This window comes from Rhipicephalus sanguineus, chromosome 2, assembly GCF_013339695.2.
Source record: "Rhipicephalus sanguineus isolate Rsan-2018 chromosome 2, BIME_Rsan_1.4, whole genome shotgun sequence".
NCBI lineage: Eukaryota > Metazoa > Arthropoda > Arachnida > Ixodida > Ixodidae > Rhipicephalus > Rhipicephalus sanguineus.
In genome coordinates, this window is record NC_051177.1 from 159,380,431 (window position 1) to 159,452,519 (window position 72,089).

Here is a 72,089-nt window from a genome sequence, read left to right on the forward strand (position 1 = left end):
CGTAGAGGGCGCTAGCAACTACACATAACATCCAAGGCTTCAAAGGATTATGCTCCGGCTTCAGTGTTACAGCACTAAACTCGTGTAGGTACCAGGCAAGCTACTATCCGTGGCTGATGCTCTGCCAAGGTGTCCAGATCCTGAATCCAAGATAGAAACTGCAGACAGTGACCCAGGACTAATGGTGTCCACTCTGGTTCAAGCGTCACCTACCAAAGTGAAGCAGGTTCAAGAAGCAACAGATCGAAATCTGTCCTTGCAGCAACTAACCAACTATATTCAACAAGGATGGCCAGAGTGTCTTTGTGATTCACCCTGTGGCAAAACCATATTCTCACATAAAGTGTGAACTCTTCATCACAGAAGGCTTTATTTGCTGTGGGCAACACCTTGTCATTCCGGTAGCTCTCCAAGCTGAGGTCCTAGAGAAACTGCACCAAGCACATCGCGGCAGTGTGGCTTGTAAGGAATAGCAAGCGAGAGCCTTTATTGGCATACACTCAACAAGGACATTGTCAACCTCGTCTCAAGCTGTGACATATGCCAATCCAACCAGAAGTCAAACCCTCAGCAACCTTTGCTTGACAGATACTTGCCAGTACTACCATTGGACAAGTTGACCGTTGATTTCTCCCACTGTCAAGGAACACATATATCCTTGTTGTTGACTACTTTTCAAAGACGTTGAAGTGAAACGTATGGAAACTACTACAGCATCGTCTGTTGTTATGGTCCTGAGCGATATTTTTCCACGCTTTGGAATCCCCAATGTGCTTATTTCAGTTCAGTGACCACCATTTGACTCTGAACCATTCAAAGCAAGGGCGCTGGGAAAAGATGCTGCTGAGCGGAGCGGCCAACGGCCGATAGTTGTACTTCATGTGCATAAGATGAACCATAATTTCAAAAAAGTGGCTCACAGGTACAAGGTACAGTGGCGGTCAAAATATTATGGACCACGGGAGCGCATGGCAGACAGCACCGAGGCGCCTTGTCACGGCTGCTTGCGAAGCTCTAGAGCGCGCACTGCGCACGCGCATCCTTGTTTATTTGCCGGCCTCCTCGTTCGCTCGCTTCAAGTGCACGCGCGCCGGCAAGCCAGAGAAATCGCAAGGTGCCGCTGGTGCCACGGAAGTCGCCGCGGAAGCACCGAGCGATGATATCGTGACGAAAATACGTAACTTGTACTGGCGGTGCTCGGTGCGCGCCGCACTCTACGCTTTGTTCCCAGGCGCTCCGCAGCGTGGAAAATACGCTTTGCGTCAGTTTGTCTCAAATCGACAAGTGTGATAAGATTACCCAGCAGCTTCAATTTGCGAAACTCATGCGTGGTGCAATTTCTTTTTTGTGTGGTGCTCGGTGCAACTATCGTGTGCCCGTTCATATGCGCTATGAAAAAAAAATCGCATCGACCAGTTGGTAGCACAAACCTACAAGAAAAACCCACATGGGTTAAAAAAATGAAAACGCAAAAACTTGAAAGCTGACAAAAAATTTGTCCAGACCAGGACGAAGTTTTCGCCAAGTAGAAAAGTTTTCTCTTAGGCAAATCACTCGGGGCTTCCGCGGTGACTGCAGAAGCGGCACATTGCGCTTTCTCTAGCTTTCCGGTGCGCGCGCACTTTAAGCGAGCGAACGAGCAGGCCGGCAGGTAAACAAGGAGGCGCGTGCGCAGTGCGCGCTCTAGAGCTTCGCAACACCCGTGAGAAGGCGCCTCGGTGCCGTCTGCCACGCGCTTCCGTTGTCCGTAAAATTTTGACCGCCACTGTACTTGTTTTATTTTCCGCACCCAACGAGCTGACCGAAGTGTGCCCCCAGATCATGGGTGCTTCCAAGTGTAGCTGCTAGGTCAAGCACACCAACCGTTACACTCGGTGTGCCACTGGTGTGGTGTATGAACTAGTCCTAACCTGTGGCAAGTCTTACGCAGTACAAACGGGCAGATGTGTAAATTACCGCACTAGGGAACACGCGAACAATTTAAGGAAGGATTTCACTGAGCACTTTTGAGCTCGTTGCAAAACCTGCTCTTGTGAGCCGATATTCTATGATGTGAGGATCCTTGGCAGAAGAAAAGATAAACCAGGGTGTCAACTTCTGGAGGCATTTCACATAAGGGAGAAAATTGTGACTTAGTGAGTCAAACGTCCGTTTCACTGTATCACGCGGAACACAGCTTTTTGAAATTGCCAAGAGGTTTATTAGCGGATAATGGAGGCGAACTAGCAGCGGTCAGCAGCGTTCGGCCAAGCGCAGCAACAACGAGCTCATGCCGATGGCGATGCCGCTGAGGCGCAGAGCAATGCCTCTGAGGCCACTCATCTCTATAATCACCCTCCGCAGAAAAAGGCGCCATCCTGGCCGCTTAGAGAGGGGACACAATGATTGTGTCGTAGTTCGGCTTAATGCGAGAGACGTGGACAAGTTCGCCGCCACTATAGCGTAGATCTGTCGATGGCGTGATGGGCTCCATGAGGTAATTGACGGAGGACGTTTGCTCTACAGCGCGGTATGGTCCGACGTATTTGGCGACGAGTTTTGTGGAGCGGTCGGGTGTGGCAGCGGGTACCCGACGCCATACCAAAGGGCCAGGGGAAAAAGTTGGTGCCGAACGGTCGCCAGGTTGACGGGATTGCTGTTTTCATTGGTCCACGGAAGAAAAGGAGCGGGCAAACTGGCGGCATTCTTCAGCAATTCGGGTAGCATCGGAGAGGGGGGTACTTTCGGACTCGTCAGGTTTATATGGAAGAATGGTGTCAATGGAATTAGAAGGTTCTCGTCCGTATAGAAGCAAGTACGGAGAAAAGCCAGTAGTAGCTTGTGCCGCAGTATTGTCACGTAGCCAAGTACGATGCCGGGTTCTTTCAGAAATAACGTTTATTAGCGCGAATTTGTGCTCCGCAACAGATTCCAATCAGAGATATGGGCGGCGATGAAGAGCCGACAAAACGACGTGCGTAGGCGACCGTCGGCGGAAAAAGGAATACCGCGGCGTTATTTTTTCCGCACCATCGGATTACCCCGATAACTCTAGTCTGGTGGCGACAAGGCGAAACACACTCCCCTATCGAAATGAGACAGCTAGCGCGGCATAAAAAGAGAAAGAAGGAAACATGCTCTTTGCTTCAAACGTAGATAAGACGTTCGGGCGCGGCCAGACGCTGGCCACAAGACAGCTACGAGAACAAACAATGAGGCATAATTCGTGGCATTGCCCCCCCCCCCCCCTAATGGGCATCGACCCGATGTTAGTAAAGTAAAAGTAGTCCAAACAAAAATACGTCATCTGGCGTAATAAGGCTTGAGACGAACCACGTGGATGATTTCGGGCCGCGTGCGTCGTCGTGATGTGCCAGAGTCACTGTAGGGGACAACCTCATAGTTTAGTTGACCAACACGTCGTTGAATTTTCTTTGGGCGGAAATACTGTCGCAGGAGTTTCTCACTGAGTCCACGACGTCGGATTGGGGTCCAAACCCACACGAGATCCCCTGGGTGATAATCGGCGTCTCGGCGCTGGAGGTTGCAGCGTCCGGCATCCCGGACGCTACAACCTTTAGTGACGTTTCAACCTCCTGCAACCATTCGAGCAAGCTGGCGGGCCTCCTCAGCAGGTTGCATTCACCCGTAGACATCGGCGTTCAGGTCGTCGTCTTCGATGTGTTGCAGCATGGCGTCGAGCATCGTCGTCTGCCGTCGTCCGTAGACAAGCCCGGATGGAGTCATCTGCGTAGTTTCTTGGATAGCTGTGATGTACGCGAACGTGACATAAGGGAGTACCTCGTCCCACATCTTGTGTTCAACGGCCACCTACATAGACGGCATATCCGCAATTGTCTTGTTCAGGCGTTCCGTTTGCCCGTTCGTCTGGGGGTGATACGCCGTGGTCTTTCGGTGACCCATGTTGCTGTAGCGCAAGGCTCCTTACATAAGTTCTGCAGTGAATGCCACCCCGCGGTCCGTGATTAGGATTTCAGGGGCTCCGTGTCGCAGCACAACTTGGTGGATGAAAAATTTGGCGATTTACTTCTGCAGTCTCTCTGGGCAGCGCGCGGTGGTTTCTGCGTAGCGCGTCATGTAGTCTGTGGCTACTACAATCCACTTGTTTCCGGATCGTGACGTGGGGAAAGCACCAAGAAGGTCCATGCCGATGTGTTAGAAGGGCCTCGATGGCACGGCGATTGGCTGCAGAAGTCCGGCAGGTCTAGTCGGCGGCGTTTTCCTGCGATGGCAGTCACGGCAGCTGCGTACGTAGTGTATGACGTTGGATGTGAGACGGGGCCAGTAGTACTTTGCCTCGATCTTTCCGAGGGCGCGTGCTGTGACAAGGTGCCCTGATGTTGGTTCGTCGCAGCACGCTGCCAAGATTTCGTTGCTGAGGCCAGCGGGGATGGCGAGAAGATACTTCGTTTTCGTTGCAGGGTCGAAGTTCTTCTTCACGAGCACCGAATTTCTCAGGCAGAATGCAGCGAAGTGGCGCTTACAATCCCTCGGAACGGTGACGTTGTGTCCAACGAGGTGTTCGATCATGGCGCACAGCTCGGGATAGGCACGCTGCTTGGTGGCTAGGTCACTTTCCGTCACGATGCCAAAAAACTCGGCCTCTTGATCGGAGTCCTGCGGCGGTGAGTCGACGGGAGCACGTGATAGGCAGTCGGCGTCCGAATGTTTCCTGTCGGATTTGTAGATGATGGTGACGTCGTATTCCTGCAGGCGCAGGCTCCATCGCCCCAGGCGGCCAGAAGGATCCTTAAAAAAATTTTGCGAGCCAACACAGCGCATGGTGGTCCGTTACCACCTTAAACGGCCTGCCGTAGACGTACGGACGAAACTATGAAATGGCCCATATTATGCCAAGGCATTCTTTTTTTGGAGGACGAGTAGTTGCTTTGTTCTTTTGAAAGGCTGCGGCTGGCAAAAGCGATTACTTTTTCGCAGCCGTTCTGCTGCTGTACGCGGGCAGCACCCAAGCCTACGTCACTTGCATCTGTGTGCATTTCTGTCTCGGCAGAGTCGTTGAAATGTGCAAGCACAGGTGGGCTCTGTAGGCGATTTTGCAGCTCACAGAACGCGTTCTGCTGCGCTTCCTCCCAGCAAAATTGAACGCTGTCTTTCGTCAAGTGCGTGAGCGGTTCGGCAATTTTTGCGAAGTTTTTCACGAAGCGCCGGTAGTACGAGCACAGTCCGAGGAATCTTCGCACGCCTTTCTTGTCTTTTGGTCTCTGAAGGTTCGGTATGGCTGTAGTTTTCGCAGGGCCAGGCTTAACTCCGTCGGCGTTGACGACGTGGCCCTAGAACTTCAGTTGCTCGTACGCGAAGTGGCGCTTCTCAGGTTTCAACATTAACCCCGAAGTACGAATGGCTTCGAGCACAGACTCCAACCTCGCAAGGTGTTCCTCGAAATTCCGTCCAAATACGACGACGTCGTCGAGGTAGACGAGGCAGATGTGCGATTTGAGACCGGCTAGTACGGTATCCATGACTCTATGGAATGTTGCCGGTGCTGTACATAGTCGAAAGGGCATTACCTTGAACTCATACAATGCGTCCGGCGTGATAAATGCTCTCTTCCCACGGTACCACTTCAATTTGCCAGTATCCTGTTTGCAGGTCCATCGAAGAAAAGTACTTTGCGTGGCAAACGTGGTAGAGGTCGTCGTCGATGCGTGGAAGTGGGTATACGTCCTTTTTGTGATTTTATTCAGCCGTCGGTAGTCGACGCAGAACCTCAAAGTGCTGGCAATTTCTTCACGAGCACTACCGGGGCCGCCCAGGGGCTTTTCAACGCTTGTATAATATCGTCAGCGAGCATGTCTTCGAATTGTGTCCGAATCGCTTCGCGCTCTTGAGCAGACACGTGGTAAGGCGACAATCGCGTTGGTCGGGCGCCATCTTCGGTGATTATATGGTGCTTTACAAGGGGTGTCTCGACAAGTCGTCGAGAAACAATCGCTGTAGCGCAGTAGCAAAGCCGTTAGCTATACCAGCTGTTCCTGCGGTAGCGCCGGGTTTACCTCGCAGAAGGGAGCAGATCCCAAGGCGTCGTCCGGTTTGCGCTGGAAATCGGCGACAGCGATCTCGGCACTATGTTCCTGAATTTCTTCGAGGAACGCGACAGAAGCGCCCTTGTTTAGGTGCTGATATTCCTCGGTGAAGATTGTGATTAGAACATGCGATTTGCCGAGCTTCAAGCGCACAATACCTCTTGCGACGGAGACAACGCGGTCCAGAAGCAAGTTGTGGTCGTTTTCCACGATAGCGTCGCTGTCATGACCAGATTCTTCAGAGAATACGGCGATCATCAGGATTGAACGGGGGAGGCAGGGTGGCGTGGTCATCGGCAATCCTTAACGAAGCAGGCGGTTTGGGGCGTGGTTTTGGCTTCACGGCGTGATCTGCGGAGAACCTGGTGGAATTTGCCGAAGCGAAAAGGATTCACGACGTCGCGTATTGCGGTGATTCTCAGTTCCAGAATGTCGTCTTCTCAGTTCCTTGTCGTGTGGTGACAAGGCATGATTGAACGTACGCGCCTAACAAACGAATGTTAGTTGAGCAGCTGACCCTCACGTCACGTCACGATGAGATACCACCCTAATTCTGACCATAAACGATGCCAACCAGCGATCCGCCTGAGTTACTCAAATGCCTCGGCGGGCAGCTTCCGGGAAACCAAAGTATTTGGGTTCCGGGGGAAGTATGGTTGCAAAGCCGAAACTTAAAGGAATTGACGGAAGGGCACCACCAGAAGTGGAGCCTGTGGCTTAATGCAAAGCTGACAAGGCCTGGGGTGCAGCCTCACTGGCGACAAAAGCCAGCAATGCGCTCCCTCACCAGAGCAGGATTGGCCACCCTGGTGTAGTACTTGGCCACTACCTCCGACATGAATACACCAATTAACCCCCGGCCCTCAGTCCCCAGCGGCTGCGAAGCAACTGACCAAGGCGGCGGTGAGACCTGCGACACAGCAGAGGGTGCTAAGAATCTCTGGGTCCGGTCAGGCCGCCATTGGAATATGAACTTGGCAATGTATAACGCTAGAACTTTATCTAGTGAGGCGAGTCTAGCTGTACTATTCGAGGAATTGAAGGGTGTTAAATGGGCTGTAATAGGGCTCAGTGAGGTTACAAGGCCACAAGAGGCTTATACTGTGCTGAAGTACGGACACGTCCTATGCTATCGTGGCTTAGCTGAGAGAAGAGAACTGGGAGTGGGGTTCCTTATTCATAAAAATAGAGCTGGTAATATAGAGGAATACTATAGCATTTATGAGAGGGTGATATGTATCGTAATTAAGTTTAATAAGAGGTACAAGATGAAGGTGGTACAGACCTACGCGCCTACATCCAGCCGTGGTGATCAACTGGTTGAACGCTTCTACGAAGACGTAGAATCAGCAATGAGTAAGGTAAAGACACAGTATACTGTACTGATGGGCGACTTTAATGCAAACGTAGGCAAGGAGCAGGCTGGAGATCATGCAGTTGGAGAATATGGCATTGGCTCTAGAAACGCCAAAGGGGAGTTACTAGTAGAGTTCACAGAATGCAAAAATTTACGGATCCTGGATACCTTCTACAGAAAACCAGCTACTCGTAAGTAGACGTGTAGGAGTCCTAATGGCGAAACTAAAAATGTAAGACTTCATAATGTGTGTCTAGCCGGGCATTCTACAGGATGTGGAAGTAGTTAGCAAGATACGATGCAGTGACCATAGAAAGGTAAGATCTAGAATTCCACTAGACTTGAGGAAAGAACAACGGAAACTGATACGCAAGAAGCCGATTAATGAACTAACTCTGAGGGGGAAAGTAGATGAATTTAGAGTTTCACTTCAGAATAGGTACGCGGCTTTAACTGAGGAAACCGACCTCAACGTTGACGCAATGAATGATAATCTGACTAATAGCATTAAGGAGTGTGCAGTGGAAGTCGAGGGTGCATTCGTTAGACAGGAATGCACGCTATCACAAGAGACGAAAAACCTCATTACGAAACGTCAAGCCATGAAAACCTCAAATGCAACAGACAAAATAGAGCTGGCGGAGCTTTCGAAGTTAATCAACAGGCGTAAAGTAGCCGACATAAGAAAGCATAATATGGAGAGATTGATCATGCTCTAAAAAACGGAAGAAGCCTGAAAGCTAGGAAAAGAAAACTGTGGATAGGCAAACATCAGATGTATGCATTAAGGGACAAGGAAGGCAAGATCACAACCAGTAGTCATAGAATAGTTGAGGTAGGGGAATAGTTCTACAGAGATCTGTACAGCAGCTGAGGCAGTCAGGATGATAACGTAAGAAGTAGTAATAGCCCAGAGGAATTTGACATCCCACCAGTATTGACAGGAGAAGTAAACAAAGCCCTAAAAGGAATGCAAAGAGGCGAAGCCGCTGGTGAGGATCAGATTACATCAGACCTGCTCAAAGACGGTGGAGAGATTATGTAAGAAAAACTGGCCACCCTGTATACGAAGCGTGTCTCGACGGGGAGGATACCAGAATGTAGGAAGAATGCCAACATCATCTTGATCCATAAGAAAGGGGACGTTGAGGACCTGAAAAATTACCGGCCGATCAGCTTACTGTCCGTTGTCTACAAGCTATTTACAAAAGTAATTGCTAACCGAATTATTAAGACATAAGAGTTCAATCAATAAAACGGCCAGGCATGATTTTGTACAGGCTTCTCAACAACAGACCATATACATGCTCATAGGCGTGCGCACAGGGGGGGCAGGGGGGGGGGCGGCCGCCCCCCCTAATCACCTAAGAGGGGGGGGGGCAAAATCTACCCCGTACATTGACCCTCCTAGTGACCTAAGAGGGAGGGGCGCAAAATCTGCCCCACATATCGACTTAGTAGAGTGGGGGGCCGCTGGGATGAACCTTCGCCCCCCCCTGATGGGGAACCCTGCGAACGCCTATGTACATGCTATCAATCAGGTGATAGAGAAATGCACGGAATACATCCAGCCCCTTTACATAGCCTTCTTAGATTACAAGAAGGCATTTGATTCGGTGGAGACATCAGAAGTCATGCAGGCACTGCGGAATCAGGGCATCGACGAAGCCTATAGGGAACCAGCGCTGGAGTTTCCGCGGTGTGGGCAGTGCTGCCCTGGCGGTCAAAGCGCGCATACTCCAGCCGCTCCCGCGGACGAGAGTGGCGACTGGTTGAAGCGATGCGGGCGCGTATCGCCGAAACAAAACAAAAGGATGCTGGCATTACTGTTGCGCATTGAAGTGCCAGAATACTTAGAAATGAGGGAGGACGTATCCTTCTATGCTTTTCCTTCTAAAACATATGATTAGGAACGGATGCGGCGTTGCATCCCGGCAGACAGGCGAGCACAGTATGTTCTGCTCTTGCTCTCCTGTCTAGTGGCGTCGGGCTGGTTTCTAAACCGAATTTGCGCGTGTCTTCTAGATTTATTTGATAGTGAGAGCCACCAGTGGAAACCGGGGCCAATGAGCAGAATTTAATCGGTGTTTTGTCGTAAATGAAACATACATATTATGCAGCATGCGGCATATGTAACAATCTTTCATCTGACCACCACCAAGTTCCTTCTGATGCCACCGCGTGCAGTGAATACGATACGATAGGCAGGTAGTCTACATTATTTGCAAACATTTACGTCGCAGAAGGAAAGCTGTCTGTCTACGAGATGCGTACGGGGGTACGTTCGCGCCGAAGCCGCTGAACTGTTATGAGAAATACGCACGCGATGGATGCCTCCGTTGAACTTCACTTGTGCTACAGACAGAGTTGTTGTCACGAACAAAGCAACGGACTACTCGAAGCTTAGCTTTCTGGAGTCAGCCGATGCGGTAAAGCTTCTTTGTGCATTGGCTGCCGCGGCGAAGTGTCATCGCAATTTATGCCTTGCTAGAAAAAGGTCAAATGTCTTGAATTTTTACTCGCCGTTTAATTCGCCTTACGTACTGTGTTAGTTTTTTCGCTTGCCTGTGTCTACTTAGAATAAACGTGTTTGTTGAACATCGGCAATTGCTGGCGTTTTACGTGCCAAACAAGGTATGATTATGAGGCACGCCGTAGGGTGGGAATCAGGATTAATTTCGACCGCTTGGGGTTCTTTAATGTGCGCATAAATCTCAGTACGCGAGTGTTGTTTGTATTTCAACCCCATCGAAATGGGACCACCATGGCCGGGAATCTATCCCGCGCTCTCGAGCATAACAGCGCGACACCATACATGCTATGCTAGCACGGTGGTTTGCTTCATCAACGTCGGCGTGCATACATACCGCGGGCTCGGCATACATACCACGGCAGCAAAACGTTGACGCAGCTACTCCTTGCCTCTTACTTTTTTTTTACTGCAGTAGCGGGCAGCTGGTATCGACACAGCACGTGCTTATCAATGGATACTTGTGAGCCTGCACTAGCTTGACACAAATTCCAGGACGCAACCAGAAAATGGTGACGACGGAGTCGCCATCACGGCACAGCACTTTCTCTTCGACGCCGTATGCACAAACGTAGTCTGCTTCGCAGGGCTTCTCCCCGTTTTCCAGTGCTTTCCTGGGAAGTAGCCTTCAAAGAAAGTTATTTTTTTTCAAAACCATAGAGCAGTACTACTGGTGCAGTGGCTGCTCGAGCTGTTCGCGCTAAAATAAAGCACGGGAACGGCGCACGCGCTTGCGCTCACCGCGGTACAGTGCGGCCGATCGTCTGAGCGCGCGCGCGGCATGGCCTCCGAGATTAGGCGGCGGCGCGGAGGCCATGCGAGCGGCTGAGTTATGTCGCGACTCCCCGCCAGGCTCCCTTTTTCGGCGCGCCACCTATCCAGCGCTGGTCTCCCATACAAACATAACAGAAGAAATCTACAGCGGATCCACAGCCACTATAGTCCTCCATAAAGAAAGCAACAAAATGCCAATAAAGAAGGGCGTACGCCAGGCAGACATGATCTCTCCATTCATGAGTAACGCGAGAGACGAATTAGAGCTCATGATTACTGAACTGGATACAGAAAGTAGAAGAGTAGGTCTGAAAATTAATATGGATAAAACTAAAGTAATGTGGAACAATCTTGACAGAGAACAGCGCTTTGCGATAGGTGGCGCGACACTGGAATCTGTAAAGGAGTGCGTCTACTTAGGACAGGTTTTAACCGCAGAGCCGAACCATGAGAGTGAAATTACTAGAAGAATAAGGATGGGATGGGGCTCATTTCGCAAGCATTATCAACCTATGAATGGTAGTCTGCCACCATTCCTCAAGAGGAAGGTATATAGCAGCTGCATCTTACCGGTACTTACCTATGGAGCAGAAACCTTGAGACTTACAGAGGGGTTCAACTTTAATTGAGGACGACGCAGCGAGCGATGGAAAGGAAAATGGTAGGTGTAACCTTAAGAGACAGGAAGAGAGCAGAACGGTCAGGGAACAAAGGGGGGTTAAGGACATCATAGTTGAAATCAAGAAGAAATGGATATGAGCAGGTCACGTAGCACGCCGGCAGGATAACCGGTGGTCATTAAGGGTAACTGATTGAATTCCAAGAGATGGCAAACGCCTAAGGGGGAGAAAGAAAATTAGGTGGGTAGATGAGATTAACAAGTTTGTAGGTATAACGTGGCAGCAGAAAGCACAGAACCGGGTTGATTGGCGGAACATGGGAGAGGCCTTTGCTATGCAGTGGGCGTAGACAGGCTGATGATGATGATGATGATGATGATGATGATGATATATGCTACCTTGAATGTTGGGCGATATCACATGAAGACCCCATGTATTGTTGAATATAGTGATCATAAATAACTGATACCTTGGAACCGCTCATTTTAAATGTTTTATCACTTTTCACGTGACGTACGCACAGCTTAATATTTAGGTCATTTTATGCCTAACTATGTAACCAGAGTCACTATAAATTAATAAATTGACTTATAATTAACAACATACAAGCACAACAGCTTAAGAATCCTCAAACACTGCTTGATCTTTTGACACGTACTGACCTGGACGATACGCACATTCTCCTGCATGGTGCCTGAGTGAACAGGACGCGTAGTCCTCCACTACCACGTGCTCAAGAACCACTGGGACCTGCGCGGAATGACGCCCGAGCCGCGCAGCTACCATGCCGCCGTGCTCATCGGAAAGACAGTTTATGTCACCGGTAAGACGCCGTGTCACGTGGCATCAATTGAAATATTGCAGGGTGGTTACAAGGAAAAATGTAGGACCAATTACTCAGGAGGCGCCTCGCCAGAAATTTTTGTCAGAGGGGGGGAGCGAGTGTTCAACTATAATTTACGTATGTTGGTGCGTGCGTTTCTATGTGTGCGTGTATGTGTACTCATGCAAAACTAAAACCTTCGGGTGATTTTCCCACCTCTCCCCCCCTCCATTTGGCTACGCCAATGTTATTGCGTTTGTGCGCCAACGTTCGAAGAAAAAGTAGTCTGTCTATACGGTGCGTGTAGCAATTGAAATATTTTGATAATTGCTGGTTCTTTAACTGGTATCTAAGTGTCCAAGTGAAATGCGCCTTGCTGATTACAAAAGCTATACTGTGTAACGAAGAAGTTTGGTCAACATTTACATGCCCCATGATGACTGAAGACGCAAAACACAGTAGCCGTTCATAGGCAGCAGTGTCGGGGAAAGGCGGAACTGTGGTGTGCTACCGCCTCTTTGTGCTTGTCCTCATGGGGGAGCGGGCTGCGTTCCCCGGCACCTACAACCTCGCGTCACCCCGCGCATTTGGTTCATGACATGTAGTAAGCTGAACATGACATCTCTATGGCATGCAGTAATATTATGCTCGGGAGTACATTTTCAAAATTTCAACTAAAAAGATCAATAAATCTGTTGTCTGCACCTTTCTCAATGTGCTAAGCTATGTCGGCTTGAGAACCTTTCCCTGGGCACGTTATCTGGGTTGCTACGCTTCTGTTCCTCTCCGGGGCTTATGGGAAACGTACGGCTCTGAGCATTGTGATGATCCGTGATATCCACAGACGTGTGAAAGAAAGAAGGCATGTGTGACGATAATATACATGTTTGGAGGAAACGCGTAATAAATGTCCACAATAATACTGAAGTACGGGCCATTTATCAATTTAATCCACAGTGTGACCTTCACTGGCATCAGCCGAGCTTGCTGTAGAGATTTTATTAAGGATTTGCTGACAGTGCTCACGTATCCCCTTCCCATGTGACCTTGATCGAGAGACTCGATAATGCGGAGATATGGTGGCCTGCAAGACGACGTTCGCCTACGACATCGACACAATGGAGTGGAGTCGCAAGGCCGACATGAAGACCGGACAAGCAGCACACGGTGCGACGTCTTCCAAGGACAAGTTTTTTTTGTTTTCGGCGGCATAGGACGCTTGGGTCGGTGAGTCTTAGCAGATGCAATGGTGAAACACGGTTTCACATTAAGAAAAAGTTTGAATAAATTGCTCACCTTATATGTCATCATTGATAACACGCTGATGCAATAGGCAAATAAAAATAGGTAGCATAGTAACGGCTTAAGCACTCACTTGAATCAAGCAACAGAGTTTAAGGAAAACTATAATTAGCCGCTATATAGTTACATACATAAATCGTTTGCTGAAGTGCGGGGTCACATGATGCCACCCCTTACCAAAGAGGGCGGCGCTCATTATAGATTCACTTCTGCAAATCAAAGCTTGAGTAGTCACTCAACCAGAGCTCTGCCAATATGACCCACCGTGCTGTACCGTTCTTAACTTTGAATACTTACCCTGACGAATTGAGTATACAAACAAAACGAGAAAGGTCACTCAAGACCAGGGCGCGTATTCACAGAAGCCTCTTGCGGTAAAAATATTCGTGAGAGAATATTTCAGCCAATCATGATGCGGGACATATCGTCAGCGAAGCCGGCTGACAAATGGAAAAGTGCACTTTAGAAAGGAAAGTTTTGTGAATTTGGTGCCAAATCATATTAGTGTTCACGGAAAACTGCCTTGTTGAATAACCAGTGGCCTTACAAGCAAAGCCTACACCTGAAGCGCAGTTTTCGCAGGGTGATTTGCATCTTCCTGAGTTGGACAAGTTATTCGCGAAGCGAACATAACGGAGTTTTATGGATTGCGTAGGTGTGTGCGAATATTCTAGCTTCGAATTCGAATCGGATAATACCAGAAGAGGTGTTGATAGTACCTAAACGAATAATTCGATTCAACTTTCGAATAGCTAGTATTCGAAGTTTCGAATAATTCGACATGACGAGTATCTAAAATGCAACAAAGGCCAACGGTGCAACTTGGTTGGGGTGGGGTGGCTAAAACTAGCGTTTACAACTTAATTGAGTTCAGTTTTATTGCTTTGAAAAAGTATTACGAGATCACAAATATACACGCGAGGTTCTTTACAGTTCGCCTTTGCAGTACGCCTTTCGTTAAAATTTTCACCGATATCCTCGTTCAGTGCGACCACACGTTTATTTTAAAAGAAATCATGCCATTTCCTTAAGCAAAAGGAACACACGAGAGAACGGTGAAGCCCTTCACAACTTCGCCACTGAAACGAAGGCACGAACTTCTTGCGTAGTTCGGTAAAACGTCGTAAAAAATTCCGTATTTGGCCCGCGAAACCCGCGGTGATTGGCTTGACATGTGAAAATTTGTTCACGCTGTGTAGTCGCACTGCCACACCCCACCACTCGTTCAGAAACTTCCATCGTTCTGGCGCGCAGTTAAAATATGCTGTGAACGGGTGGCCGAAGATTTTTTGGAAAGAAACACTCATGGCGATTAAGCACATCATTACCGTTCTTCTTTCTTACAATTTTCAATATTATTTTTTGCATTCGATAGTCGATTCGCGATTCGGCACTTCTGGCCACTGTTCGGCACTATTCGATTCGAATTAGATTTCAGATGAAATTTCACTTTTCGCACACCACTCGAATTGCGTACTCTAACGGCTCTGGGTACCCAAAAGTACCTTAGAGCACCAGAAGTCCCACACCCTGCTTTTCTTCATTTGTATGCCGGTTTGGGTCCTTTTGTGTTCTTCCATTTGAGTGCTCAATAGGTTTGGGTGCACGCAACGAAAAAGTCACTAATACAACAAAAAATTCGGCAGATCCCATGTACCATGGGAATCGATGTTATGCGAAGCATGCGCGGGATTGTGACTGGGGCAATTTTTCATGTTGACGAAACGTTACGAAATCACGCTAGTTAAATGTGGAAGTGGTATAAGCACACTCACATGCTGAAGAGTCGCATATGTATTATATAACCAGTTGTTTACAGTTGCGTAACGATGCCAACAGCAACATGGGTGTTACCAACACCCGACGCGGTAAGCTGATATGTAGTGCTTATATTCTTCAATGCTGGAGAGCGCGAATCTGAACAGCACAAAGAAGAAACGCAAATCCACAGGACAGACGTTACTCGCAACTAAGCTTCATTCAGGAAAGTTACCCTGTATATACACACAAGCGAGGCGCACACGCAGGCGCATTGCGCGTACGTTGCACTCACAGTTGCAGTTATTACAGTTGCGTAACAGTTGTTATGCTTAAACTTGTCCGTTATGACGGAGAATGCAAGCACGTTTCACGAACCGGTGTGCATCTGTAGAACGGTTTCTTCACAGTTCTTGAACAAGGCCATCATCACCGTGATCAGTAAACACCAGCAGCTGGACCGGACTTGTTAATCAGATCCGTTAGTGATCGTGGGTACGAGGGTTCTAAGTGTAGTGAAGTGTGAGGTATAGTACAGCTGGTGGAAATCCTGGTTGTCTCTAACGATGAAATTATCTATGACGCCTCCTGTCCAGCACGTGGTAGCGAGGTCTTTTGCTGCCCTGTTTCCATTCAAGCCGTCTTTCACGCAGTATAAAAACCAGGTGTCGTTGCGTCTCGATAAATCAATGTTGAAGTCACCGGTAATGATGAGAGGCCTGGTTCTCCTGGCAGATTTATTGTAGGAAGAATTGACCCCCGTTTTTGCGTAATCCACGTCGTCCGCAGCGTGGACCACGTGAACGAGTGCATGGTACTTAAGCGTCTTCCAGAGGTGTTCCGTCTTCAGCTTCCTCACTTTCCAAGCGTCAGCCACGGCGGTGTAGCGGTTACAGTGCTCGGCTGCTGACCCGAAGGTCGCGGGTTCGATCCCAGCCGCGGCGATCGCATTTCGATGGAGGCGAAATGCTAGATGCCCGTGTACTGTGCGATCTCGGCACACGTTAAAGAATACCATACCTGGTTCTCGCGGCAGATTCATTGTATATACAAAGTGCGAGTCTCCACACGTGAAAAGATTCGTGGACACCCCACATAGCCGGACTGCGATTACATAAAGGCAATATTTCAGCAGTGGAGGAGGAAATCGTAGGCATGACAGCTGGACGCCAGAAAAATAAGGTCCTTACAGAGACCTCGGGCAGTTGATGTTCTTGATGACGTGAAAGAAGTAGACGGCAGCGGAACACTCCTTTTGCAATCGCATGGTCAACCTCAACTTATCCAGCCTTACCTAACCCAACCTGGTCTCTTTGTCTCATTACAAGTACAGCCAAATGGTGCGGAAGGACGGCAAACATGGTCAAGAGTGGTATAGCATTAAATGGCCTTAGGCAAAAAAAAAAGCTTTATGCTATTAGAACTGCGACAGGGTTGTTCAGCAGATGCATGGCAACACATGTCGGTAGATTATCCAATAGGGCAGTGACACAGTGTTCTTTTCTTTGCATATGTCTAATGTTTCCTAAAACCACTCAACATCCAAGACACGAGCACATGCATACCAAAGGGAAGAAGGGTCTTTGTGCCCAGTTGGGATAAAGTCAGGTGATAGTGATGACGTCTATCATCATCGTAATGATGATAAAATATACCGCTACGTGCAGCTGGGAGCGACGCCCGAGCCTCCCTGAGCCCCGCGCTTACTGCACCCCTCTGACCATCCACCACGAACTGTGGCTCGCAGGCGGTCTCAAACCCTCCGGTCGGGGCCCCACCACTTTCACAGACCACGTCGACGTACTCGCGTACGACTGTTTGGGGGGTCGATGGGAATTCCGCTTCAAACTGTCCCGTCCTCGTCACGCCGTCCCCGCTGCCAATGCCGACGACCGTGTCCACGTCATCGGAGGAATGACCTGCCAGGAGGGCACGTCTGTGGAAGACGTAGACGTGTACCACCGACAGCGGCTCTATTTCCTCGACTGCCAGTGCCTGCCCAGGAACATCACAGGTATAGGTTTCGCACTCAACTAAATATACACATGTGCAGTATCTAATGACGAGATGAAAACGTCAACACACAATCTGTATAACAGAATTGAGAAGGAACGCAACTTCTATTTCCAGGTTAAATGAATGCCAACTGTATCCCAACATCGCTGTTTTTTATTGTCTTTTTTAACTTGTCAATATAAAAACTTCGAAAAAACGTTTTCGAACTTCGAAACAATATAAAAAAAAACTTCTCGGGGGCATGGTTGAAACATCTTGGCAAAACTACTTCTCCTAATGGTTTTTATTGCGATAGCAATTATACGGACAGTCTCGACGGGTTTTTGCCGTTGCCGTTGCCGTCGCATTGCCGTCGCATTGCCGTCGCCTTCGCCGTCATGTTCTTCCGGTATGAAGTCCAAATTGATAAGGTCCTCCCGCGCATTGTACGTTCTACCGCGGGGAAGCGCGCGAGCGGGGGCAATGAACGTGGCCGAAGTAGAGGTCAAACGAGCCGGCTCATTTCCGTCGCTCGGAGGGTGTATGCGATAACATCACCCCGCTCGGTAGGCCTGCCGTCGAAGGAGACAGGAAACACCCCGCCCGTCTTTCACGAGCCTTAATAGACGCGAAGACGCGAGGGGGGGTGGTTGTCGCTCGAGGAGCAACTTTGAACCATGAATCTGAGGGCGCGGGCGCTATTCCGAAACCCATCACAGCGGGCGGCTCGTATATCCTGCTACGTGCTGCGCTCTCAATTCAAAGTGACTATGCGCAGAGCATCTCTCCCTGCAGCGGCCGTACTGTCATACACCAGCGTTTTGTAGTTACGTGAGACCGGATACAAAACAGTTATCTGCCAGCTTCACTTCGTGTAACACAGCAACTTGTTGCTATCGCAGTCTTTGCTTCGCCATTGCGGTGAAACTGTGACTTTTTTCGTTCGACCATGTAAGTGATGATCCCGCGACTGTAAACTCTCTTCCTGCACTTATATCATGACAGCAGCCAGACAAAAGCTGGCCCGAAAGTTTTCAATTTTTATGTGTATATTTGCACGCGCATATCAGTATAGAGAAGGCGCACCCTTATCTCCTTATTATATATCGTGGCTGCACTGATGAAAGTGCTTTTACGCACATCAGAACATTGATGCGGTGAAATGTCTTGCAGAAACGCCAACTTCAAGGGGTTGGTCGTGGCCCAATAACAAGATCTGTGTTGTGAAAATCTCCCATCTACTTCATTCAATTTGCACAGCCGCCGCCAGAATTGCCGGTATACAGTGATCTCCATTGGATCCCCGGAAGTTTAGTGGATGCTTACTATGCAAGCTGCAAGATCACAATGTCGCGTTGTTATGTTTGTGGGCACGAAGGCAATGAAGGCAAGCTGAACATGCTTCAAAAGTTATAACAAATTTGTAGCTGACACTTCTGTCTGGTGTAGCTGCTTTTATCCAGTGATAATATCAGAAGCGTCATCCGGGATAACTGACTTTTTTTTTGTGTGAGCTAAAAATCGCGAAAGGCTTTCCTTTGGCGTTTTTTTTTGTCATGTTTGAGCCACATCAGTTTGGATTGTTTGTTACGAATATGTCTCGCCCCATTCCGCTGCAAAAGTGTAAGCGCTCACCGCACCTGGAAAGAATGTTAACGAACTTTGTGTCATCCAGGAAATACGATCATACCAGAACATCTAATCGCACGCAAACAAGGGCAGATTGTGGTCGTGAAAACACAAGCGTTTACTTCGAACATTATTTTATCATCTAATGAAACGCAGTTTCTGAGCGTGTTCACCTGATGTTGGAATTAGTCATGGGACGTCATGAAAGAAAGTGTTCATACTATGAAGTTTTGTGAATAAATGATTGGTTGGAAGTAAGCGCTTGTATTGTCACCACCTCATCTGTCCTCGTTTACGCGCGCTTAGGTGTTGAACTATGAGAAACGAACTCGCCCATAAACGGTGCTCTTATGCATACCATGTTCTGCACCCTGTCCGTAGCTATCTCCTCAAGTACTTTAAAGAACGTTATGCAGTATGCTAAGTTCCCAATGCCACCGTCCGTTTCTGCACAGGACTGGCTGCCGTAACAGTACCGCCGGACACAGCGGATGAATCTGTGCTGAAGGTAAGGCGGTTCATGTTCGTTTCTCTTTTCGTTGTTGCAAGGCTGGAGGCGTGATTTGGCGATGATTGAGAAGATATGCAAATCTTTAAGGCAGCAGTGACCGCAAGGCTACTCTAATGTCTTCTAATTAAAAAGAACTGTTTTAATACTGACTGAGACTTGCACGACACCTAATATTTGATACAGGTCTTCTCGAACGGCACACTGTGCTTCATTTGCTACCTCGTTATATAGTGAACTGTTCTACAAAGAATGACGTCCAATGCTGGGTATTGTTGTGTGATGGCGATGTGTTGCTTTCTGGCTGATAGTGTTTCACGTTCCGCACATGTTACCATAAGAAATCCCAATTATCATGGATGCGAGCGCCTCGCATTATAACCAGTTATCGACTACAATTATTGCTTCCTCTGTATAGAGAGTGTTTACCGCTCTGAAGAACACACACAAGTTATTACACAGAGCTTTCACCAATCGCCATGAGAATAATGCCTAGAAGTTCGCTATTTTCAGTGACGTTGGTATTTATTTTAGTTAAGTAAGACCGAGAGTCGAGCTAGTTGGTACATATTGTAGAAGCTTGTAGCGCAAAAAAAGACAGGGACTAATAAAGCCTAATAAAGCCTTCAGTTGATAGTTAGCGCTGGTGTTGTTCCCTCCCTCTGTGTCCCTGTCTTTTTTTGCGCTACAAGCTTCTCAAGATGAATTAGTTTAGTTAAATACGTCAGGGAGGACCTTACACGTTATGTTACAAGAAACGAAAGTTAATAAAGCACCGATACCGTGCTCAGTTTCATCGCTTCGAGAATACCTTACGTAACTTGGCAACTGTGCAGGCAAAAAATAAGAAAATGCAATTTCAGGTTCTTTTCCGTCGTTTCCTACACGTGTTTGAGAAGCAAGCCTTTACATTTCCTTTAGTTTCTCATAGATCGAGACAGGAAGACACACTAATTGAATTTTATCACTGAAGCCCTTCCATTGCCGACGTCTCATAGTCTTATTAAAGCATGGCTCTTCGTCTCGTGAGACCGTGTTACCGTTCCCCGGATTTATTTGCCTCCACCAGAGCAGCGCGAGCTCAAGAGACCCATCATCGCTGAAACTGGACCAGGGTGACCAGGACAAGAGCAGGCGGCCGCACGAGCCTCCTAAAAATTTGGTCAGAAGACGTAGCAACGGTCGCTGCTGTAAGCTCTGTCGATGACATATACCAAGCTTCCTGCTCGTGCATGGAATTCCTTCTGAGAAAAATTGAGGCGTTTTTTTTCGAAATGGGTCAAATCCATCCAAAGAGAATTTGAGAAAACGGCAAAAATTTGCTATGCAAACTAAATACAACGCTGTCAAAGCTATTCTATGATATGTTTTACATGTCGGCTAGGGGAAGTTTCTGGCCACAATCAATTAAAAAATATGCAGCGCATTTCACCATTATTAGCATGATAACTTTGGATTTGGCTCATTTCGAATTGAGACATGGAATTCAATGCGGTATTCTTGAAAAAACTTTATTGAAATTCGGGCAGTGGCACATTCTTGCTTCGTCGGCGTCGACATTGCTTCTGTTCACGATGTCGTCGACGTCTCGGGACCGATCTCTCGCCGATCTCTTCACTTCCACCAGAATCCATGATAATCCAGCTCCGAAAGGGCAAAAAAAAAAAAACTTGCACAAGCACCCAGAAAACAGGCAGAGTAGTCAGGCTAGGCGGGAAATCGCACTGAGGCTTCCACGTTCGCCGAATCACGTGATCGCCGCAGTGCTCCACTATCGGCATACTGGATTTGACCCATTTCGATCCATACAGCGCATGGATCTGGCCCAATTTCGTTTTGAAACGGGATCTGTGAGCACACATAGCTGTTGGTATTTGACTCATTTCGTTCCGATCTCTCTTTTAGAGGAAAGTTGAGAGAATGTACTTGCCAATGGAGCAATATTTGAGCTAGTTTCGGTTTCTGGATTTAGCCCATTTCGAAAAAAAAACGCCACAATTGACCGCTGAGTTATTAAACTATCACCAACATCCAGCTATTGAAGTTACATTCACTGGACAGAATTTTTAGGAATTGCATATGAGATATGAAACATTTAGAATAAATACGCCGTCCGAACACGCCTGCCAGAAATAGAAGATTGAAACGTGAGCCACAAACTAATCATTAAGAGTAGAATTAGTGAAACACCGGTTATTACTCGATTATACGTTTTGATTGCTCGCGTCAGCGCAGTGTCTCCGTCTTCAAGTAATGCAGCTAAAGGAATGTAAGAGAGTTGCATGCAGAAGATCTATCGTTTAAAATTGTTGTTCAGCAATACACCAAATAGTTGGACAGCTTGAGTACATTAGCTAACTAATATTGCATTTAGACGTGCTTTTCCGGCTCGGTTATGCGGAGAAGCCCACTGCGGGAGGCCCACTAATCAGACCGCTTGTCTGGTTGGGGGGGGGGGGGGACATAGCACTCTGCAGTATAATTTCTCGTTTTCCACTCGGCCAAGTCCACTGTATTTAGAAAGCTCAACCTTTACTTCCTGAAGAATATGATGACGCATTTTCTTCACGCAGTACGCGGACAAGGACCGTTCAGCCAAGCAAATCGAAGTCCCCTCAGAAGTGCCCACCAAGTTGACACCTCATCACCGGCGGCCTAGAACAGACGCTGGTGATGTCGAGGAGAGCGCCGAGGGCGTACGTATGAATGACATGTACTGTAGGAGGGAATACACAATATAAACATATAATGCTGGCTCATGAATTTTTTATTGCAGGATTAACTGCTTGGTTCACTGTGACAGAGAACATTTTGTTCGTGCGAGTCACAGATGCATCAGCGGTAGCGAATAGTGAAATTTAGAACCGTATCGAAATACTAATCGAGCACTATTCGTATACTTTTCGAATAGTAAGGCAACCATTTTCAAAGCAGCTCTACAAAGGCAATATAATCATTTTCAATACAGCCCAAAAATCCCAGCACGTTTTATTTGACACAAATATTCACCGCCTTTAACAAAGGAACATTACGATTACTCTTTACCGACAAAAGTACCACAACCATGCAAACTCAGGCAAGCTTCTATACAGCAGCAAGTAGAGCCTTAGTAATATTTTCTAACTGCACATCGAAATGCAATACTGATGACAGTATTCAAGGTGGCACTTTTCCAGCGAATGTTCAAATACAACTGAAGTGGAAACATTAAACAACATTCGTGAGTCATGATCATGAATATCATGATGAAATTAGTGGAATGATGACTCTGTCACTTCGGCGACGATAAGCAAAAGCGCATTCATCCTGTGATCATTGTAGCGGCAATAGTCCCGCAAAATATGGCTCCATGCATCCAGTGATTCAATGTAGAAGACAAGAAGCGTTAACACTCTATGTTCCAACGTTTCGTGCAACTGAGTTTTTTTTTCGTTTGGTGCGAATTCTTCGAAAACTATTCGAAAAATATTCGGTATTTGTAATACGCGCTATTAGATTCGAGTACCGAATTGAATAGAACGTTATTCGATTACTTATTTGAAATTTTCAAATATTCGCGCACCCTATGTAATCAATGAAATGTCTTTTTAATGAAGGATGACACTACAAGGTCTATGGAAATGAAGAGGATAATACAATGTACCTGAACAAGAAAAACTTGCAACTTCGTTCTTGCTGCATTAACCTACGCTTGCACATAATCTCACAAAAGGAATTCAATACGTGCCCATCAATAACCAATGCGCGCCTTATAGGCATGCTTCATCAATTCACTTATCGAGCCTTCTTCACAGGACGACCACAAAGGATAGCACTCGTGTTCTGTCTTCTTCTGTCATCCTTGTTCATTTGCCGATTTCGTAATAATGAATCTTTACAATAGGATGCTTCATTGCAGCTAATTCTTCGCTCCCCTCGCTGACAATACTTACAGGAAGCGCGTTATAGCTCGTATGTATACAGGCGCCAACCTCTGGCACGCTCTTCTTCCACTAGTCAAAAACAGGGCCTCAAATGGTATGCTGAGCTTTAGACTAGCCATTTTGAATTTAGCACACAAACGTAAAACACTGGCCATCAAAGAGGATATGATACTCGATACATTTTTCTTTAACTCATTGCAGCTATTACGACGGTTATAGTTGCAACCGCTACAATAGCCGACCCGTTTTTCTTCTTTTTAATTTTCACTTTGTGCGTAGGTTCATTCTAAGCGGCTTGTTAAAAATTCGGGGTATTTTAATCTCTAATCCTGCATAATAAATAATTGCGTTCTCCTTAAAAATCACTCTGCTTTCTTCGTGGGTCAAATTAAAACGCTGTAGGCAGCATTGTACACATAGTAGGGACTGCGAACTACATGTGTTAACAAAGATGTGCAGCTGCTCTTACTTGCTTCGCTTCCGTCGATTTCCATTTCTCGTTTGTGGTGCAGGGTCATTGGCCGCCGAGTCGTGTAACCCTCGACTCGAAGACCTTCCTGGGAGTGGAGGCGTTGAAGGTTCGCACTCCGCTTAGTCGACCCAGCCTCCCACGCTTCTACCACTACGTCCCCACGCCGCCCGCCAGCGACCCGCACAGCGGTATCACGGTTCGCGTCGGTGACGACTTCAAGCACGCGTGTACACACAAGAGGGGCCTTATTATACGAGTCATCGGAAGATCAAATTGCACGTAGCGATCGATGCCTCGTAATAAAAGAAGCGTCGGTCTGATTTACCACCAAGTATCGGCTACCAAACGCACCAATATTTCACTTATAAGAGGTATCAATCCTAGCTGTATATATCCTCCTCTCCGAAGGTTGCGCACCTCACGCGGTTTCTTCGGGTACGGCCCACGTTTGACCAGGTAACGATGTGATGTGATGACGTGGTGGTATAATGTGACGCCATGCTGATGTTACAATTGTTGGCGATCTGTGAATTCATAAATAACGTAACTATGAGGTCATCAGTGGTCACGTGATATTACTGAATGGTCTTGAGTTGATGCCGACAGCGCCAGCGGTCACTTTTCGGGATTTATGACGAATCTAATGCTTTTGCCTTAACAATGTTTGCCACAATGGAACCTTTGGACATTACAACTGAATACTCTAACACCTTAACACAGGCTGTCAGAGGCAGCCTCCTTCGCTGACTAAAGTGAAACGAATTTGCAGGGAAGTGCTTGAACTACTCAAAAACTAAGGACTAAGAGTCAAAAAGGCGCAGGACGAGGCACTTCCGATCATCCTCACCTTCGGCGGTCTTGACCTGGGAGATCCGCTAACTATGCCAACGCCAAGTTGCTTCGACAAACGCAGTAACTAACCCAACCTTAGGCTTACTGGCACTGAGGCAAGCCCTGCGTTCATTGTTTTCTTCTAATGTAATTAGGCGCTGTGGAATTGAAACCTTACGAATGTGTTGGGTATTTCAATCATTGCTTCACAGGATGAGGAAAAAAAAGAAATTTTATGGGGATATCACAAGTTGTGGGAGATGACCATCACTTCGCGGCTGACTCATTACCTAGCATTTTCCTAGTGCGTTTTAAGGTGATACAACATACATACTCCAAGCAGGTACACTTCTAAGCAAAAGGAAGTGAACTGCCCATGATAGCCAAATAAGAAGAACAATTGATATAGGCTTGTTGGTGCATACTGAACTTCGGAAAAACGGCGCCTGGTCTTGTCGCTTCTTTCTTTGTGCCGTCTTAGCACTGTTTTTCCGAAGTTCAAGAATAATTGAATAGTACGCTAATATATCACGCACATTTATCGAATATGCGTATCTACTTGTAAAGAATTACACAAGTACAATATGAAGTTAAAAACGTGACTAATGCATTTTTATTTTATGTACGAGAACCACAGAAGTGAGGTTCCTTTACATCCGTCAATATATATGCTACCTCGTTAGAGCATTGATATCACTTGAAGGCAGCTACGTATTCTTGAATATTGTCACGTGGTCGGGACGTCGACGAAGGCAGCAGACAGCGTATCCGAGATGCAAATTTTTATTTGGCCGCACTTGTGGCCGGGAAACTGAAAGTCACCTACAGCAATACACTGATAGCGGCGAGCAGAGCGTCGACCGTCGATCAACTGACAAGTGGTCAAGCGCGTCGGCTTTTATACAGGCGCTATCGAACGTTCCAGTGATATCGCTGGTGGCGGCGTTATCTCTAGACAAAGTTGGAACATTCGCGTGCGGCGCGCAATCTTAACAAAACGATCTAGTACAATCGGGAAGCTTCTCGAACCCTGCTTCGCGGACAGCGTCGAGCGTTGATAACCGTCCTTGCTGGTCAAAGCCTAATACACCAAAATAAAACAAGAAGTGGTCGTGGCAATATAGTGACCATAAATAACTGACGTTTTGAACCGCCTACTTTAAACGTTTTAGCACTATACACGTAACGTACGGGCAGCCAAACATTCTAGTAATTGTACACCTAACTGCAATCTGACTAACTATAAACTAACAGACTGATTACGAATTGACAAAGTGTAAGCACAGCAGCTCAAGATACCGCAGACACTCCATCTTTTGACGCGTACTGACATGGACGGCACGCACATTCTCCTGCATGGTGCCTGACTGAACAGGACGCGTAGTCCTGCACTACCACGCGCTCAAGGACCGCTGGGACGTGTGCGGAATGATGCCCGAGCCCCGCAGCTACCACGCCGCCGTGCTCATCAGAAAGACAGTTTACGTCACCGGTAAGACGCCGTGTCACGTGACGCCAATTGAAACCTTGCAGGGCGTGTGCAAGGAAAAATGTAACACCAATTACTCAGCACGGGCGTAGCCAGAAATTTTTGTCAGAGGGAGGAGGGGGGGGGGGGCTCCAACTATACGTATGTTCCTGCGTGCGTTTGTGTAAGTGCGTGTAGATGTACACAAGCCAATCTGAAAAACTACAGGTTGAAAAACCTCGCGTCACCCCGCGCATTTGGTTCATGACATGTAGTAAGCTGAACATGACATCTCTATGGCATGCAGTAATATTATGCTCGGGAGTACATTTTCAAAATTTCAACTAAAAAGATCAATAAATCTGTTGTCTGCACCTTTCTCAATGTGCTAAGCTATGTCGGCTTGAGAACCTTTCCCTGCGCACGTTATCTGGGTTGCAACGCTTCTGTTCCTCTCCGGGGCTTATGGGAAACGTACGCCTCTGAGCATTGTGATGATCCGTGATATCCACAGACATGTAAAAGGAGGAAGGCATGTGGGACGATAATATACATGTTTGGAGGAAACGCGTACTAAGTGTCTACTATATTACTGAAGTATTGGCCACTTATCAATTTATTCTACAGTGTGACCTTCAGTGGCATCAGCTGAGTTTGTTGTAGAGACTAGATTAAGAATGTGCTGACAGTGCGCACGTATCCCCTTCCCAGGTGGCTTTGATCCAAAGACTCGAAAGTGTGGAGAGCTGGTGGCCTGCAAGACGACGTTCGCCTACGACATCGACACAATGGAGTGGAGTCGCAAGGCCGACATGAAGACCGGACGAGCGGCACACGGTGCGGCAGCTTTCAAGGACAAGCTCTTTGTTTTTGGCGGCAGAGGACGCTTGGGACGGTGAGTCTTAGGACATGGAATGGTAAAACACAGCTTCACATTGAAAAAATTAGAATTGCTCAGCTTACTATGTCATTATTCATAACACGCTAATAGAATAAGCAAATAAAAATAGGTAGCCAGTCATGATTCAAACACGCACTTAAAACAAGCAATGGAGTGTAAGGAAAACAGTACTTAGCTGCTCTGTACTTACATCATTTATCGTTTGCTGAAGTGCGGGGTCACATGATACCGAGCCGTATCAAAGAGGGCGGCGCTTTGGTTGTCAGTATGGTGGGTCATACTGACAACCAAAGCGTTGTCAGTATGACCCACCATGCTGTACCGTTCTTAACTTCGAATACTTATCTTGACGAATTGAGTGTACACTCAAAACGAGAAAGGTCACTCAAGACCAGGGCCCGTATTCACATAAACGTCTTGCGGTAAACATTTTCCTAACAGTATATTTCAGCCAATGACGATGCGGGACATATCGTTAGCGAAGCCGGCTGACGAATGGAAAAACGCCCTTACGACAGAGAAGTTTTGTGAATTAGGCCCCAGGTCTTATTAGCGTTCACGACAAACTGACTTGTTGATAACCAGTGTCCTTACAAGCAAAGCTTCGACCTGAAGCGGACTTTTCACACGGTGACTTGCATCGGCCTGCGTTAAGAGAAGTTGCTCGCGAAGAGAACATAATCGGGAGTTTTAGGTATTGCGTATGTGACGACTTTGGGTACCCAAAAAGACCTGTGAGCACCACAAGTGCTACACCCTGCTTTTCTTAATTTGGATGCCTGTTTGGGTTTCTTTTTCTGGTGTTCCGTTTGCGTGCTTCTTAGGTTTTCATACACGAAACCAAAAAGTCAGTAATAAAACGAAAACTTAAAAAAATAGGAAAAGGGGCTAATTCAAGAGACAACGCGAGAGTCTCGCTTCATATTTTGTCCCGTTGCTTGGCGGTGACGTTATTGCAGCAAGCTCGGACAAAGAGCACCGCGAACACAAGCGCCGTTTAAGAGCGATGGGTGCAAGCTGATAATTTCACTTGTTCGCTTACAGACCATCCTCTCAAGTCACTTCAGGCTTCCACCTCTCTTCCTTAACTTCCTAATGCAATGAGCTGTTACCTCATTTTTAGTTTACGTCGCTCCCAAACGGAGGTGCACGGCACTGAACGAAAATGACCTTCAATGACACCCCACGATGCAATAAAAACGAAAACACATTCACATGTGCTAGCTCACGCCTCCCCTCCTATGCTGTCCCTTCCACCCGGAAGCCACATGGGGGACAGACACGCTTATAGACACGTTTGTGCAAAGCACGAACAAATATGCGCAGCGTTACTACGCGTGGCGAAGCAATGAACCGAGCTAGACGGTTAGCTTCACACGTTACCCGCCTACTATGAAAATGAACGGTATACAAGCGAAGAAACCTTAAGGATGTAATCAGGGTTCGTTCGTTCGTACATTCCTTCATTGATCTGCGACTAAAGGACTCTACAGGGAATGTTGGTAGAAAATATGAGCCAAATATTGGCACGACCGGAAATAAGCGGACATTTGGTAATTAGCACCTCTCCCCCGGTTCGTGTGAACAAATTTTTGGTCACTGTTTGAATTGATTGATTGATTGATTGATTGATTGATTGATTCATCATCATTCATTCATTCATTCATTCATTCATTCATTCTTTCATTCATTCATTCATTCATTGTCGTCTTCAAGTTCCACAAAACGGCTAGTCTTCGTCACTATCATCTTCGTCCCTTTGTCGAGACGCTGTCCCAACTGACATCCCTTTTTCAGCTACTTAGCATCAACATCAGTTTTAGGTACTACTTTGAGCGCATACTTCTGCTACGTTCACATTCGCGCCGTAAATTAAAAGCTCTGTTACGACGCAGAGCCGTGGAATCGACCGAAGAGTACGACCCATCGTCCGACACGTGGAAAGAGTGCACGCCACTGGACGTGTCCCGCATGGCCGTAGGCTGTGCCACGGTAGCTGATGACATCTACGTGGTCGGCGGCATGGTACCGGAGGCGGACGATCTGTACCGAGCAGTGGACAGGGTCAACATTTACGGCCCAAAGACGCACACGTGAGTTCATGCCGCAGTTAACGATGACTTATGGAGTTTTTTTACATCTCAAACATGGTACGCTGAGCTGTAGGTTTATTCATCATGAATTAAGCAGCACACTGAGGGACAAGGACAGGGAAAAAGAAGGTGCACAACACGGGCGCTAACTCGTAACTGATTTTATGTGTCCGACAGTGAACGCTCATGCTCCCTAAGACGGATATTGACAGACACGAAACCATTTTCACTCGCCGCCCATTGCAAACAATGCACCTGCACACCATTCTTCGCTGACACTGATTCTGTCACGTCATAGACGACAGATAGCAAGAGAAGTCATCGAAGCGTTCCACATCCAAAGGAAAGGAGAAAAATGTATCAGTCTACCATCTATCGCGCTATGTGACGCGGAATTTCAATACCTAAGCGGCACCTGCACATGATTACAAAGTTTATATGTTTTCTTTTCCTTTTAGGTGTTGTTCTTCACCTTTATATTAGCGTGTTTTTTTTTCGAATAAAATCAGTTACGAGTTAGCGCCCGTGTTGTGCACCTTCTTTTTCCCTGTCCTCGTCCCTCAGTGCGCTGCTTAAATCATGGTAAGAACTTGTTGTTGGGCGAGTTGGTGAGTACTGGTTTAGCGCTAAAAAAGACAGACACATGTGAGAGACAGCACATGTGAGAGACAAGAAGCGCCTATCCTGTCTCTCACATGTGTCTGTCTTTTTAGCGCTAAACCACGATGTTAAGTCATGATGAATCCGTACCAACTAGCTCATGTTTCACTTCTCATGTAGGGTTATTGAACGCAAAGTGTGGTGTGCTGGTAAGAGACGCCGTGTGGTGGATTTCATCGGAACAGTTTCGCTCACTTGATTTTCCAACGCTCATCATTATCTCGGTACGCGTGGATGCCAAGATACTAACTGCTACGAAGTACCATCATACTTCAGTCACACTGAACGTTTTAATCTAGCTAAATATACATAATTCTTATACTCCTTTCATCCAACAATGAAGTTCACGTCCAAAACCTCAGCTGAGTGCATCAACTTTCTTGACACAACCGTATATCTTGAGAATGGCATATTAAAGCCAACGCTGTATAAAAAACCATTTCACAAGCAACAATACCTAGATTATACTAGCCATCACCCGAAACATTGTAAACAGGGCATTTTCAGGAGCCAAGCAACAAGGTTACGTCGCATATGCGTAGAAGATGAGGATTACGTAAACAGACTTACTACTCTAAAAGAAACACTAGCAAACAGAAGCCAACCAAACGCGTTCCTTTATAAGGCTTACACGGACGCACTAAAACTAGATCGCACTGAGACACTCAAACCACGCCCTAAAACCACAACAACAACAACGCCTCTTCTCACTACAAAATTTTCTAACGCACTTCCGAACATAAACAACATCCTCACAAAATACTATCCGATTCTAACAAATAACCAGAAACATAAAAAAATCTTCCCCGAACCGCCTAAGGTTGCCTACAGACGCAACGCCAATTTTAAAGATGTGCTCGTGCATGCAAAACTCGCAACAAGAACTACACCAACGTCTGGACCCTGTGGGCGTCCAACATGTTCTACGTGCAAACATATACAGCTAGCCACCAACGTAAAAAGCACAGCATCCGATTACCTTCCTAAGGTAACATCGAACTTCACGTTCACCTCAAACAACCAGATCTACTGCATTGAATGTGCCATCTGTAAAAAACAGTACATAGGCGAAACTAGACAACCAATTCATGTAAGACTGAACGGCCACCGTGCAGACGCAAAGCACAACTTACCAAAAGCAGTAGCCAGCCACTTCAATCAACAAGACCACAATTTCGATCAAGCCATACTTTACATTCTGCAAACAAATTTCCGGTCACCACGTGAGAGGAAATACGTGGAATCGTATTTGATACACAAATTTCAGTCCTTACACCCATCAGGAATAAATGTAGCACGTGGTAATTTGGAATCATTAAAAGCCATAGCATGATTTCTATAATAATGACAGACATAAAGTAAGCTCAGCTTTCAAAAAACCTTAACTTATTCGCAAAATAAAATCCCGACCAGCTCCCATAATACACTATCAATATTCTTTTTTAATATCTCTTAATCTTGCATGTATAAATGTGCACATATGTGTGTATATGTTATACTCTTAAGTTGTTTTCATTTTCTAGTGACTCCAAACCACGGTTCCCTTTCCCCTTTCCGCGCTCCTAAGACCGCTCCAGCCCAGCATTGTCACGGCCCTCGCCTTCTCAGGAAGTTCTACGATTCTTATTCCGATTGTTCCCCGCGGCCGCCCCTCCTTTTTTTTCCCCTCTTACTTGACGGCCGCCCAATTTTTTAAGCCACCGACGACACTGGATGCATATGCCAGCCAATTACTTCACCCATTAAGCAGGAGCTTTTCAGGCAACCTTTTCAATATCACTTAAAGTAGACTGGGGGAATTTTAAACGTACGCCGCCCGTTCGCCTGTATTTGCCTTCCCCACCACCTTCTGCAGCTTTTTGGCGGACTTTTATACGTAAGCCGCCCGGTATTTTTTTTCTCCCCGCCTGTAGTAGCCTTCCCCACCACCTTCTGCAGCTCCTTGTGATGGCTGCAGTCGCCCTCTTGCTTTGTTGTAACCCCCCCCCCCCCCTGTTTATATTTTTTGCAGCTCCTTTAAACTCTGACATGGCAGACCCGAACGTGGTTGCAAACTTTCTTGAAATGTGGCAAGGGCTACACTCCTCTACTTTCGAGCTTCTCTGTTTCCAGGCAGAAATTACCAACAGCAACAGACGCGCCACCGCTGGACATGACGTCATCACCAACCCCTTAAATCTAACACGCCAGGGATGACGAGGCGCCTTTGACAAAGATAGGTCCCCTATCAAAACGTCGGCCAGCCTGATCTGAGGCACTTTCTCTTGTTTGAAACCTACCCCACTCCGTGTATCCATCTGTGGGCTCCCTTCTTTATCTTGGACTACATAGGAATAATGTCATTTCGATCGTTTTGTCATAAGCAATAATCAAACGAGACTATCGAGCTCGGGTAAATCGTGTTATACCTTATATCGAGCTATTTTCTAACACGACAATGTTTTCATTTCAATACAATTTTAAAAAACCGGCTACATAGAAGAAGAATAGTCAGAACACTTCATATATCGAATATCGGGCAGCCTTTAAGCCCCCAAGAACTTCGCTTTCCCTCACAAGAAGAAGGGGTTCCCTCATCGAAGAGACTTCCCTTCATGTATATTGAAGAGCGAGCGGTGTGATTAGGAGGGCGGTGCATGGAGCGAGAGAAACTACTGTTCGCCATCGCATTCTTTCTTCCATGATTCCTCGTCGTCCCGCCCGTTGGTCCATAGCGCGCTATCGCTGTTCTAACATCCGCCATTATCCACGCCATTTCTTAACGCGATGGTCTACGTGAAACGGAAGAGCCCGTTCTCCAAAAAGCAGACGATAATCATCACAGTCGAGCGCGGAGAAAAGAAGTCTAACGCTGCCGCTACGTTGAGCATTCCAAGAAGCACGCGCAGTACGGTTAAGAGCACGGTCGTCATTAGGGCGATGGGGGACTACAGGCTTCCAGCGTTCGTTGAGTACACACAGCTGCGTATGAGGATGCTGAGGCGATGTTTTTACATCGATGCGGTATTTTCTGGCGCTATAACGCGCACGTTCATATATCCCGCACCCCCAACTGAATTCCACGGAGAAATAATTAATAATAAAAAAAATATCGCACGTATTGTCTTGAAGCCGCCTTGCTTGCGGTATCGCGAAGCATGGCCGAAATTTGCACCAAAGGTGCGGTAAGTTCTTTAAAACTTTATTATCGAAATCTGCGATACATCAGACTAATTCCCGGATTTCTGCGACTTTGATATACGCGGGTTTGATAGTAATTCAAAAAAAAATTGACCCGAAAAGCGGCAGAAGGTAAGTGCGGATAGCCTGAAGCGCTTATCTATAATAAAAAAATAAGACGTACCGCTCAACAAAATTAACACGCACAGGCAACTTCTATTTCGGATTTCTGGCCACCATAAGCCAAGATAACGCTTACTCAGTAACCAAAGGCGATAGAACTAACACAAGCAATAGGGCTGAATGACGACGCTCATAGCAGCAGGTGCTGCAATCCTAGAAAAAAGCTTCATCACCAAATAAAAGCTGAAGCGAGACGCAGTAACTATACAGAGCAGCGTATTCGCGGTCGTACTCGCTGTCGCGTTCGTGCGATGGCGGCCAGGCCGGGCCATGTGCCCCGAGGTAAACGGTAAAAAAGCTTTCTATGACAGGTTACCTTAGGCTGTTTTCTTTCAAACAGGTGTCTTAACAACTCTGAAGTATTAAAATATTTTCATAAAAGCTTCTTTATTTCAGTACGCCGAATCGCTCATTTTACCTTCGCTCCGGGGTAGAGAGTACACATTCGATTCGAATTCCAAGGCAAATCAGATTGTCGAGCTCATTAAATTTCGGAAGCAATTTCATTTTGATTTTATAAATATGGCTGCGTGGCAGCCAAATGATCTGATTAGGTGCGAGTGCCGTATAGGGAACCCAAGCTCAAGTTTGCGGCGCGACGACAGCGCCGCGCCAGCCGCGCTGCGGCTCTGTCTGAAAGCTCTGAACCTTAGGCGCGGCCGACTCAGCCCCTTTCACGGTAGCGGTAGCGCACGTGCGCACGCGTTCTTCTCTCGGTGCGGGTAACTGGGGGGCCGTCAGCTGGGTACGTTGAACCGAGAGGCTTGCTGTGCGAAGCTGCGCATTTCCGCGATGGCAGAAGCGACCCCGCGGAAGCGCAAGCGTGGTCCGAAGTATTGCGGTTTAGTGGCCAGCCACAACAGTGCGGACACCACAAAGGTACACGATTCACGTGTTAAACTGTATCGGTTCCCGGGAGTGAAATACGAGAAATAAAGGCGACAAGCGTGCATAGCTGACAGCGCTGTCTCGCCTTCTACCTTGGCTGTCTGAGTTCATCGCTTTCGTTCGTTCCGACTACCTGAATTGTTAAGTAACGTGGCGCATGCACGCAGCGACTACAGTAATGATTATTCGCTGTCTTCTCGCATTGTTAAAGTCCAGTTACGGTTGTAGGTGAAGCAACTTTGTGTTTTGATTCCCCGTGCTTGTGAGACCTGCCCGTCGTTGTTGAACGTTCACATTCGCGTTATACCGTTAGCGTTGCGCGGTTGGTTGAATTCAACTGAACTCGGCACATTGTCACAAGTTCGGCGCCTGCATTTCACGCGTCGGGAAGGCTGCTTTATCACGCCGGCACGGACGTCTGTGCATATTCAGCAAGCTTTGACATCATCGCTAAATATAACCGCTAAATATAACTGGCACAAGCCGCTAAATATACCTGGCACTTAATACATGCTTTGCAATTGCAACCTTGAAGTAACCACCTTCTGATTTTGTGAAATTTTCTGGCCGCGTTCACGCAACAGGTTTTATACGCCTGTCAAGTCGATATCATAAAAAGAGACTGCAAGCATGACGCGAGAGCCGAAAAAACGAGGCGAGCAGTTCATCTTGCTTCACAGTGGTTAAAGCTCAGCTAGCTACCTCGCGTCTTAATCGGCGGGTGATTCTCCAGCGGCACGGAGGACTTGACTCTAACCTTCTCGGGAAGCAGTGCCATGGCTGTATAATCTTTTTTTCGCACGCCGCAAACGTTTCTTCACGAAAGTACACGGCTGCTACTGTGAGCATGCCATATCAAAACAACAATCATATAATTCGTAGTCCACGCCGCAGAACATCGATGGCGTGTACGGCTTCGTTTTGGAGTGCATGTGGACCATTATTCATCTTTAACATGACAGAATGAGACTTACCTCGAGGTATAGTCCTACACGCTGTAATCGCGACTTGGGAAATGCATTTCGCTTTGAGTCGGGCGTCGTTGTCGTCGATCGTCTGCTCTTCAGCGTAAGCGTGATTGACGACCCTACTGAAAATTCCTATATATACAGGACCCATACATATGATGTTATTGGATACAGGTAGTATAGGGGATACGGCTTTATAGGTGATACAGGTTTATAGGTGATACAGAATTATAGGTGATATAGGTTGTATAGGTGATATAGGTCGTATAGGTGATACAGGTAGGTTGATTATATGGGTGTTACAGGTGATATGGGTAATATGGGCAGAATCAGCGATTTAGGTCACAAATGACGTGCAGCAAAGGAACATATTGATAAAGACATGCCAGTTTATGAAGCGTGTAATAAAAGCAAAATATATACAGCAATTCAAGCTGTAATGATATCTCGCAGCAGTCTAATTATAAGAATGTAAGAATTCACTGTTGCACTTACATATATACTTGAAGAAAAACGATCAGGCAAGAATATTTGGGAACAGATTATTTATTTAAATCTTTAAGCATGTCCGCAATAAAACGGTTCATCTTTTTCAAACGTTCAGCTCCCGGCACTTCGTTGGGCTTCTCGGCCACATACTTGTTGAGGGCATCTGTGGAATAATGAGCAGGAATGTGAAGGAATTTTAAGCACTCATAAGTTCACATGTATGGTAAAAATGAATGTCATTACATTAAGCGAAATTAATGAAGCATGAAATACTCACTTGCATGAAATACTCCTTCTTAGCCCCTAGTTGACACAGTTAGCAAAAACAGGTGGTGTACACAATTGTGTACATAGCGTGTCAAAGGGTTAAGAACACTTCAGAACTGCAAAACTTTGGTGTCTGGGTGTCAAGGTGTTTGGTTGGGCCGGGTAGCCAATAATACAATAAATGCTATCAGTGTATTTTTTAAGCATTTATAAGACTGATCATTCGAATTTACTGTGCCAAACATGAAAGAAATTTTGCATGCCGCCTTTAAGACATTGCCCTATTGAGAAGTTTTCCTTGTGTGCGCTGACGTTTCTATTGTTCAATCCTACGAACAAGGTAAAAACTGGGAGAGAAGTCGCAAATTAGTACACGGGCACACTATTCACATGAATGGCACCATACACGCACATGCACAGTGATGCAGATGCTGTGATTTCTTCATTGTGTAAGCTGCAGCGGAGCTTCGGTGTTCTGTAAAGTGTTCAAGTCAAAATGGAAAACACTCGATCTGTTAACATCTATATTTATTTTTACGAAAAGTCCAATAGGGACGAATGCCATCATTTAGTTGGCGTAGCGCCTGTTTCCGAATAACCAGGGCAAGGTCTCGAACCAGCTGGCTTTTTTTTTTATCTTGACAAGTGGCAGTGCCGCACATAATCATCCGCTTTCATCTACACCTCTTACATCTTTTTGTGATGTTACTGGTACTTCAGCAGGCTACGTGCAGCTCGTAACACTTTTTGTTGCTGGAGAATGTACTCATAAAAGTTGTCTCACTTCAAGCGGAAGTTCAGCGAAAGTGGCTAACGCCCCTCGCAGCAATCGGTAGCCACCGCAATATTGCTTCTTGCCAGTGATTCGTGCGAATTTCGTGTTCCGTGGCATGACGCCCGTCACTGCGCTGGCGTTTGATCGCATAAAAGTTTCTAAGTGGACGGTCCGAACAAATCCGGGACATATCGATGTCCCGACAGGGACGGCGCGGGGCTCAGGACGCTGTATGAAAAGTCGGGACAATCCTGCAAAATGCCGGACGGTTGGTAATCCTAGTCCCATACCATTCGAGTCATTTCACAAAGTGCAGTTTAACAAAGGTCTAGCATACCCAAAAGATGTGTGCCGATTGAGGGAAGCACGGTAAAATGAATATGCGAATGCTGTGGTGAGCATTTGGAAGGGTATAAGAGCTGTGAAACTTTGTGGTGGAGGTGGGCGCTGTACTAGATTCCCAGTAGAGAAGTTTGGAAGGGGCGAGAGCGCCCTTGCAGCCCGCAACTAACTCATGCGCCGAAAACGGGTGCTCAACTTGGAGACACTGTTGAAACTTGGAAGCGGTGATGATCTATTTGCCTTCGTTCTTCTTTCAGGTGGTCTGAAGGTCCGCCACTTCCTAAACCGCGGGCGTTCCCCGCGGCGGCTTCGCTCGGCGACAAACTGTGACTAATCGGCGGCTGCTACGGCAACTCGGAAGCGGGGCTAAACCTGGTCAGCCTCCGAGACGTCGACGTTCTCGAACCAAGCGGGTGGGTACACATGGGCTGTACTACCCACTCAAGGCGCGCCGCGGCTGTCGCTGTAGCTGGTGAGTACTATGAATCTTTGATTGCGTGGTTCATTGTTTGACATTACACACCCATGTATTTATTGGAGGAGCGAAATCATGTGTGATTTAAAAAATGAGTGAAAGCTTCATCAGTTGACTGGCCTATTTCCATGAAGGCAAAGGTGGAATCGCATTGTTCTCCGTCTGACTCGCTCACACCACAGTTACGTCCTCATGTGTAACGCCATACAAAGGAAACTGGGCTGTTGTTTTTCATTCTCTTTAGCAGACACCAGCATGAATGTCAACAAGGATTGGGGTAAAAGTAATATGGGCATCGTTTCCATTTCAATAACGTTGTAGTGATGTTAATCGCAGAACGCTCTGCCATTCATGCCTTTCAAAATAAGTCGCATGTCTGCCTTCTAAAAATACAAAACAAACCTCACATTGCATTAAATTCCTTCTCTTATCTTGTGCAACTAGCACCGCGATTTCGGGGTAATAATCGCGAGTGCGGCCATTACACGGACAAGAAGACGAACGTTTTTTTCGTACATGTTTTCAACTCCTTTATTCAACTGCAGCACTCGATTGAACAGAGAGAAACACAACGTTTTCACTGTGAAGCAGCTGGAATAATGCTACTCCGCACCCTCGTTCTTCACTCCCCGATTGCTCGTGGCATCCTCAATGTGGCATCTGTCCCATACGAGGTCGTCCTCCGTTTCATCGAATTTGTTGGAGATTTCCATGAACTTCAAGCTTTTCTACACCGTCTTGAGTGAATCCCCACCCCACGCTTCGAATATCCAGTGGCACACGCCCACAAGAGATGCCTTCTTCAGCCATCCAGTCGGCGTTGTTTGATGGACGGTAGCACCTCGGAGACAGCGTCTAAATTTCGGAGGCTGTGCTTCTGGTACCTGGAGATACCGAAAACGCGGCACGGCCACCTTGTTATGCCCCCGAAAAAGATATCGTCGTAACTCCCGCAACATACAACGGGTAATACTGCTAACCTGCTGAACAATTGAAACAAAGTTTATATATATATATATATATATATATATATATAATATATATATATTATATATATATATATATATATATATATATATATATATATAAAAACGGTTGTTGTTGGTGCTCGCGCTTGCTCGGCTTGGACCGCTGATCGCTTCAGGTGCTGCAATCTTCTAATAAACGCGTTACTGCCTCAACGTTAAACGCATACCATCAAGTGGTGGAGAGTGCTGGTTCTGTTCTCCATCCTGGAACTCCGCAGCCGGACTCTACGTTCCCCTTCAACAATGCCGAACGATGCTACCACACCCCAAGGTGCCCGCTGTCCGGTGTTCCAAGAGAGGGGCACCCCGTCATTTTCAGCGGTACTGGTGAGCAAGACGTCGAGGACTGGCTCTCTTCTTATGAACGAGTGAGTGTCAACAACAGGTGTATGAACAACGACAAACTTGCCGCGTCCACTTCTACCTGAGAGGAGTAGCGGAACTCTGGTTGACAACCACGAGGCTGAGATTTCCAACTGGCCTCTTTCAAAACGACCTTCGCGGACGTATTCGGCCGACCACCGTGCGCAAGCTCCGCGCAGAACAGCGCTTGCGTGAATCGGGGGGGGGGGGGGGTGGGGGGGGCGCCCAACTGGCTGGCGGAAGTGCTTCACTTCGTATATTGAGGACGTCGTAGGCCTCTGCCGCCGCTTCAACCCTGTCATGTCCGAAGCCGATAAAGTCAAGCACATCTTGAAGGGCATTGAGGACGATGCGTTCCACATGCTTGTGGCGAAAAACCTGAAACGTCGCAGACGTCATTCAGCACTGCCAGAGCTTACGATGAGTTGCGAAAGCAGCGCATTTCCACGCGACGTCCTAGTTCGGACATGACCAGCACGTCAGCAGCGACCGTTGGCGCAATATCTTCGGACCCGGCGGGTCCTGACACAGCAAGATTCATCAGTTTATCCGAGAGGAAGTGGCCTCGCCAATTGTCTCTTGCGCCCTTTCTCCCAGGGAATACTCATGGGCTCACTTCATCGCTGCGAGAAACCATCGAAGAGCAAGTCTCCGAGGCACTACCGCCCACGTACCAGCCACCGCCTGTATCCGCGCCCCTCACCTACGCTGACGTCGCGAGAAGGCAGCCACATGCGCTGCCACCCATCGCGGACACTGCTCCCCAACAAACGCATTTTACGCAACGCGAGCGCCGGCAGGCCCGCACGTTCCTCTTTATCGCCGCCCTGCAACGCCTTCCAAGTAACCCTTGGCGCACATCGGATAACCGGCCAATCTGCTACTACTGTTGTCTACCCGGCCATGTTGAACGGTTCTGTCGCCGCCGCGTCCCTCGTGCAGGTACCATCGTGCAGCTACAGCTACGTCCGCCCAGAGTCCACCACAATCAATGCCTCCACACGCTACTTCAGACACCTCTCATCGAACCGCCGCGCCTTCAAACCACGTCGATCGCCCTCCCCGCGGCGACGTTCGCTTTCACCTATGGTTCGTCGACCACCACCCGCCCAAACGGGAACTGACCATCGCAGTTCCGGACGCAAGAACTGCGCCGCTGTCGAACTCTACAAGGCCTCGTTCTCTACCTGCCAACGAAATTTCTGTGTACGTTGATGGTGTTGCCGTGCAAGCATTAGTCGATACTGGAGCTGCTGTATCTGTATTGAGTGAAGCAATGTGCCGCAAGTTAAAAAAAATTACAATTCCGCTTTCTGGCGTCTCCCTGCGCACGGCAACCGCGGATCACGTAAAGCCTTCTATGACGTGCACGGCTCGGCTACTCATTCAGGACGTTTTCTATGTGGTCGAATTCGTTGTCTATTCGCAGTGCTCGCACGACGTCATATTAGGCTGGGACTTCCTTTCCACACATCATGCCGTTGTTGACTGTGCCCGTGCCGAGCTAGAATTATCAGCGATTGCCGAAGTCGATTCTTGCAAGTCTTTTTCTCGTGTCCTCGTCGCCGCGGACACGTACATCCCACCTTTGTCTTCTGTTCTTGTGCCGATCTCCTGCGACTATGCTCCCTTCTCTAGCGCCATGTTCACGCCATCAGCAGACTTTGCCTCTCGCAAGAACTTCATTCTTCCCTTTGCTCTTCTCACGATCGTCGACTCTTGCGCAACCATTTATGTGACGAACCTGCTTTCGATCCCCGCCACATTATTTCGCGGAGAATGTATAGGCCGACTTGAGGACATTGATTTTATTTGCGCCAGTCAAATGCCCGATCGCACGACAAGCCTCCAGGTCGACATTGTCAATTCCGTTACCACGTCCGATGCATCCTCCCTGGACGTCTTCCTTCTGTCAATTGATTCGGAACTTCCTGTTGCTCAACGGACCCAACTTTTGAAGCTCCTCGACCGCTTTCGGACGTCTTTCGACTACAAGCAACCCACTTTGGGCCGAACATCTGCAATCGTTCATCATATTGACACCGGCACCCATTCATCCCTGCGCCGGCGTCCATACCAAGTCTCTCAAGCTGAACGCCGAGTTATTGACGACCAGGTGACCGATATGCTTAATCGTGGCGTCATACAGCCGTCCCACAGCCCTTAGGCCTCCGCTGTGGTGCTCGTTAAAAAGAAGGACGGTAGCATCCGATTCTGTGTTGATTATAGGCGCCTTAACAAGATCGCGCGCAAAGATGTTTATCCGCTCCCCCGAATCGACGACGCTCTCGACTGTTTGCAAGGGGCAGAGTTCTTTTCATCGCTGGATCTTCGATCGGGTTACTGGCAGGTACCTATGGATGAAGCTGATCGCCCCAAAACTGCGTTCGTGACTCCCGACGGCTTGTGCGAGTGTAACGTGATGCCGTTCGGCCTTTGCAATGCCCCTGCCACTTTCGAGCGTCTTATGGACAACACATTTCGAGGTCTCAAGTGGCAGACGTGCCTTTGCTATCTGGACGACGTCGTCGTTTTTTCAAAGGACTTCGATACCCATATTCTGCACCTCGCAAGTGTCCTAGAATGCCTCACACATGCTGGGCTCCAACTGAATTTGAAAAAGTGCCATTTTGCCGCCCGGAAGCTCACCATCTTGGGGCATGTTGTCAGCGAGGACGGTGTTCTACCCGACCCTGCGAAGCTCCGCGGCCGTCGCCGAGTTTCCCAAGCCGTCAACACTGAAAGAACTCCGGAGCTTCATAGGCCTATGCTCGTATTTTCGGCGATTCGTCCGTAATTTCGCCTCCATAATGGCTCCTTTAACACGCCTACTTACTGACAGCCAAGGTGTCACAGCATGGTCTTCCGCTTGCGACGACGCATTCGCGAAATTACGTCATCTACTGACATCACCACCGATTCTTCGTCACTTTGACCCAGATGCCCCTACCGAAATCCACACGGATGCTAGTGGAGTCGGCCTTGGCGCTATTCTTGCTCAACGCAAGTCTGGCTTCGACGAGTACGTCGTTTCTTACGCCAGCCGCACTCTCACCAAAGCTGAAGAGAATTATTCGGTCACAGAAAAGGAATGTCTAGCCATCGTGTGGGCAATCACGAAATTTCGACCTTACGTATATGACCGCCCATTTGATGTCGTGACTGATCACCACGCCCTCTGCTGGTTATCATCACTCAAAGACCCATCTGGTCGTCTAGCTCGTTGGGCGTTACGTCTCCAAGACTACGACATCCGTGTCGTCTACAGGTCAGGCCGCCGACATTCAGATGCCGACGCTCTTTCTCGCTCTCCTCTTCCCCATGAATACGGAACTGCGTCTGTTTCCGGCTACGATTCTGCGTCACTTACATACGCTGACATGCCATCTGAGCAGCGCCAGGACCCTTGGATAGTCTCTATCATGGAGTTCCTGTCTCGGCCATCACCACCTACCGCCACTCGTTCGCTGCGACGCACAGCTCGACATTTCACCGTACGCGACGGGCTCCTGTACCGCCGCAACTACCTATCTGAGGGCCGCAAATGGCTGCTGGTGATTCCCCGCCAGCTACGGGACGATATCTGCGCCTCCTTTCACGCGGATCCCCAGTGCGGCCACGCCGGCGTAATAAAAACGTATGCACGCCTCCGGCTGCGGTACTACTGGCGTGGAATGTACCGCTTTGTCCGACGGTACGTACGCTCGTGCTCCAAGTGTCAACGCCGGAAGAGCCCAGCGCACACAGTCACTGGACCACTACAGCCGTTGCCTTGTCCCTCCCGGTCCTTTGATCGCATCGGCATAGACCTGTATGGCCCCCTTCCCTACACACCTGACGGGAACCGCTGGGTGATTGTCGCTATTGATCACCTGACACGCTTGCTGAAACTGCAGCGCTGCCAGAGGCCACATCACGTGAAGTCGGCTTATTCATTCTTCAAAAACTCGTTCTTCGCCACGGCGCACCTCGCGAGCTACTCAGCGAGCGTGGACGTACGTTCCTTTCTGAAGCCGTGCAAGCCCACCTTCGTGAATGCAACGTTGCGCATCGGACAATCAGCGCGTACCATCCGCAAACCAACGGAATGACTGAGCGCTTTAACCGCACACTGGGTGACATGCTGTCCATGTACGTGTCCGCTGACCACACCAACTGGGACCGCATACTACCCTTTGTTACGTACGCCTACAATAGCGCCACTCAGTCTACGACAGGATTCTCTCCATTCTTCCTTCTTTGCGGCCGTGAACCTTCCTCTTTTATGGATACCATTCTTCTGTACCGCCCGGACGCTTCAGAATCCACGACTTTATCTGAAGTCGCCAATTATGCCGAGGAATGCAGACAACTCGCGCGTTCTTTAACCGCCCAAGACCAAGCGCGCCAGAAGGACCGTCACGACGTAAACCTGCCTACTCCGTCATATTCGCCTGGAACGTTGGTGTGGCTTCGCGTTCCCTCCTCTGCTCCTGGCCTTTCCACAAAGCTACTGCCTAAGTACGAAGACCCCTACCGCGTCCTACGTCAAACATCCCCAGTCAACTATATTTTGAGCCTGTTCAATCATCTACGGACCGCCGTCGTCGCGGCCGCGAGACTGTTCACGTCGATCGACTGAAGCCGCACTATGACCCACTAGTTGTGCCTGTTCCTTAGGTCGCCAGGATGGCTCCTTTTCCGCGGGGGAGTGATTTGTAACATGGTAGGGCGCAGACAAGAACGCCAGCGAAAGAAGAAGACGAAGACGGTTGTTGTTGGTGCTCGCGCTTGCTCGGCTTGGACCGCTGATCGCTTCAGCTGCTGCAATCTTCTAATAAACGCGTTAATGCCTCAACGTTAAACGCATACCATCAATATATATATATATATATATATATATATATATATATATTATATATATATATATATATATATATATATATATTAGGGTTAAGAAAATATATATATAAAATTATATAAAATATATAAAATATTATATATATATAAATATATAAAATTATATATATAGGGTTAAGAAAAAGTACATACAGAAAAAGAAAAAAAGAAATAAAGAAAGAAAAAAAAGGAAAAAAGAAAAAAAAGAGAGAGAGGTAAGAGACCTGCCGAAAGAAGTCGCGAATACGCTTGTGCACATACTTTGACTGACATAAGAATAACACGTGTTTCTTGAGAGAAAAAAAAAGAAAAAAAGAAAAAAAGGAAAAAAAGAAAAAGAAAAAATCGACGTGTTATTCTTTTGTCAGTCAAAGTATGTGCACAAGCGTATTCGCGACTTATTTCGGCAGGTTTCTTACCTCTCTCTTTTTCTTTCTTTTTTTCTTCTTTTTCTTTTTTTTCTTTCTTTTTTTCTTTTTTCTGTATGTACGTTTTCTTACCCTTTTTCTCTTTCTCTCGGCTCGGAGAACGATGATATAAAAGCGCACCGAAGCCTGGTAAATTTCATCCTGATGAAGATCGGTCTCCGATCGAAACGTCGACGAATAAACAGTTTTTTAGAAGCGTATACCTTTTTCCTAATTATTTTACGGCAACCGAAGACAGACTCTTCATAATCTACGTACTATATATATATATATATATATATATATATATATATATATATATATATATATATATATATATTATATATATATATATATATATATATATATATAATATATATATATATATATATACAGTTTGCAGTTTTCGTGCGTACATAATGCAAATGCACGTACATATTCTTCGTATAACGGCGCTATTTCTTTAAAATTCGCGATTTGTGTTTAGTTCCAGCCTAAGTTCTATGTTCATGTATGACTGGTTCCGCAAATGTGTGTATGCGGGTGATTGGCGAGCTTTTAGGCTTCATGTACTTTTACGCCGATCCCCTAGGCAACTTCATATGGGCCATTCAACGGATGGGCTTCGGTGGCGCATATTGGGCTTTTATATGCCGTTTTTTTATCTTGAAGAACTAAACGAATGGCGCTGCGGTGGTCGTATACACATTAAAACGGTAAAACGATATACACAATAAAACATTCGTTAAACAGACCAAGGAGACCGCGCCTATATGTCTTATGTAAAATAGTCTATGTTGGTTGTCTGAAATGGACTTGTTTGATGTTTCCCGTTTCATTTTCCCTCGCAGACACCAATATCTACGTCATCGGTGGCACGAGCAGCGTACTTAATGGACCAATCAAACGGCCGGAAGTGTACCTGCAGCAGGACGGCCGGTACAAGTTCCCGGCCGAGTACCCGGAAGCCATGACCGGCATTTCCGCCGTGTCCGTTTCTCCGATCACGCCTACGTTCAGGAGCCGGTCCCTGACGTGCATGATAACGGACGCACTGGCGGAATAGGGAGGCCGCTGCATTTTGATACCTGTAGCCGTACAGCCCAAACATTATTTTGTCATTGATAAAATTGATCGCACAGCTACAAAGGCCTTCGCAGTCATGGCGCAAAAGGCGAATATGCAAATGAACGCGATAATACGTGAAGATTTCCTAATTTGTTTGTACTACGAGAATATACACACGAATGCATGCAACAGAGCACACGGTCGGAGCGGCGGAACGCAGATAGAATCTTTCACTCCGCTTGTGAAGTCAACTGACCGAAACGTCAAGGTGCGTCCACTTGGTTTCGCTTTCGTTTAACAGCCATGCTAGCCGCGTCTCGGCAAAGCACGCTCCTAAAGAACGCTAAATATATGGAGTTCCTTGCACTGTCTCGTGACGCTACATCTGCGCGGGGCTGAGCGTACGCGACGCTCAGCTAAGAGTCGGCTCAGCTAACAACGACGGGTAGGTCTCACGAACACGGAAAATCAAAAACACAACGTTGTTTCACCTACAACTGTAACTGGACTTTCACGATGCGAGAAGGCAGCGAGTAATCATGACTGAGTCGCTGCGTGCATGCGCCGCGTTACTTACCGATGCAGGTAGTCGAAACGAATGCGATGAACTCAGACAGCCAAATAGAAGGCGAGACAGCGCTGTCAGCTATCCACGCTTGCCGCCTTTATTTCTCGTGCGACACGACCGGGAACCAATACAGTTTCACACGTGAATCGCGTGCCTTAGTGTTGTCTGCACTGTTGTGGCAGCCCACGGCACAGCAATACTTCCGACCTCACGTCCACTTCCGTGGGGTCGCTTCTGCCATCACGGAAATGCGCAGCTTCACACAGCAATCCTCTCGGTTCAACGTGCCGAGCTGACGGCCGCCTAGTCACCAGCACTAAGAGAAGAGCTCGTGCGCACGTGCGCTACCGCTACCGTGAAAAGGGCTTAGTCGGCCGCGCATAAGCTCCAGAGCTTTGCGACAGAGCCGCAGCGCGGCCAGCGCGGCGCTGTCGTCGCTCCGCAAACTTGAGCTTGGGTTCCCTATAGAGATGCTCAAGCATTTAAAGGGCCCCTCACCAAGTTTGACAATTTTGAGCTAACGAGCGCAATGCATGCACTGGGCGTTCACGATTACGTCTGCCAAAATTTGCAACGCTACGCGCCGCGTAAATGGGTCAAATTTCAAGCTGACCGCTGCTTTCCCTTCTTCTCGCGTCCGCGCGCCCAGAGAATGAGGGGATGACGTACATGAGAGAATGGCCCTACGTAGATGGTAGTGCTGTGACGTCGCTCCTCTACGTAGACGACTGTGCTCTGACGTCGCCAGCAGTAGCACGTGACAATGCGATAATTATTTGACACGACGTGTAGTTTGTGTAATTTGTTGCTTGAATGGATGAATAAAACTTGAGAGCAATAATAAAACACACAAACGAAATGTATGCGTTTTCTTTTTTTAATTTTTACGGCGAATCGCAGCGAGATTCGAGACTAATCTACCTCCGTTTCGCACGCGTTCGTGTTCTCGCGCTTTGCGCATCGTGCAGACGCCACCGTTTGCAAAGAAACTAATTTTCTACCGCGTTCCAGCGCTCATTAGGCTCATTTATCCTCCCGCATCTACCTAGATGTTCATGCGGCACACCGCTAGTCTCGCGTCCGTACAAATGTTGCAGCTTTCGTGCTCAGTAATAGGTTAAAAGCCAAGTGATCGGCGAGGGCGCATTCGGCATAACTTGCAGAGATGAAGCGCGGAGAACGCCGCCACAACACCGCTCGCGTCTCGGGGGCTCGGGCTGGTTCGGGCACGTCATGCGCTCGTGATATTTTGTGCGCATGACGTGTTCATGCGTATGCGTTATGTGATCCTTGTGCTCGCGTGCCGAAGAGGGCCGGGAAGGGATTTCGCTTGCGAAGGCTACACGGGGCGAGCGGCAAGGGTTTGCAGCTCACCTCCTCGCATCATGGTTTCGCACCGCTACAAATTATTGTTTTTCTCAGCTTCTAACGGACCGATTAGAAAAATTCTTGTGGCAAAATGCTCTTTATTGGGCTCGCAACAGCTTGCAAAGGCTAAATAAAATTCGTTAGGTCACAAGGCGTTATTTCTAAGCAGGCCCTTCGGCTCCTCGAGGGTAAGGAAATCACACACCACTTCATTTGTTGGTTCCCCGCACATCAGGGTCAGATAGAGGGTGTTCCCCCCAACCTCAATGAGTCGGCTCATGGGGCTGCGCGCGACCTAACCTACCGCGCTTCCCCCGGACAGCTTGGAGGCGACTCCACCGAGAACAGGGACACTCCTTCTACCTACAACGAGATTACAAAATATTTCTACCTCGCTCGCAGAATTTACTCTCTTCCTCATCCGCGGCTCAACAGAGCTCAGGCCCTCACACTACGGCTTTTGCAAACGAATACATATCCGAACCCGTGTCTCCTACACAGAATCTATCCCGATATTTATAACGACAGTTCTTGTCCCTCGTGCGGAGAAATATCCACTTTAGAACACATGCTCTGGCGATGTGCCCGGTCACACTCTACAGTCGATAATAACTCGGCCAGGTGGGATGTGGCCCTCCGTAGCCCCCTTCTGGCTGAACAACTCTGGGCTGTCCAGCAGGCCCACGATGCGGCCGAGAGGCTTGGCCTTCCGGTCCCTACGTGGGAGCGGCCCGCTACGTGTTGAGACGCGTCCTGCAGGACCTCAATAAAGTTTACCATACCATACCATACCTGGTGAGGGGCCCCTTTAAAACCATTGCGCGAATTGGCGGCAACGCCTGAGCCGCAGGAAGTCTGTCATCATCTTTCTAATCTCTGACATATACAAACGGCATTGTGTAGTTTTATTTTTCATGACTACTTCGGTTAAAAGACTTGTACCAAATTCGATGTACCTTAGATTCCGACCCAGATAATCTTAGCTTTTTATGACTTTATCGAGCATCTAAAAAGTGACCCAGGTGTGAAATCCGTGCCCTATTGGAGGGTGGTTGATGAGGCATAGGCCGTCGAACTTATCTAACATTGGCTAATATTAGTGAACTCAGCGCTGCCTATGATGCCTGTTTGATTCTTACCAAGGACGTTTAAAAAAATTCTGGAGTGGAAGCTCTCGAAAACGCCTTGCCAGCGAAAGTGAAGCCAGCATTTGCCCACCAGAGAGCTCGGAAACATGCTCTTTTCTGGTGGTGCCTACTTAGAGGTCAAATGGATTTGATCTGATAGTGTAAATGCTACGTTAATTACAAAATAAAAGATCGTTGTTGCCGACAAAAGTAACCCGTCGAGAGGAGTATTGACGATTGGTGTCCAATAAAATTTGCCATGACTTTGAGGCTTTCTTACGAAAACTAGTAACACAAAGACACACTTGCAGCAGTATCTGACCCGTAAATGTTGCCATATTAAACTTCTCTGGCGTGCATGGAAAACGCTCGCTTTCTTTCGCCAAACTCTGATGGTTTATCGTGCCCCTAGTAAGATGGCGGGCGCAGCCGCCATCTTTTGGTGGGCACGGCTTCACTATTGCGCAATAATCGTCAATCCAGCAATTTGTTTTAACCTCCTTGATTCTTACCACACATAATTCGTCGATACCACAGTGTATGACTCTCAGTATCATTCATCTTTTTTGAAAAACACCGCCGCTAAAGGACCGCATACCGCTTTCCAGCAGTACATTGCTGAGTACTATGCGCTTCATACCAATTTTTCGTGAACACGCAGACGTAGGAGCAGCTGAATACGGCGGCTCAAATCACGTGACTTGTTCGACATCGACAGAACCGCCGAAGAAAAGTGGCGTTGGCCATATCCGGAAAACGCATGCGTAGAACGCCCAGAACGCTGCTTGCGTTTCTCTTTGTGGTTGCGCATTGCAAGCACATCGTAGTCTTGTTTTCCACAGACAACAGCAAGAACAAGGGTCACAGGTCACATACAGATGGTGAGGCGCGTTAGAACAATACGTTGCACGTAGCGTTGGCCGGCGTGCGCTTCCCAATAAATTGGACGAGTTTGCAACATTTACAAGCCTGAATATTCAGTTCCTACACAGCAAGAAAATTGGGGCAGCTACGCATTAGTATTGCGAATACTAAGAAATCGGCGTGGCTGGTGGCGCTGCCCTCCTCCTCACCCTCACTTCCCTTTCTCACCCCTTGCTATATTATACTTGGGGCTCCGTGTTTTCGGTGTTTATTTTTCTTGAAAATGGGCGGGTGTTTATCGTGTGTTATTTCTCGTAAATTCCCAATCTCCAAATTTAGGGAGTTTTGCATTATTCTCGAACCCCCAAAATCAATAGTTCAATTCCTATCTGAATACTAAAACATGAAAACACTCGAAGCACATTTTTTTTTCTAGAAGGTTTGAATGCAAAAAAACATAAGCACAAGCGAAATACTTGAACCCATAACAGCTGTATTTGTGCGTATAACAACCTTATGCTTAAAGCCTATTGTAAAACACGCAAGCATACTTTGCAAGGTTGCTGTAAGTGATCGAAGCGCGCTCCTTCGGATTGACGACTCTCAGCTTTGGAAATGCCCTTTCAACGTTAGCGCTAGAAAGAGGAAGCGCCAGAAGACGCAGCGCGCAGCGAGAAAGCACTAGCCACTGGTGAAATCTCCAAAACGACAGGGGTTCAACAATGTTGCATGTTTCACAGCACTGATAGTTCGCACAATCACTCAGGAGCTGGCTCGTGTCAATTTCAAGAAGCAGTAATTGAAAAAAAGATTTCGAACGCGCAGGGCAGCTCATACTTCACATTTGTGTTCACAATGTGAACACATCACCAAAACGATTCTGTGTACTGGAGTTGATCGCACAGGTTCCTTTCAGAAATCTCTCCACTTTTCAGCGACAGCAGCGTAGTATCCGTGACAGTCTGCGACAGTCGTTAAGCGGCCAGTCTCGTCAAGGAGATCCAACAGACTTGTGACATCTGATGCGAAGACATCGGTTGGATCACGCCATTGACTGATGAGTGAGTAGAAACGAACCCCCAATATGGGATAAACTTGGTGTACCAGGGTATTCTCTGCCTAAAGTTCCTTAATGATTGCGAGCCGGGCACACGAATTGGTCTTCAGAAACCTCATCTTAACGAGAAAGTCGTCCACAGCTTCAGGCGATGGAATAAGCCTCTTGAGCTTCTCACACTTGGTTCCCTTGGCTTCGCCGCTCTCAAGAGAAACAAAATGGCGCGCCAGTAGTCCAAAATACTTCTAGAGCTTAATAACAAGAGAACCACCTCGACGGACATACGGTTTTCAGCGACTTGATGAGCAAGCCTATGGCCAAGCACACAAGACCAAACTTACGGCGCAGGTACCGCGACGACATCAACAGGGCAGGAAAGCGCACAACAAAATAGTGAACTACGTTAAACGAACTTGTCCTGATTCTATCCTCCAGAGCGTTGTTGAGTAGGTGTCACGCGTCTTTGAAGTGAAGCGCCTTGAATTCGGGGTTGGAGAGTTGCAAGTCCTTGCGAAGCTTCTGCATGTAAGAAGATGAGTCGGAACACTATACAGCTACGTCGCCTAATATGCTACGCGCGGTAAGCTTTAAATCGCTCAATTCAGAAGATGTATCAGTGAGCGCTTACAACTTACCCTTTCGATAAAGAACGGAACCAGGTCATATCGCCTTTGAAATCAGAGTTTATCGGAAAAATTCCAATTGTCAAAAAATTTACCGGCGAATGTTTATCGAATTTTTTTGGATAATACCGAAAACCCGGAGCCCTAACTATACTATACAAGACAGCTCCTCGAACGTGAAACCTGGAGAGGTGCGAAGCACCGGTGTTTCCCGTAGGGCGACGTCAGTAGCAATGAGAGGACAGCGTTTTATCATAGCTACAGACAGCGTGCAGCGCCCATAGCAGACAGCGTGCATCGCAGAAACAAAGCTTTTCCTGAGCCAGCACGCCGTCTTTTTTGCCACTCGAAGAAGCGCTCGTCGCGTTGTCTCACGCGGGTGAGCGCGCTCTTCGCGAGCTTTTCCTGAGCGAACGCGCCGTCTTATTTCCCACTTGCTTTACCGTGACGGGCGACGAGAGGAGACACCGTGATTGGCTACGACGACACGAGACGCCGAAAACCCGAGCGCACAAGGTGCATTGCGCCAAAAAATTCATGCACAATGGCGGTGCGTTCCGTTCTTGCTACAAGCGTTACGCGCAGAGTAGTGTTTCACATGGGCATATTCGGACTAGAGGGCAGACACGGCGCATGCGAATGAGAGTGCGCGTCGCGTCTACTTTCCAGCCCGGTGATCTCCAAACCAGCGCCTCCGCGTGGGTCAGACACGCGAAATGCTACACTGCACGAAACAATTGCAGCAAGGACGGGGCACACCGCCATTGTGCCTTAATTCTTTAGTGAAGGAAAGTTACCTTTGAAGGTTTTGAAAGTCGTCCATCGCGGTTCTATTAACTTCAATTTTCAGTCAAGTATTCATATATATTTTTAGATGCGAGGCATCTTATGGCGGAGTTCAATCTGGTGGTGGTGGTGTGCGGCGTGACCACCCTTACTGCGCATGCTAAAGCCCTCTCCACACACCTCCTCTCCCACTCTCCACTACCCCACTCGCGCGCCTCATTCTCTCCTGCGCAACGCCACGATGAGCGCTAGCGCATGCTCGTCCCCTCCCCCTCTCTCTCCTCTTCCACGCTCCCCCCTCTCGCGCGCCTGTTGACCGCGTTCCCTGCTCGCCCTGTGGAAATTAATGGCCAGGCTAGAGGGAAGACACGACGCGCGTAGCGTTCCTCTCCGCGTTCCACTACGCGAGGTCGAAAGCATGCCCGAGGTCGGTATCATGCTCAACGAACGCCGACGGAACGCGATCGTGTAAGCGCTCCAGCTTCGCACCGCCTCATGGTCCCCTTTAGCGGGAGATTGTGTAATTTTTCACTGTATCCTCATATTGCTTATAATGCTCAAAGGGCCTATTCGCCCACATCTTGCTGTGTTAGAGCAAAATGTTATTTCGTAGCAAAACTATGCTTTTTAGCAAAAGCAAGAAATTTACTTTTTTGCATACTCTACCCAGCCCTATCGCCATTTAATCTCTTTTTTGTTATCTTAGCTGTTGTTTTATTTCTTTGTTCGCACTAGCAATATACCCACACCTGATGAATCGCTTCGTTCAACAGTTAGGTGGACATATTTCATTTTAATCTCTTTGTACAATCTTCGCCCTGTTCCTTCATTTTTTTGTACTAACATAGATACACACCCCTTATATGTCTGGAATTCGAGGCAGCAGTGTTTGTAAATAATAATAAAAATAGTTCTTATATTTTTACCCAATTTTTGACTAATTCCCCAGGGTCGTCTTCAGCCAACAATACCAGATGCGTCTACATCACCGGTAGCTTCGTTCGGAAAGTGTAAGATGAAATACAACGCCATCAACCTTCTAGTTAGGCTTGCTATGATCGTGTTGTAAATTGCTGTGATCAGTCGTCTGGCGACTGTGTTAGTCGTGTGGTGGGGTTGCGGGGTGCACAACAGGCCCGACGGAGGACGGCTCTTCACCTGCGACATGGTCTATTGCCACAGCCGAGGTCAGACGAGCAAGGAAAGGAATGTCTGCGTTGTCAAGCTGTTCGTGGCCAACCAGGATACGTCGCTGTTAGTCGGCATCGCCTTGCTCAACGGTGCATCCGGAATGGTTTTTTCTCACGATGAGACCATGGCGATCGTACTAGACGGAGGCGCACACCTTTTCCGCAAGCACAACGTACTTTACACAGAGCCAGTAATCACCATGATCAGCCTGACTGCGCTCACCGCAGGGCAAAAGCCTCTTCCAAGTACCGCCAATTATACTGCTCGTGCGCTTGCTGCGGCCACGCTATCATCGTAAACTTCTCAATCTGATGTAGCCTCCTTACTTTCTTCCTGTTCGTCGCTCACTTGGCTTGTATTGAAATATATTCTGTTACATTCATTGAGCAGTGGGTATATTTCTCTGCCCATGCTCCTTTCTTCTCTTGCTTTCGACTACGATATCCTTAACGCAATCTTGTTCCCTGACCCAATCTGCGATCTTGTCGTTTTAGGTTACACCTACGATTCGCCTTCTCATGGATGGCTCGCTGCGCCATACTCAATTTATGTTGCACACTTTTCGGAAGCCCTCCATTGTTCTGCCGCTTGGGTAAATACCGGTGAGCTGCAGCCGTTATGTACCTTTCTCTTTAGCCGTACTGACAAACAACCATGCATATTCTGAGAATGCGTACTAAGAGGGCTCCACCCCATTCTTATTGTTCTAATTAGTTCCGAAGGTAACCACCTGCCTCAAGAAGACGAATCCCTTTTCAACTTTCACTGATTCGCTACTGCATCATACCATTGTCCTATCAATTTCGAGACTGTTTAACATCACCTTAGCGTCTGCATATCCTGGAATGGCTTCGTTTTGCCCGCAGAATAGTGGGCATAAACACCCGCACGGAAGTTCCTTGGAAAGGGAAGTTCTCTATGGGATGAGTAAGCGCATACTTTTACGGTATGTTGTTTTCCACCCTACAACGTTGTCTTCGGGCAGCATCGGCACGGCGTCTTTCATCACCTTTCAGCGCTCGTCAGCGTCTCGAACTACCGAAAAGCCTCTTTCGCATGAGATTTTTGAAAAGGTTGAATTTTCCTGTTGTGCCCACTTCTGCATGTCGGTATTTCATCTTGTCCTGCAGAGGAATTTTATTCCACTACCACGAAATCAACGCAGCCGTCTAATAGAAAGCGTTATCTTTGCAAATATGTTTCTCACCGAGGGTACAACACATCCATAGGTTTCAGATATATTCACTTCCAGCAAGCATGGGTGTATACCCGGGGGGTTAAAACACTCGCCTTCGGCGCGTGGAGGTTTGGGCTGAATCCAGCACCGTAAAAAAAAATACTTTGTTTTGTCATTCGTAAATTCATGGCAATTATCGTCTTGCAAGACAAAGAGGCAAAGACAGAGTGACGGATATTATTCTCGTTGAGTTGGCGTAGAAGTGATGGCGCATTTAAAACTCATCCATGAATTGACGTCAACGCAGGAAGCTTTGGAAGTCCTATATCACCTTCTGAATCAATCACATGTGCAGACGTTGACGTCTAGAACTCGGAACTGCTGTTTTCATGCATGATTATGTTAAAATGCATTCGCCAAGTACGATGTGTCATAGCTTTCCACGCAGAAAACTTCAGGCGTTTGTAATTTTCACGACCCTATAGAAACTGACACACGTGTGCAGTCCGTGCCCTAATAGAGGTTGCTTGATAAGGAATCAAAAATCGAATTATTTGAAAATCTCGAAACATTGATGCTTGAAGTGACTAACAGCTATTTCTTGGCAATGGTACAGAATATACGCTCTCACATACTATAGTACATAGTACGGTAAGTTATCCACAGTTTATTCGCCATACTGGACTGCATGGCTCTATAAATCATTATTTTGCCGTAAACGCAACCGTTTAAAGGACAGCGTACGGCTTTCCTATACTTGAGCACTCAATACATGTTTGGTGGACACAAAGACTTAGGAGCAGCTGCACACGTCTCCTGGATTCATCGACAGAACCGCCAAAAAAGACTATCGCAGAAATTGAAACGAAAAGTGGCTTTCGTAGTGCGGGAAACGCATGCAGCAAACGCCACATACGTGTCTCCTTGCTACTGCGCAATCATGACGCACGGGAGTATTTTTTCGGCAAAGATGAGCACAGAACAAGGGTTACACCCACTGAGCAGATGGGAAGGTGCGTTTGAACGATATTGCCACACGCACTCATACCTTTCTGTGTTTTGCGTACCGCTTCCTTACACGTGTTACTACTGCCCTGCGCAAGCCGCACTAGAATGTCTGGGAACGTTCCAGATTGTAGTAGATCATTCTGTTATGGTTGCGCATATGACGCGAAGAGTCTAGATTACTCCAGAGCTCGCGCGACCACTAGTGATAAGACTGGAAAGTTCGATGCGTGATGTACAAAGGCGGCGCGTGCCAGTCATGGGCAGTTTACCGACGGCCGACGCTATGTTCGCCGCTATCAGGACACAGTGTGTATTGCTGTAGTTTGACTTTTCGTTTCCCGGCCACAAGTTCGGCCAAATGAAACGTTCCATCTTGGACACGCTGACTGCTACTTTCGTTGACGCCCCGACCACGTGACAGTATGTGCAGATAGGGTTCGACGCATGCACTTCCGGTGAAGAATTACGATTGGATGACCTGTAGTTTTTGGGAAGTGGCAACTCCAGCAGGAAAAAACGGAGTGACATCAGTACACTTTGTTATGGTAAATACGCACCTGCCCATCAAGCGATTTAATTTTTATTTTATAGCGCTTTGGGAAGGCCACACATAGGCGCAGTAGTCCGAATATCAGCCTGAAAACTATTGCGCACGATATTGCATTACTTTGTTGTCAATGCTTTGATGTATTGCGTTGCTAATTACTTCAAGGCTGCCTCACGTAACCTAAGATCGGACAAGGCGACACCACAGCTTTTCTGACCCACCGCCAGCACAGCGAGAAGTGGAGCCTTTGTTTTATTCGCAAGAAGTGGATACATTGGGAAGCTCAAGGGCGCGAATAAACATTACGTCTTTCGTGAAATGAAATCCACTTGCCCATGGAGATTCAAATGAGGCTCACAAGAGCACTCCCAGAATTAGTATTCGGTACCGAAGTCATGCTGGTATCTATCCAAGCGTGCCTCCGCTAAATATTCCATAGTGCAGCCTTCTTGTATGTTCGTTTTTGAATGGAATATTTTTATGAGGTTTCAAACAAAAAAAAAAACAATACAGCGTGATTCGTGCGTTAAATTTTTTTTGTGGTATAAAGTTTCGCGTGGTTTTCACGTACAGAGCCGTTAACAGCAAAGGCTCATGCCTAGTAGTTTTGAAAAGGAAAACAAATATGCCAATGCAGCCTGTCACCAAGACGTTCTTTCTTAACCTGCACAAAAGTATGTTAGGAACTTTTATGGAAGTATAAGGTTTCCACATCACATGGGAAACTCGCTACCTAATTGACTGCTTTGCCAGAACTTCTAATTGCGATTGATGTCGCACGTTCGCGTAATACCTTGTCTTGAACAACGCTATTGTCTCTTGTGTTCACCAGCAGTTTCGTCGCCCGTATTCTGCTGTTCGTAAGTGAGCTGAGCTGCCTAGCGATCAGTGATTTCGTTGTCATCGATGACATTCAAAAAACGCGAATGAGCAGCCCCGTGCATAACCATTGCACATTTATAAATAAGAATTCAGCAACGACTGCTCAATATCGAAAGTACCAAGAACTCTGAATCACATCTTGCCGATGAAGTTTCGACAATAGGTCGGGTCATGGAGTACCTATCCTTAATTCATTAAAAACTAGCTGTTTTTGTTGCGGTCGTTTTCTTCCCAACACGTCGGAACGTACATCACTCGTTGTTTTAGGTGGTCTCGGGGGCTCACTTTTCCAATGCTACTATAGGGTGACTTGGCACTACTTCGTAATGCACCACAACGGCAAGCCTTGATGTACATCAAATAATATTAGCAGGAACATTTTTATCTTCTTCGTCATGCGAAATCCGAGCATAAGATTCATGGACCATGGAAATTCATAGGCGGAGCCCGGATCTCCTATATTCGAGGAGATCAGTTCCATCAACGCGGGCCTCACTCAGCGATATAATAATGATAAGCTTCTCGGCACTCGAGCGCCTTTGTATAATGGTAACGGTAAGGGGTGTTCGATTAGGAGCGCCATTACACCGGGCACTCTGTGGTTCTCGCCTCGTTTCTAAACGTGTAACTTATCTATTCATAGAAGCGACTATTAAACACAGACGTGTTGTCACTAAACGAACATCGTTGACAAATCTGCATGTCGGAAAATGCAGGACGACCTAATGCGAGATTTTATGCATACTATAGCTCAATCAATGAACAAATACATGTCTAGTTATTAATTACAGCAGAGCGTGTCCCAATATTCTGTAATATTTTCTGTCGTACCGCTTTCTACTTTTCACGACGATGGTTTCTTCTAACGGGAGAAATTGTCTCAGAGGCACGAAAGTACGCTATAGGTGACCGCATTAATGCAACCATTATTGAGCCAAAGCAAATCGTGCGTGTTATCTATGATGCGCTGCGCTGCGATAAAACGCAGAAAGAAATATAAGAAAGTTTGAATGGACGCAAAACGACTTGTGAGAACGCGCTCATAATGGTGGTGGTCCGTGCAATTCATTACCAAATAATATAGAATATACGTAATTTTATATTTATACGTAATAATCACGAGTTGGGAAAAATCAGACGAAAAAAATGTCCGCAGCTACGATCGGCACCCGCAATGCCTGCTTAATGTTAGTCTACCTGAATTTAACGCACTTGGATAACGGCTCGCATGCATTCTCAGCTCACGATTATATTTTGAGAGGGCGAAAGAGAGAAAAGCTGCCGGTGGCCGAAAGCTTTAATGTGGACCTCGGGAGTTTCCCGAAAGCAAAACAGAACCACAGATAAACACTGAACACGTTAAGTCAAATGAACGCGAGCAAAATCAACGAGGTGGAATGGATGTTTTCCTAAATGCTGCTGAAAACCACTATTACGTGATGTGTAATGGCGGCGCGAACCCACAAGAACGCCAGACATTGCAAAAGCCAGGCATCATGATACACGGTCAGAAAGCCATCAGCGAGCAGCGGCGCGAGAAGAGCATTGGTGATGCGATTAGCCGGAGGTGCTTCGTTTTACTCGCAAGCGCAATGTATTTTCCAGCGCCCATGTATACACTCTTACCACAGTAACGTATAAATATACCGATAAAAGTGAGTAACGGATAAAATACAAGTTACATCGTTCGTATTTTTGATGTTTTCATTATTTCGTCTCGTTTTATGCACCTAATGTGGTTTTGGACTGCCTCGAGGACGGGATACATTGCAAGCTTTCTGCACATTCCCTGGTTCTGCACCGCCTCCATGATCGGCTCACTTTTACTAAGCGATGACGTAATGACGTCATCACGTACCGTGATGTTGTGTGACGTGGTGAGGACGTTATAGTGACGCAAGGGATGTTCATTGGCATCCCTGCCGAACGTGGTCTCCATCCTACAAGGACGCTTCGAAGGGAACGTGTGCCTCGCAGCCCAAACAACGCAACCCTATTCACTTCGATCGCATCGCAGTTTTCATTGACGTCACTTTGTTAGCCATCTTGGAGTGCAACCTGGTTGAGATGCCGTGTAAAACGCATGGTGTGAGAAACCGTGACATTACATTAATGCCGGAGCCCTCTAGCGTTCATTTGTGTTTCCCTTGACGGAGCTGGCGAACAGAAGAAGAGGGAGAGCACAAAATAACACAGGGGCAGAACGACTGTGCGTCGTCCCCTACACTGATAGTCTCTAATGAGATAAAAGTCATGGTGGTAGCCATCTAGAGGTACATAGCGCAGAGAACCTATATGTGGCGTCACATGAAAACTATGTATAGGATTTCCACACCGCCTCACCCCCAAGCAAGCCCGGAACCGGTTGTTCGGCCCACTCAAATCGAGTAACTGTATATACAGTAACTCTGTACTCAAAATGCTTCTATTACACTCAAGCGGGGCTGAGCGTAAGCGACACTCGGCTAAAAATATCTATTATTTGAACAACTCGGATAAGGCGCGAGCAAGCGTCTGAACAAACTGGAATTGACATAAAATGTACAGAAAAAAACATCTGCAATGCGTTATTCGTTGCTATATTGTATATTGACACGGGTGGCCCAACGCGCCAATTCTCGCCCGCGCGGTCTTGGTACACCGAAAAGCCACATACTGCCGGTACATTGCCGAGGAGACTTGTGGATTGATGAAATAGACAGTGGTCTGAAGCAACAATGATCTCTTTCGCCACGCTTCAATAAAAAATGATAGTTTTCAATGCGCAAAACCCCTGCGAAGAGCGAACTCTGGTCACAACTTTCGTTTATTTTACTCACAATGGACGTGGTCTTGTTAAGTGCGAGTAACCGGATCCGAAAGTTTGAATCATGCTTCGGGGCAGAAGCAGCGGCCACGTTTCTATGGCATCTCTACATGTATTCTTGTTGCAGCGCTGCGTGTCGGGAAGCGGTTACAGATGGCGTCGTGATCGGTGCATGGTATTGGCCGTGAGTGTTACCTCGCGTCGCCGGCTTCACGCCAAATTTATACCATTATTCGCGTTGGACGCGCTTTCGAACATGTCAGCGTTGAACGTGGACTTAATTGGAATAGCGCGCGGAATAACGCTACACTGTTGCTCGCTTCAGCTAACGTACAGTGTGACTACTGTGATCATTGGCCCGGATCGCATGGAAGATTAGACGAACTGGTAAGTGTTTTTTTTTTTTCATTGTACTGTTTTCTCTGTTTTCGGTACAGATAAATGTTTTTGTGCGAAATTGTTCTCACCCGCACCTGTCGAGATTTAGCGGCTGTCAGGAAAGAAAAAGAGGCTTCAGCTGTGCTCAATGGGGGAATTCGTCGCGAACGATGTCTGGCCAGGCTTTCGCCGGCTCTTTGGCGCTTTATGAGTTTGCTTTGGCCACTCCGGCTTTGTGTTTGTCGTCAGCTTCGGCAGTGCCCTTGTCATGGCGTTTGTTGAGATTATAACCGCGCTTGGCATTGTTTGCAGGTATTCTCAATGCGTTCTGTTTTTCGAGCTTTTATGACGGCAACAGTGTAATAGCGTCAGCAACACGGGCTCCTTTGCAAGCACTTAGAGATGCCTACGGTGCACTGTTTGTCTATGACGTTTGTCTTCAACACTGTTTGTTCGTATGTTTGTTTGTTTGACTGTTTGTCTTCAACGGCGACGGCGGGCTGCCGGCCTAAGGAGCTTCGCTACCAATAATTTGAGTTTTTTACAGGGTCTATAGTAGCACCTGCGGCTGGAAATGCTGTCTCTAATGTGCTGGAGAACTCCGGACAGGCCGCTACCCTTTAGTAATCGTGAATACGTAAAGCCAGCATTGTTTAAAATAAAGTACCGAGGGTACTTATTTTTTGTCTTTTGGTGTATTATATTAAGAACTTAGAGTATCCATTTGCGTATTCCCAGATGCTTGCTCTTGTGCAGACAATTGCATTGCCAGGAGATAGGCCACGAAAAAGCGTGGTTTGTGGACGCCTGAAATGTTTTTTGGCCTTTCTAAAGCAGAAAAATGTAATTAGGCTGCAGCACTTTTCTCTGCTGTGTTTATGTAGTAATGCAGCTGCATTACTTTATGTAGCTGTATTTGTGACATCTTTCGTGTCTTTCATAGCTGTAGGGATCTGACACTACTCGACGTGTCACCCTGTTTAGATATTACATCTCGCAAAGAAGAGATGTTTAAATAAGAATTTCGTACCTGAAGTGCTTTTTTGAGAAATTAAAAAAATGTGTAAAGGAATACCTTGTTTGAAAAGTTCAGACAGAGTTAGGAAGTTCACTGTGGAATTGCCTTCAAGATCATTTGAAATGCATTGATATTCGAGACACTGTTCGGAGAGCTTTGGCATGTGATTGAACTCACCTGTTCTAATACCAGCCAGCCTAAAATAAATACAAAATATAGCTGCCACAACCGCTTCTAGTCATCTGCGTGTAGCCGTGCATGTTGTGAATGTATGCGTACACGCAAAATTGCAAACTTTTGAGGTTTAGAACACCAACGCTCCTCCCTCTACCAGCTACGCCAATGTCGAAGGAATACCCGAGTGAGCGGCAGTAATATGTGTGAAAAAAACTGCAGCTGTTTATGTGGGTGGGAAGCCCAAACAGTATTCAAAAAAGTGTGTGATTTTTCAGGATACTTTAGCTACTTATATGGACATTTTTTTTGGTTTTTGATAGCACTCTGTTTTACAGCCACTTTTCAACATTTAGACGATGCCTCACGTCAAGAAATCTTGCCCACAAATTTGGTTAGTAGTTTGATTTGTCGACTTGTCGTTTCTCATTGAGAGAATCTGTGCAGAAGATTGAGTAATGGGACTGAAAGTGAACCCGTATACGGGTAAAGCAGCAGTGCGAGAAAACGTCATCCACTCTTCAATGACTTGTTCAAATGCATCGAATATAGGCGAAGTGATTTTATCAGATTCCCAATTTTGGCATCACAATCTTCTGTGGGAAAAATTGCCAGACGTGACAGTACCATTGTAAACCTCATTACAGCGAACCTAAGGTTGGCTATACCGGGTGTTTCAAGAAATGTGCCGAAAATCTCAAAAATCGCGAAAATGCGATATTGCTGGCTGCCTTGAGAATGCTTGCGCTGTAGTGGCAGGCGTCTTAAGGTTGTTAAGGACCATTTGGGTGCTGCAATTAAAAAGTTAAATTAACGTTTAATTAGTGAAGTCAGGTGATTCTGTCAAAGGGGTGAATTGAAGTTCTTTATGCAAAGAACCCATCCCAGCTTTGAAGTATAGAAAAATCTGCCTTTTCTTTTGTCGTAGTGACATTCAAACCAAATTGCACGCCTTTCAAAGGTGACATCCACTGAATTTGGTTGAATTTCACTACTACACAATAATTACGACAGGCTGCTTTTGTCTATATATCAAGCCATGACATGGGTTGTTCGCATGTAAAACCTCATTTCACCCCTTTGATACAACCACCTAGCTTCACCAGTTAAGAGTTAATTAGTATAATTGTTAATTACATTCCTAAGTGGGGGTCCTTAAACAATCTTAAGATGACTGCCGCTACAGCACAAGCAATTCGCAAGGCAGCCAGCAAAGTCGCATTTTCGCGAATTTTGAGAATTTTCAGCAGATTTCTTTAAACACCCGGTGTAAATAGGAGTGTAATCAAAACTAAAAGATATCAATAGCTCACGTAACCCTTAAAAACACCTTTTTATAAGTTACATTCAATTTTAAAAATACAAGGCTACAGCGTAACCAATATAATATCAACAATTATAAGGGTTACAATGTAACTGATATCTGTAAACCGTTACAATGTACTTTATATATGTATGAGTTACAATGTATCTGCTAAGTTATCCGTTACAAAGTATGAGATGAACATAATTTTGTGCACGGATAGTAAGAGTTACAAGTTAAGAGTGTAGAGAGGGACCTACATATATAACTCGCGAAAAAAACGGGAGTTAGTTCGACGTATTCGTTAAGTCGATATAGAACATTTCATGAAATTGTTGTACTTGCGGTGCGAATTTTTGTGCGAAAGCTCAATTCACTGCACTGCATCAGTGTCATAAATAATGCCCCTTCACGGCAATGCACATTTTTTTTTAATTTGTATTCTTCGCGGCTTGCATTTGGTGATAGGGGTTATATGCAGGGGCTGGTTATACGCAATAAAATACGTTATTTTTGCAAATATCGTCGCAAAATTTATATATGCAGCTATGCGAACTCGTAGGGAACCTGAAGCGTCTAGTCCACCCTAATGCAGGCCTTTTAAACGCGTTACTAAGCATGCTTGTTGGCGTGCTGTACGTAGCAATGACGTAAGCTTCTTTTCCTTGACTTCAACTTAATTCAATATCGCCAACCTTGCGGTGAGTAGCAGGTTCTTCCATTTTACGGCATCTACCGCGCTATAACCAACGAGTGGTGAAGCGAACTGTGACCCTAAACGACGAGTCGGTGTTGCAACCAGGTCTGGGCAGAGTTACTCGGGAAAGTGTTCCGGAATACAGATATCAAACTACGTTGACTGGAAGCCGGAAATACAGATTCTAAGATACATTTGCTGTTACATAGCGGGATATTTCGCAGATACTTTTGCAATAAGACGAAAAATGTATTCCAGGATACGGATACAGCGATACAGGTACTGGAATAATTTTTTATTTATTTCAAGGATGCTCATACTCTGCAAAGACAATTATAAGGGCAGCATAATGTGGTAATCGTTGTTGCAGCGCATTGAAACTTTCAGTTCATTTATTTCTTTAGTACAGTACCCTCAGCGCCATTAAGACACAACAGAGGGGGGATGTTACAAGTACACACTTAGTATTAATTTACATATAATACACATATCATTGCAGAAAAAATGTGCACTATTTCACAGGAAAATTACAAGCATTGGACACATAAATCGACATAATTGGTGACAACAAAACGAGCTATGCTAGAAATAGCATAGTTTAAGCGAATCACTCGAATAACCAATGAACGCCAGTGAATTGAGAAAAAAATATATATTTATTTTTCACATAAGATCAGCTTTGCTGAGAAGGTTGCTGTGTCAGCTTCCCAAATAGGCTCTTCTTGACAGCGTCGGTTTGTCCTCAGCCCAAGACTCGCGAAAGAAAAAAAAATTGGCCGCGTATCAGCGTGCTTCGCTGCAAATGTCGTCTAAAGACGTTAGAAGAGGCGCTGCGTGAGAAATGGAAAGCCATCTGGCAATTACGTCGGAAACCATGAGTGCTGTGTTGCGGGCTGGTAGTCCCGGCGCAGCGGCAGGCGAAGACCGGCGGTGACCAACGCGACCGATGGGACGCCGGCCAGCCCGACACGCCGTTTGGCGCGATGCGCCGAAGGAGAATAAACTGCGCACTCAACGAGTACTCTCCACAAACTCTCTTATTTACACGTCGCCTGGGTAAAACAGGAATGCCAGAGCGGCTTCCCTGTCATTCGTACAATGCAATACTGAACCGAAACCGAAACACAACATAAACTTGTGCAGAGGGCACGGAGGAAGACAAGTTTCAGCGCAGTCGTATTTTCAGCGCAGCTTAAGAAACTAGGGTCTTTGAAAATTGCGTATCTATGTATTTTCTATTAAAGGAACACACCACCTATTACTTACCTAATGATGTTGCGCTCAGATATACGTAATATTTACTTTTGATCGCAAGCGTTCACAAGTATGAACACCCGTACCAGTTCAAGATGGGTGGGCGGTAAGCAAGTGGTTCAACTTTGGCCGGGTGGCTGAATAGGGTGACGTGCCGACAAACAGAAAGACAGACCAAAATTTCTGCGTTTAAGTTCCCCAAGCAGACTATCGTCTTATAAAAGAGGTCTCCACCGCGAAGACGACGACAAATTCGTGTTATAGTACATAAATACCGCCTTCATAGCGGATAGCCCAGCAGCGTGGCGATATCTCTTCTCGGGTCATATAGATACCGAAACACTTACGCCCTCACGTGGGTTCTTCTCACCGTTAAGAAGCCGAAGTCGGTGCCCATATTCGGAATCTTGAGCCGTCGGGCCCGGTCGGCGCCGGGTCATATGGCTGAGGATCCCGCTGCCCATATAGGCCGGCCATAATTACCTAGGCGCAATGGAGCCAACATGTCAAAACTGCACAGTTCAAACTTTGGCTTCTAAATCGCGTTCTCTGGGGTTGAGAGGGTTTAAGCCCTCACAAGTCGCTCCTGCCAGCTCTCTAAACAGACGTGGAAAACAGGACAGCTGCTCAGATCGCCCCATCAGAAACTACAGCAAGCACTGGTCGCCTGGGCCGAAAGGGTCACTCTTCAATGAAGCTGTCACCACCACCGACGCTACCAGGACCCATCTCACCAAGCCGCCACAGACAAAGTCGGCTCCGGTGGTGGGGGAGCCTGGCACCACAAAAGGCGGTTTCATGCTGTAAATCAATTAGGAAACACACCCTGACACGCTCAGCAAGTGGCTGAAAGCGCGAAAACACAGTCAACTTATAGTCACTTCCGCCGCGATAGGAAACTGCTTTTGGAAGTGCCGCCACTTTCAGAACTGAATGCACGCGAAGCATTTCAAGGCCTCTGATCCACCGCGGTATCCGCGCAGTACGTCACGAAGTAATCGCCTTCCAGCCGAAAAAAATTAGGCGTGCTGCACTGGAATTGAGATGGCAGCGACTTTCGTCGGCAGAGGCTGACAACACTGGCTCTGCGGCGTTCGCGCGCTTTACCACATGGGGCATCTGTGCTTGAGTGGAAATCATCGCCGCCCTATCTGTCGGCGACCGGCGGCGCGCCTTTGCTTGTCTTGGCAGAAAAAAAGAACGTCATTCATCCGTTGGAAAAACGCCTCAACTCATTTCCGACGAAAAAAAATGTAACGAGATACCAGTTTCCTTCATATTATCGCGATACAAACAATACATCGTAGAAGTATTTCACTACTGAGATACAAATTTTTCAAATGTATCTCGATAAAAAAATACATATGCTCAAGTATCTCTGAATTACTATCACGATACTGCCCATCCCTGAACGACGCCGTCTCATGGAGGCTCATGGCACGTGATGGCAAGAGGTAGTTTCTAACAGTGTTGCGGAGTTACCACTCGGGAAATGGAATGACTCCGGAATCATTCCACATTTTGCGACTGCGGAATGGAATGGGGACAACGCTTGGAGGAATGGAATGGGAATGGAATTAAGCGCCTTTTGTATGGAATGAAATTACGTCGTTTTCCGAAAATAGAGCACGTTTTCGTCTACGCGCTGTTTTTCAAACTTCAAACATTAGTATGTCACAGCCTCCAGTTTAACAATAAAGCAGTATTTTTAAAATGGCTTGGCTGATTACAAGCACGGTACATTTATAAGCGAAGTGCCTACTGCAATTCTGTCCTCATATAGACTGTGTTGCTCAGAAGTTTGTCTATATTCTTCGGGTAACCGCGGCTCTATGTCGTTGGTATCAGTCGTGAGGAACTACGGTGGCGGCACATACCCGTGTTCGCTTAGCCAAGCAAGTAGGGCATTGGGGAGGAACGCACTTTGCTGCATTTTTAATTGCTACTACCGTAATATCATGCTCAAATGAGTCATGCAGGCCTGAGTACATGTTTTTTCGAAGTCGAAGTCCACAACGCACTGTTAGCTATGGCCAAGGCTAGGCGTGGTGTGAAAATGTGCACTATCTGCCAATTTGTAAACGAGAAGTGTGCAAACAAAGTTAGTGTGCAATAAGTTAGTGTGCAAATAAGTTAGTGTGCAAACAAATGCATTATCCCAGCGGATACTGAAGGGAAAGACAAACTATCCATGCGCGTTGGTTCCCATTGACACCCCCCCAAGAAAGTGGCGAATACTCTATGCCCAGCCTGATCTTTATCTCACGAGCAGTTTAGTACCTGACACACGTAAATAACCTTTGTGACAAGGAAGACATTGCATACCTACGCACAGGCGAACACAGAAAGTTCTCCTCACCCCATCCATGCTTGCGAGGCACGATTGACAAGCGTGAGTGCTGACGAGCAGTGCAGCCCAGTGTTCCCTATTAGTCTACAGGGCTGGGCAAAGATACTTTGAAATTGTACCGCGATACGATACAAGATACTCAGGCAAGAAGTATTGGAGATACAGATACAAGATACTACCGCAATAATTGTATCAGATACGGTACTTGCCAATGGTACTTAAGATACTTCGATATATTCGCAAATTTATTTAGACCCCATAATGTAGCAGCGAACGCCTGTGCACGAAAAAGTTTGCTTGAAAATTCCTTAAATGTGACAAATGTTGTTTCATTTCAATGAAATGTCTGTCAGTATCTCAAAAGTTTCGTCCTTCTTGCTCAAAGCGCATTAGTTTACTTCCGATAGAACTTACTGGGCTTTGTTTTGGCTGCTTAACAGGACAGCTCTTCACTGACAGCGGCTCTTGATTGTCATTTTTGTAATTGATAGGAGTCGCTGCTCAGGTTGCCTGCCAGCTAGCGGGTCGTCATGTAATCACAAGAACTTCAATAAGAAGCCTTCGCACGATGCCGCAAATACCGGTGTGGAGTTTTACCTCTCCGTAAAACACCGTTTACGCAATACCGAAGCACCGGTGTACAGCAGCAACAACGTTGCTAGCGACATTTTTCGTGACGCATTGTGTATACGTAGAGCTGATATAACTGCAATTACTTTTCATGTTCTACTTATCAGCTGGCGTAAAGCATTCGCTATCAATATACGCAGTAACGTGCAATCTTTCAACAATTTTTCTTCAACGAGAGAACAGGTGCACCCAGAAATGCCTACTACCTATTGTATTATCACGTGGTGGTGACGATGAAGAAGGCGGCAGTCACTCTAGTAGAGACGAAACCGCTCATTGGGCAAACTTGTGCCCAGAAAACTAAGTAACTCAAAGTACAAGCGAAGCACGCTGTACATTGCTTCCGCGTCTGTTGTTGCTGTGCGCGCGATCTACCTTCGTGTTCTTCCTGACCCCGTTAAGCTTCGCGCGGTCGCAGAGTTCCCAAAGCCCACTACTCTTAAGGCACTCCGCAGCTTCATAGAGCTCTGCTCTTATTTTCGGCGTTTTGTGCGCAATTTTGCAAGCATTATCGCGCCACAGACCACTTTGCTTACCGCAAGCCACGGCATCTCCGCGTGGTCAACCTCGTGTGACAAACCCTTCGAGCAACTACGTCGCCTACTAATTTCACCACCGATACTTCGTCATTACGACCCACAGCGCCTACAGAAACACATGCGGACGCCAGCGGCATCGGACTTGGTGCAATCCTAGCGCAACGGAAAACGGTTACGACGAGTACGTTGTGGCATATGCTAGTCGCACTTTAACGAAGGCAGAAAGAAACTACTCCTCCGTCACAGAGAAGGAATGTTTAGCCATAATTTGGGCTCTCGTCAAATTCCATCCATACCTCTATGGTCGCCCTTTCGATGTTGTTACCGACCCACGCCCTTTGCTGGCTGTTCTCGTTAAAAGATCCGTCAGGACGGCTTGGGCGTTGGGCGCTTTGCTTACAAGAACATGACATCCGCGCTTTCTACCGATCGTGCAGGAAGCACTCTGACGCCGATGCGCTTTCCCGATCGCCGATGCCTGCCGATGTGGCCTCCGCATCAATGTCCTTTGCATCCGTGTCTCCCATCAACGTCGCTAACATGCCGGCCGAGCAGCGAAAGGATCCATCCCTTTCAGCTAAAATACACTTCCTCGACGACCCAAACACCACACTCTCTTCTCGAACGCTTCGTCGCCAAGCCGCTCACTTTGCTGTGCATCACAGCATCCTTTACCGGCAAAACTATTTACCCGACGGTCGCAAGTGGCTACTCGTGATTCCCCGGCACATTCGTTCTGAAATATGCGAATATTTTCATGCTGCTCCTCATAACGGTCACGCCGGTGAGCTGAAGACGTATACTCGGCTACGACAACGTTTCTACTGGGCCGGAATGTATCGCTTCGTCCGCCAGTACGTTCGAGCTTGTACAGCACGTCAACGACGAAAAGTTCACCAGCGGCCTACTGGCGAGTTACAACCGCTGCCCTGTCCGGCTCGTCCCTTTGATCGCGTCGGCATGGACCTATATGGTCCTCTGCCCTTCAGCTCCTCGGGTAACCGATGGATAATTGTAGGAGTCGATCACCTCACGCGCTACACCGAGACCGCAGCACTTCCAACCGCTACTTCGCCCGAAGTCGCATTCTTCATTTTGCGGAACATCGTCCTTCGACGTGGAGCACCACGCAAACTGCTCAGTGACAGAGGGCGTGTGTTCCTTTCCGAAGTAATACAAGCTCTCTCTGCGGCATGCAACATCGTCCACCACAAGTCTACAGCCCACCATCCGCAAACGAACTGCTTGACGGAGAGGTTCAACCGTACTCTCGGCGACATGTTGACTATGTACGTCGCCTCGGATCATAGCAACTGGGCACAGTTTTGCCGTTCTAACATATGCTGATAACACTGCTACACAAGCTACCACTGGCTTTTCTCCATTCTTTCTACTATATGGACGAGAGCCCTCTTGCACAATGGACACAATGCTTGCGTACCGACCCGACACTTCCGAGTTCACAACAGTGTGTGAAGCGGCCAAATACGCAGAGGACTGCAGGCAGCTTCCGCGTACACTTACGACCGCCGCTCAAGGTCGCGAAAAGCTGCGGCATGACAACGAATTGTCTACACAACAATTTGCGACTGGTTCACTCGTTTGGATGTCGGTCCCACCTCACAGCCCTGGACTTTCAATGAAGTTTCTTGCCCGTTATGATGGCCCTTACCGTGTAAGTGACCGCACATCATCTGTCAACTACGTCGTTGAACATGTGACGCCATCCCACGACCTCAGACACGCTGTCGTGACACGGTGCATATCAGCCGACTCAAGCCATATTACGACCCTTTGATACTACCTGCGCCTTAGTCACCAGGATGGCTCCTTTTCACTCCCGAGGCCATTGTATTGAGGAAGAAAAAGAGCTTCCGCGTCTGTTGTTGCTGTGCGCGCGATCTCCCTTCGTGTTCTGCCGGTGCTACCTCGGCTTTTTAAGACGTCGCTCTCTGATAATAAATCGTCGTACGACAGCGGCAACAAATGGCGTTGGCCTTCGGTATTCTGATCATCGGCGGAACGCGTGGTCACATCAGCGATCGAACCTTCCAGCGTTACCGCTGGTGCACGCGTATGTACTCGACTGCTCCACATCTTTGAGTTTCGTTTTATTCCTTTTTGTGTATTCTGTCATGCGAGTGTTCGTTAGCCGCTTGAAGGGGCCTCCTGCTTGTTTATGGGCTGCTGAGATCGGCGAGCTTCTCGTCGCCACGGGACGCCGGAGCAGAATAAAGTAGGCAGCCCCACTTTACTGCGCTCTGCTGTTTCGAATGCAAGATGAGCACGGCTTTGAATTGCTCGAGAAAACACCAGTGCCGCTGGCGCAGGAGCTGAAACACGACACTTTGCGCCTTTGTGCCCGATTCGGCGTTCGACACCAAGTTTCCCCGAATGCGTGGAATTGGGTCCTCGCCGGCTGCCCAGACCATCCGACATCTTGGAACTATTTGTCTGCGTGTGTGTGCGTGTATGCGTGTTTGTGTCACCGGGCGCGTTTGTGTGCTCGGACCAGTGGCCAGGAAAACGAGAACAAAAAGCGCGGGAAGGACGAGACAGATGGAGAAGCGCGAGTGACGAGAAGAGACTGCGAAGTGCGAGCGATTTCAGCGGTTGTGCGTTTGAGTGGTGCGATTTGAGCGAATGTGCGTGTGATACTTTGTGACGTGAGTTTTGCGTTGTAAATAGGTTTTGGATAATTAAATGTAAACTTATTTTTCCCTTTTAACTGTGCGTCGTGCGTTCCGTTTTCTATTGCATTTAAGTTTACGGCTTTACGGCCATCTTTGACGCTAACACGTAAGCTCCCGAATGAACTACATAGTTCGCATCCTGCGCATAATTTAATAATATTGTTGCAGTTTTACATTCCAAAACCGCGATATATGATGATGGACGCTGTAGTGGAGGGCTCCGAAAATTTCGACCACCTGGGGTTCTTTAACGTGCACCTAAATCTAAGTAAACGAGCCTCGAACATTTTGCCGCCATCGAAATGGGGCCGCCGCGGCTGGGATTCGCGCGTAATCTTAACAGAGCAATCTGAAACAATTGCGAAGATTCCGAGACATCGCGGCGCGGCTTGAGCCGAGCGCTGCTAATAATTTTTTTTGCGGTTTAAACGAGATCACCCCAAAATAAAGAAATTAGAGCGCGTGGCAGTATGGTCGCACAAATCGAAGCAGCACACAGCTGCTATTCACGCTATTGCCACCTACAGCTCCGATTACCTGGCGATTAGTAATAGTAGGAGGCCTAAAAAAGGAAAACAAATATATGTAAATAAAATAAAAAAGCCGTTCTGTATCAAAAATTTATCGTGGATAAGTATTGAAACAAGATACAGGCGGCACCCCTAATAGCTATGACAATTAAGCATGAATTATCGTTAACTTACCTGTTAATGTAAGACAATAAATATTTAGTGCCTATGAAAAATTGACTGAAGCGGCTCGTTGGGACGCTCATGAGAAAAACGGATCATTTAGTGTAGCAATGTTTCTCGTATCCCGTTCCTAACAACATTAAGATGGCTCCCAAATATTTCCTAATTAAAATGCAAATAAAATAAAAAAGCTGTTCTGTATCAAAAATTAATCGTGGATAAGTATTGAAACACGATACAGGCGGCACCCCTAATAGCTATGACAATTAAGCATGAATTATCGTTAACTTACCTGTTAATCTAAGACAATAAAATATTTGCCTATGAAAAATTGACTGAACCGGCTCGTTGGGACGCTCATGAGAGAAACGGATCATTTAGTGTAGCAATGTTTCTCGTATCCCGTTCCTAACAACATTAAGATGGCTCCTAAATATTTCCTCATTATAATGCAAACTCAATTTCGCTGTTTTACTAAGCAGTAAGCAGGATATTTGGTACTGTATACTAAGTAGGTGCCCACATATTTACATATTTGTTTCAAAAACGCCTTCGCAGAACAGGAAGCCAAAGCGAAATATAAATGTGTAAATATAAACAGTAGCAGAAATAAAGCAGACAGTTCAAACTAAGAATAAAGCAGAGAGCTTATTTTGGCAGCACGTTACAAGAGACATTGCTGTGACGAGACCGGAAAAAAACAGTTCAGAGCCCTAATGATGTACGGGATTCAAAAGGACAACTAAGAAAGCACTTGTGCTAACAATCAAGCTATGATTTCAAAACTCTTTGAATAAAGATAGCAGGAATACAATTAACGCAATAATTGTTAGGGTTTAACGTCCCAAAACTACGATGCGATTATGAGAGACACCGCAGTGGAGGGCTCCGGAAATTTCGACGACTTGGAGTTCTTTAACGGGCACCTAAATGGAAGTACACGGGACTCAAGTATTATCGCCTCCGTCGAAAATGTGACCGCCGCGGCCGCGATTTGATCGAAAGCAGGAAGAAAAAGATACGGTACACGAGCATATCTCCTGTTAGATAAGTGCTTCATCTATTAAATCTAGCATCGGTACTAGTGGTGCTATAGTTAGGGTCTTATTTGCACATAAGCCAATCACATGAAAGTCGAACTAACATCCACAAGATCCTTCAAATCACTTATGTGTTAAAGCCACGAGACGCAAAGCAACCCTATACTTCAGATTTCGTAACGAAGCACTACGCAGGAAAGCGGAATCGGAATTTGCGCGATAATCGCCGCACGCATTGTGGTACGCGGCGCTGGACAGTGCATAAGGGTAAGTGTTATGGCACTGGCACAAGTAAAAAGAAAAACAAAATCGAGAAAACGAAAGGCATGTGAGCTAAGC

The 72,089-nt window shown here is 47.0% G+C and overlaps 1 pseudogene; it reads left to right on the forward strand.

The window, feature by feature from the left end:
- Positions 1–13,224: 13,224 nt before the first annotated feature.
- On the forward strand, positions 13,225–44,987 carry LOC119382010 (alpha-scruin-like; annotated as a pseudogene).
- Positions 44,988–72,089: the final 27,102 nt, after the last annotated feature.